General features: G+C 38.8%; 2 protein-coding genes across 3 annotated transcripts in view; one reads left to right on the top strand and one right to left on the bottom strand.

Annotated features, from left to right (window-relative positions):
• The window catches only part of LBR (lamin B receptor), an 11,276-nt gene extending 719 nt beyond the window's left edge, over positions 1 to 10,557 (top strand). The window contains exons 2-13 of the mRNA XM_026033771.1: positions 1,403 to 1,591; positions 2,649 to 2,732; positions 3,368 to 3,554; positions 4,239 to 4,435; positions 5,242 to 5,296; positions 5,613 to 5,807; positions 7,088 to 7,191; positions 7,528 to 7,653; positions 7,769 to 7,937; positions 8,289 to 8,369; positions 8,469 to 8,591; positions 9,293 to 10,557. Coding sequence (XP_025889556.1) covers positions 1,403 to 1,591; positions 2,649 to 2,732; positions 3,368 to 3,554; positions 4,239 to 4,435; positions 5,242 to 5,296; positions 5,613 to 5,807; positions 7,088 to 7,191; positions 7,528 to 7,653; positions 7,769 to 7,937; positions 8,289 to 8,369; positions 8,469 to 8,591; positions 9,293 to 9,453 — 1,671 coding nt within the window. The 3' untranslated portion in view covers positions 9,454 to 10,557. The remainder of the gene's footprint in view (positions 1 to 1,402; positions 1,592 to 2,648; positions 2,733 to 3,367; positions 3,555 to 4,238; positions 4,436 to 5,241; positions 5,297 to 5,612; positions 5,808 to 7,087; positions 7,192 to 7,527; positions 7,654 to 7,768; positions 7,938 to 8,288; positions 8,370 to 8,468; positions 8,592 to 9,292) is intronic.
• Positions 10,558 to 13,329: 2,772 nt separating this feature from the next.
• PSME4 (proteasome activator subunit 4) lies at positions 13,330 to 65,042 on the bottom strand. 2 transcript variants are annotated; one of them, XM_026033783.1, is made up of 47 exons: positions 64,931 to 65,042; positions 59,076 to 59,216; positions 58,475 to 58,591; positions 53,711 to 53,755; positions 52,203 to 52,352; positions 51,423 to 51,486; positions 46,744 to 46,818; positions 46,099 to 46,221; positions 45,520 to 45,612; positions 44,526 to 44,791; positions 42,754 to 42,940; positions 41,963 to 42,052; positions 40,180 to 40,244; positions 39,942 to 40,092; positions 39,153 to 39,251; positions 38,656 to 38,725; positions 38,154 to 38,221; positions 37,414 to 37,629; positions 35,828 to 35,985; positions 34,860 to 34,955; positions 32,597 to 32,652; positions 32,247 to 32,303; positions 32,014 to 32,069; positions 31,827 to 31,925; positions 30,941 to 31,003; positions 30,696 to 30,791; positions 29,980 to 30,111; positions 29,147 to 29,356; positions 28,323 to 28,459; positions 27,976 to 28,029; positions 27,094 to 27,223; positions 26,361 to 26,442; positions 24,816 to 24,969; positions 24,270 to 24,339; positions 23,754 to 23,879; positions 23,320 to 23,472; positions 22,813 to 22,917; positions 21,829 to 21,920; positions 21,347 to 21,478; positions 20,609 to 20,817; positions 20,103 to 20,188; positions 19,090 to 19,218; positions 18,104 to 18,259; positions 15,871 to 16,033; positions 14,937 to 15,070; positions 13,798 to 13,936; positions 13,330 to 13,616 (listed from the first exon to the last, which is right to left on the bottom strand). In XM_026033783.1, exons 2-46 carry the CDS (start codon positions 59,144 to 59,146, stop codon positions 13,802 to 13,804), a joined length of 5,220 nt encoding a protein of 1,739 aa, XP_025889568.1. In that variant the 5' UTR covers positions 59,147 to 59,216; positions 64,931 to 65,042; the 3' UTR covers positions 13,330 to 13,616; positions 13,798 to 13,801. The 2 variants fall into 2 exon arrangements, with proteins under 2 accessions (XP_025889568.1, XP_025889567.1); XM_026033782.1 differs by lacking the exon at positions 13,330 to 13,616 and having other exon boundaries at positions 13,730 to 13,936.
• Positions 65,043 to 72,089: the final 7,047 nt, after the last annotated feature.

Below are 72,089 nucleotides of genomic sequence, written 5' to 3'. Positions count from 1 at the left end.
TGGAGCCCCTTACACATCTTCACATCTGCTACATTTTCTCCTATCAGTAAATGCCTTATACTACATACAAGTTTCATCCAAGTTGGAAATACGATAAAGCATGAGTCAAAAGCCTATTTGAATGTTCACTATAGGCCATAGTTGATTTTCTTATGGCCTATTTAGCCCTGTTCACAGTTAACTTGAGTGTTCTTTATATGAACTACAGTTTTGCCTTTTGGTGCCAGTGCACGTGTCCTGTAACTGGCTTTTTCTCTGGGAAGAAAAATATTCCTACCTTTCGTTAGAGAAACTTAACCTTTTTTTAACCCTTCTTTCTTTATTACTGAATGCTTGCAGGATGGCTAACTTGAAAAAACTCCTTTCTTTGTAGTAAATARCCTGGTCAAGTTGTGCTTTGTGAAAATTGTACCATGGAATTTTTGTATGGGAACAATAGCATTATAGTCTTTYAAAGAGAAGTCGAAGTCTATGCCTTGGAGGGCAGATTGCTTAGGAAATCAGCCTTYATATCCATAGTTGAATTATATATTATGCAAACTATAGTATAGTTCTCATCTTTCCCCAGATTGAGGTGTGRTGTCTTTTACAGATCATTGCATCTTGACATTTCAAATGTTGTATCAGTAAAGTGAATGAAATGGTAGTATTTTCTATAGTATAGTGTATAAGTGCATATAGTGTGTATATATAGTGTGTGTAGTATGTATAGTGTGTATTCTGTGTATATATACACACTATATATAGTATATACTATATATATTATACATATAGTATATAAATATAGTGTTCATATGTGTATRGTATGTAAGTGCAGATAGTAGCCTTACTAGTTTGCTAACCACATTGATAGCTTAAGAAATTAGGATTTGAATGCAAGTTTGACAGTCATTGTAAGCACTTGAGAGGGTTTTCTGCATACCCCCAACAAAATATTCTGTAGCTGCTCTTTCTTAAGAACTTGTACAGCGTAAGTAAATGAGATGGGACCAAATTCTGCAGACCCTAGTGCCAGGAACCTCATCACAAAAAAAAAAAACAATTTTCTGAAACTATTCTTTGAAATGTCTGACATAAGATTTCTGAAGGTACTATTTTCTATATCCCCTGATATTTTCAGAAAATGTAACAAAGCATCAACATCTGTGACATTATGAGCAATTTACAAATCTAGCAGTAGCATATGGACCTCCTGGTATTCACACCTTTTAAAAAAGATATTCTGTGCCAAGCCCAATTCACCATCAGTTCGACAGTAGTAGCTAAAGTAGCTTACTCTGAAGTAACTAAATTGATCAATTTATTGCAGCTGTGCCAGTATGTAATCAGAAATAGAAGACCAAAGGAGATGATCACTTTTCCTCTATAAAATTCTTTATTTTCTTTCCCCTCTCTCTTTCAGTCACAATCCTCGTTCAAGCCCAGGAAAAGCCAGTCGTCTTCGAGCTCTCCTTCCAGAAGAAACACGAGCAGGTCTCGATCTAGGTCCCCTGGGCGGCCAGGAAGAGGCAGGCGTCGTTCTTCCTCCCAGAGCAGAGAGCGTAAAGAGGACAAAAAGAAAACTGCTCAGGAAACAGACCTCGTTCTGCTGGTATTTTTTGTTTGTTTGTTTTTATTACAATTGAAAAATATTTCTTTGCTGTTGGCTGGRCTTCTCGTTGTGGAAGTCTGCTGTACTTCGTGTTCCCTCAGCAGCATAATTGACTGCAAAAGTTTATTTCGGAACTGCCCTTTGCCTTAGAAAATACCATTCCTAGCTTACCTAATTGTGAGAGAGCTCTCTAAACACGTGTTGTCATGTTCCCTTTGAATCCATTGAGATTGTGAAATTTTCAGAATTGAAAGAAACACAAAGAATTTTAATATTCACCTGGTAGCCACACATTTTTACATTTGTAAAATGGGAGAAAGGAACTTAGCCTGCTTTTAAAATGTATTGATCAATATTAGTTGATATTAGATGTAAATACATTTAAGATGTATTGATCAATTGGTTGATATTAGAATTAGAAATGAAATAAATATTGCTTTCATATTTAGTTCATTAAAACAGTATTTGAAGCCATGTAAAACTTGTGAGAGAAGAATTGCTGCAAAATTTACAGGTAGAAAATATATGTCTAATAGTGGTGCAGAACTGTTTTTGTTATAAAAACTATTTTGGAAAAGTTGGTAAATTTATGTTTCCTAGCTGAAATTTAGCGTGTTGATTCTCAGCCTTTTTGTGAGGATTAGAGTGGACACTGTAACTAGTTCTGCTATTCTGTGAGTGAATAATAATGGGGATTATATTTCTGTACTATGAGACAACCAGCATGTCCTCTGTCTCTTGTACTATTTAGATTGCTCTAAGTGATACTTATTTGAGATGGTCCCCAGTATTGGAAATGCCTTTTGCAGATGGACTGAAAATAGATCAGGTTTAGTTTGCCTAAATTGTAACTGCTCAGGGCATTCTTTTGCCCTGGAGTTACTCTGGATTTTGCTTGGAGTAAAGTGTTCAGAGCTGTGTGATCCAGTGCCCACGCTTGTGACAGGAGCAGTTACAGGTGAAATAAAATTGTTAAGTGTTCCAGTCATTCATCATATGCTAAGACTTAATGTGGATCATTTTGAGAAAAATGAAATTATATTTTTGTTTTTACCAGAAAATGAATGAGAACAACACCAGAAGATACAATGGTGAACCTGACAGTACAGAAAGAAATGATACTTCCAGCAAAATCTTGGAGGTAATGATGCAAAAAAATACTTTCTGTATTCGTAGCTTGATGTTGTTTTCTGCTCTAGTTTTCTCAGAAATCACTAGAAATAGGCACAACCATAGTCAAAGAGAAGTTTCAGGGCAACATAAAACTTAGAGAGTTTAAAAGCCTTCACTGTTCAGCCCACTAAGATGAGGGCAGAGGGAGATAAAGTTGTCAGAAGGGAGAGAACTAGAGCTGGGTTACATGGATTTGCTTGCTTGCCTTTCCAGCCAGCTCTCACTGGCGCCTTGTGCTTGTTCCTGTGCTTCTTTGTGCTGTAAATGTTCACTTGGCGGTACTAACATGAATAAATCTGTGTTTGGGATGCAAGAACAGATCATTTTTCATACAAACTTTCTGTAATCCTGCTTATTGTGCTGCTGCACAAGGAAGAGAGAGGAGATGCATGACCTGTAGTGGGGATGCGGCTGTGTTGGTTACTGCTGCCTAAGTGGTAACAGTGACACCAGCTTTAGTAGACTGTTCACATCAACAGAGGAGTTTAAGAGGTTGTAAGTTTGCATTTTGCAGTGAATAAAGTACTGGGGTAAAATAATGTAAAATCACTTTGGGATACTATTTCTTTTTAAAAAAAAATGTTTTTAATTATTTATTATCAGCAAAAATTCAAACCGGATCTGGAAATACAGCGTGTGCTTGATCAGTACAGCTTGCATTCCAGAAGAGAAGAAAAGAAGAAAGAAGAGATATATTCAGAAAAAAAGATTTTTGAGGCAGTAACAAGTACTGCAAGTACTGAAAAAGCATCACCAAAAACAAAGGAGCTCGAGTTTGGTGGAAGAATTGGTATGTGTGAAAATTGTAATAATATTTGAAAATCCCCACTTTTGCATTTCTGCTTACTGACTGTACTGTCGTGTCAAGAAAGTTTTGCCAGTTTTTGGACTCCAGTTTCAGATTCCATAGTCTGTCCTATGACCAYGTCTGTAGTGACATTGATAGAAACCAAAAAACAATTATTACACTTGATACTCCTGTGATATATAGTGATGATCTTCTCTTGAACAGTGAAATTTAAATATTTCCTAAATACAATTCAGAAATAGCTAGCAAACTTTTTATATTTAAAAAAATATATTTTTATATTTTTTTTAAAAAAAGGTACTCCCAGTATTCTTTATAGAGTTTCTTGGAAAGACAGTTTTTATAATCAAAATACTGTGCTTAATGAAGTTTCAACATCTTACTCCAGATTTAAAACATGTAACATTGTGACATTTAGGTAAATTTTAGCTGGGTATCAGGTTAGAAATAGGATGAGCAGATGATCTGTGGGTGTTTAGTTTTAATATGGGGTCTAGAGCAGAGTCTCTCTCTTCTTACAGTGCTTGGTGGTTGCTCCTGTCTACAGGAACTGCTCCTGACCACTCCTCTACMCCACAGTGTAATCCAGAGCTTTATTAGTGGAGACTAAATGAGCTTTCTACTTCCCACGTTTGTTTTTAAGTCTTGTATGGTGTCTGTTTACAGGGACCTTCATGATGATACTTCTCCTGCCTGCCACGGTGTTGTACTTGCTGCTGATGTGCAAGCAGGATGACCCCAGTCTTCTGAACTTCCCTCCTCCCCTGCCAGCTTTGGAAAGCCTTTGGGACACCAAGGTGTTCGGTATCGTCCTGCTGTGGTTTTTCCTTCAAGCACTGTTCTACTTGCTGCCGATTGGGAAGGTAAGATTTCCAGTAGCAGCTGTGTTGTTATGGATAATAGACTTGTGAAAGCTGAAAATGGGGGTCTCTTCTTAATTGAAAGGCATTTTTAGTGCAAATTATTTTTTTCCTCATGTTAAGCTGGATTAGTGCTACTGTGCATGTCTAAGTTTGAGGTAGCACAACTTGTTATTTTTCTCCCCTACTTCATAGCAGAAAAGGCAGAAAAGATTTTTTGGGAAGGCAGTGTCATGCAAATGCATGCAGTGCAAAGTCAGTGTCATACAAATGCAAATTTGCATGTTAGAAACCTGGAAGAATTTCAGCTATCTGCTGACTTCTCAACCTGCAGACAGTTTGGACTTYCTAATTGGTTTCAAGTAAGAAAGCTCATACATAGTTTATAAAGTAATCTTCACTTCTGTAAAGTTACTCTTAACCATTCTAGCCATGTGTATGATCTGGAGAATGGTCTATTTGGGGCTTTTGTGTGTGTGTGRTTTCAGAGATACTGCCGGCTTCTGAAAGAACACTGGAATAAATAGGAATCTTGTCGCTCTAGTGCTGCACAGTTTTGAAGTGAGAGAAGCACTTGCTGTGCTCTCATGATGCCAGTTAAGGAAAATTGCACAGTTTTGTACCTTTATACCCATTTTCCTTTTAAACCCCAGATGGGATGTGTGCCTGTGTGTGTGTGTAGCGTGGGGCGTGATGGTCAGCGCTGCGTGTGTCTCTGCCACCGGCTCCCTGGATGGGAGGTGTGTGGGAGGGAGGCGCCCGCCTCCCCGCAGGGCTGTGTCTCAGCACGGCGGTTTTCTGCTTCCCAGGTTGTGGAAGGGCTGCCGCTCTCCAGCGGGAGGAAGCTGCACTACAGGATAAATGGTAAGGAAGCCGCAGGGGCTCCTGCTGAAATGTGCTGCCCTTAGCTAATACGCACGCGTGTCTTATTCTTGGGTATCGCTGAGCTACAGGCTGATAGAAGTTGTTACAAGTGATTTAAAATGTTCTTATTCTTGCCTGGCAAAGAGCAGTTTTGAGTCTTTCTTTGGACCTGGCTTTGCTTCCAAAGAAGGAAGCAAATTTATCATCTGGGTCTAGACTAGCCTGGGTAGGTTCAGTTTTCACAGAGAAAAAATGTTCACAGAGAAAAACCTTTTGTGTAGTTTTTGCTGACATATTTTGTTTTTTCTTCTTTCAGGATTTTATGCTTTTGTTTTGACTGCTGCATCTATTGGAGCATTACTGTATTTTCAGTTTGAGCTTACCTATTTGTATGATCACTTCCTGCAATTTGCAGTATCGGCTGCAGCTTTTTCTCTGGGATTGAGCATTTACCTGTATGTTCGGTCCCTGCGAACACCGGAGGAAGAACTAGCACCGGGTGGGAATTCTGGTGAGTTACAAGGACCTTGGATAACTTGATTCCAAATATTCACTACTTTTGTTGTTGCTGTTAGTGTTATTCTCATTTAATTAAAAGCTAGATCATAGCTAGGTAGGTTTAGGGCTTGTTGTTATAATCCTGTGACTTTTCCTTTCTACCAATATAGAACCTTTCTATCAGGTGGTGAAAGTGGAGTTTTTATTGAAAGACTTTATTCAGATACAGATAATGTGTCCATGTTTATTTGGATTGTTTTGCGTAGCTTGCTCAAAAATAGCTTAAAGGGGCCCTGTCCTCTGGCTATGAGAGGAGATTCCAGTTTTCTAAAGACTGAAAACCATCTAGGTAGCTTCCTAGYGCCCCTTTTCCCAGAAACAATCCAGAATGAAAGGAAAAACTGAAAAAAATGAGAAATTCCAGCAGTGTAGCACTTTAAATTATACTGTATTTCTAGGGCAGCTTGGATTTTGCTGTACACTGACAGATTTAGCTGAMCTGCGGTTTCGGAAGAGTATTTTGATTGGACACGCAGCTCAGGCACATTTAACCAAGCAGTTCTGTGTTCCGAGTTCAACGTTAAATCAGCTGCTTTTAAAAATGGTAACAGGCTAAATAACCGAGGAACTTTCCAGACATAATACTGGAGGATTAAAAGGARACGTTCAGGAACCCTCGGTTCTTTGCCGGTGCTGGGGGGGGGGTGTGTGTGTGTGTGTGAGGAGAGAGAAGGTGGCGGTGCRGAAGGTTTCCGTCTTGCAGCAGAGCAGTTCTGGTCTCCCAAGGCGGCGCAGCAGCGCCCTGCGCCTGCGCGGCGGGTGCTGCGTGCTCGTGTTTGCTACCCCAGGGCAAGGTATCCCGAGCCCGCGTCGTGGCGTTGGCCTCCTGCCACCCCTCCGCATGGACAGGCTGCTGCCATTGCTAGCGGAATTGCTCTCCCACGGAAAGAGAGTAGGGAGAAAAATACTTAGTATTTTACATCAGGTTCTTGCAGAATGTGACAAGCTTCAAGCTGCGGAATGAAGGAATAACTGTCAGGAAGCAATTGTGCTGCGTTAACTTGTAAACTGTTGAGTCCTTTTAATAAGTAAACTGTTTAGATCTCTTAACATAGAAACCAGTTAACTTTGCTTCATATTTTGCAGATACCTCTGCATTTTTCTAGCCAAGCTTAATGCTTTTTGATATAGCAGGAGAACTTCAAATGGAGGCTGAAACAGCAGCTGCTTTGAGGGAGTGTGGTGGAGGATAAAAGAGAAAAGCATCACTAACAGAGTGTGTTTTATCTGTAGGGTATCTTGTCTATGACTTCTTTACTGGACACGAATTAAACCCTCGTATTGGCAGTTTTGACCTCAAGTATTTCTGTGAATTGCGTCCAGGATTAATTGGCTGGGTGAGTCAATAAATAGTCGGTTTTATTCCTTTTGCTTGATGATCACACACAGGAAAAAATACTTACAAATGGTTGCACATTGGCAGATGTTATAGTGACCATTCCTGTTCATGAGAGAACCATTTCTGTGCTCTGGCCCCTTTGCTGTGGCGGAAAKAGGAGCCTTTTTAAGTGTTGATCTATAGTGAGATGGCACCTCTGGCACTGTAGTTAGTAGCTGTAGTTTGTGAMACAGGTTATTACTTTAAAGTTTCCTGTAATGTAATGGCAAAGGACATGTTTATGCCCACAGGCAAAACGTGCAGTACACGGTTTACCTTTTTATACTTTGAATAGGTTGTTATCAACTTGGCGATGCTGTYGGCTGAGATGAAGCTCCACAATGAAAGCGCGCCCTCGCTGGCCATGGTGCTGGTGAACGGCTTCCAGCTGCTTTACGTGGTAGATGSTCTTTGGAACGAGGTGAGTGACGGATGATGCCCTTGATGCCTGCGTTAACCTGTTACCGTTTTTAATTCAAGAAGGATTGAAACAAGGAGGCTTCCTGAATTCTCATTTCCTTTCTCCGTGTTTCTAGGAAGCCGTTTTGACTACGATGGACATCACCCACGACGGCTTCGGCTTCATGCTGGCCTTCGGGGACTTGGTGTGGGTTCCGTTCGTCTACAGCCTGCAAGCCTTCTACTTGGTCACTCACCCCACTGCCATTTCGTGGCCCGTTGCTTCGGCTATTACTGTCCTCAACTGTAAGTGACAGTGCCTTCCAGGGGTGCCGGCGGCGCCGACTCTGGCCCTGAGCGTCTCTGCATATTAGATGGGAATTGCTTATTAGATAGGAATGTAAAACTGCTGTGGAARTGAAGCTTGGCCTCATTTGCATACATGTGTAATGTATGTAAGAACATACGGAGTGCAGATTTCCAATAACATCCCTATTCTATTAGAGCTCTGACAACTCGAGAGTATGAGTTACATAAAAGCTTTTCTTCAGTGATGTAATAAGCACAACAGGGATCAGCTGCATGCTCTCGTTGAAGAAAACGGTGGGAAATGTTGATTGAAAGTGCAGTGTTACTATTTGATTYTTTTTCTTCCAGGTATTGGATATTACATATTCCGTAGCGCAAATTCTCAGAAAAATAGATTCCGAAGGAATCCTTCAGACCCTAAATTGGCCTGTGAGTGCTTTGGATTTTTCTTTTCACTTGCTATACAGTGTCTTTGTATTGTTTAAAAGCATGTTTCAATTGGTGTCTYGCCTGCGCTGCTGTTCACAGACCTGAAGTTCATACCCACGGCGACTGGCAAGGGGCTGCTCGTCACGGGCTGGTGGGGGTTCGTGCGGCACCCCAACTACCTCGGCGACATCATCATGGCCCTGGCCTGGTCCCTGCCCTGTGGTAAGGAAGTGCYGCAGGCGCAGGCGCGTTACCCGCGTGCCCGGGTACGGCTGGAGAGCAAAGCGAGAGTTGGCGTAGATATTGAGCTGTATTTACATGAAAGTCAAATATCTGCTGCTGCAAACGTGCTGTAGCAGCTATTTTCTGTGAGCTTGTGTCATATCTTACCCTTTAATATCTTACTGCAGAAGCAGTGTGCTTGTCACTGAAGTGAGGCTTGTGTGCCTTGCAGGGGCGGGCAGTGGGGCTAGAGCGCCCTGGGGGCTCTAGGGCACAGTGCTAGCTGCGCTGTGGGGTTTTTAACAGGAGTTCCCCAAAACCAGGAGTTTCTCTGCCAGGAGGCAAGAGCTCCCAACTATAGGGAAGGATTTTAATCAAAATACATCAAAAATACATTTGTGTGATCGAATACAGAGGAAGAGRGTTCTGGCTTTGACATTACTGAAGACTTTTTGATTCTCAGAAGGTTTATAACTGGGAGAAATTAGGGAGGCTTTGTCCAGTMGGGTTTAAATGCTGATCCTTCATGAAAGCTTAGCCAGCTCTTGCACCATCCCACTTAGTATTTGGTTCTTCACAAGTAAAAGATGCCTCAGTGCTGAGTAGGAATACGGCCCCAGTTCAGTGCGTGCTCTCCAGAGCCAAAGCTGGATGTTGGCTATCATAAAATCATAAATGATCTTTCTTGTTCTGTTCTACAGGCTTCAGTCATATTCTGCCATATTTTTATGTGATTTATTTCATCTGCTTGCTGGTTCATCGAGAAGCGCGTGATGAACATCACTGTAAGAAGAAATACGGCCTGGCCTGGGAAAGGTACTGCCAGCGCGTCCCCTACCGCATCTTCCCTTACATCTATTAACGCACTCCAGAGGGCTCGTTTGCAAGTTACTTCTAAAGTTAGTGTCTTTGCAAATAAAAAAAAAAGAAGACAAATACCTCTTACCTTTGCACTTGGTCTGTTTGTCATTTAGGCTTTTAAAAAGAAAAAAAGACCAAACGCTGAAGTGCATTCACAGGTATTTACCAGTAATCTTACAGCTCTGAGTTATGTGAACTTACTGTGATGTCAAATTAAAAACAATTGTGAATTTTCAAACGTCTTGAAGCCCAGTTTTCAAGTAAAATTGTATCTAGAATCCTGAGTTTACATTTTCTTTTAATTGCATTTAATGAAGCACTGTGATGTAAAATATATTGTTTTCTTTACAATAAATACCTGAATCCATCCGGCGCCCCTAGGCTGAGCCCTGATCCCGCCGTAGCGACGGGCAGGGGGCCCAGCCCGGGCAGCGGAGAGCGGGAGGCCCCGGCCTCGGGCTGCCCCCTGTACCACAGCCGTGTGCGACTGCGTCCCAGCGACTGCGTCCCAGCGGGGCAGCACGAGGCTTCTGCGGTGCAGCGTTGGCGCTGCAACGTGCGAGGGCGCTTCTAGGGCTGGGAGACGTTTTTTAACTACATCCAGTTCCAGTAMTTTTTTTAAAAATGTTCTTTTATGAAAGGTTTTTTGTAAATTAATGTATTAATTCTTGGAACAATTGAAGTGTTCATTTAAATATTTGTATTGACAGATATGCTATGAAAATGTAGGAAATGCTCTTAAATCCAAAGTGTTTCTTGTGAATTTGGCATTGCTACCTCATCTGTAGGTTTTGCCTTTTGTACTATTGCAAATAGAGAAAATAGCTATTTTTTTGCTATTGCTATTTAAAACAACATTTTTTTACGTGAGCCTGTGGTTAAACCTGACCACTTTCTAATATATTTTTGTATATATTTGACTTTTTAACTAATGTATGTGTTTWAGTCATTAGCTGTGTTCTCTGGCTAACTGGTTGTAAATCAGACTCCACTGCAGTATTTACTTTGTAAGTAGAATAACTTTTACATTTTATTGAAATAATTCTGCATTAATTAACTGTAGCGGCTAGCATTTAATTCTCTCTTCACCCGTGGCAGCTTTTCCCAGACCTAAGGTCCCCTSGGGGGGTCTGGCACAAAGTGCCCCCCGGAGCTCGCTCCAAGGCCGGTGCAGCAGCGGAGGCGGCGCAGGGAGCGCGGGAGCTGCCTGCTCCACCCGCCTGGTGCCAACAGGCCTTAACTTTGGTTTTCTCTTTAAACCTTGTAATTGAAACCTAGCCCATGATTCCCCCCAACTCAAAACTCTACTTTGTACGCAGGCATTTTTAATGGTAATTGTACATTCAGAATGTATAGAACCTAAGTTGCTAAGCTTGATCATGCAAATTCATTCAGTTTGGATGTTACCGTTGTAACGAAAATGTTTTAAACAAATACCTTGATTCCTGGAAAAAAGAGCAGYGCCTGTGACAGCCCCGCAGGGAAGCTGCTCGTGGGAAGGAGCAGGCGCCGCGGGGCTTGTTTCCTGGGAGGGCCCAGGCAGCCCCGCGCAGCAGTGGGACACGCGTGCCACTGCCTGGCTCCTGCAGCCGCCCCCACAGSTTGCTCAAGGAAAAGTGGGACTGGGGAGAAGTACAGCTTGTTTATTTGCAGTCYTGAGTTTTATGTAAAATTGATAGTGAAGTAATTGTTTTTAACACAAAGAAGCTAAAATAAAGCTTTTGCTTGAAAATTATGTAAGTGCCTTTTTGTTGGGTGGCAGCGCTTGCAGAAAATGCAAGTTGATGCTGGGAAGGGAAGATGGTGTTTGCTTCTCTGCTGAGGGGCTGGTGCTTCCCTGAGCAACTCCCTGGMTTGTAAAAAGAGAAGGTTTTTAAGAGGAGGCCCTTTCCTGCTGCTTTCCCCTCCCACGCAGTAGTAGAGCATTAAGGAGGAGTGGGGAGCAGGTTGTTGCCGTAGCGGGCACAGGAGCAGTCGCTGCAGCGCTGCTGCTGGCAGCTGCACAGCACAGCCCCCGGCCCCTTCCCTTCTCCTTCAATCAGGCACCACATCACTTCAAAGAGCGTTTTTACTGCCAATACTTTTATTTCAAGATTTTTTAATTCTAGAAGATAGCARAAAACTTCCATTTCAATCTTGGTTTCTCCAATTTTAAGTGAACTTCACAGATTAACAAGTTTTGCTAAGTTTCAGACTTTTTTTCCTTAAAAAAAAAAAAAAGGTGCTTCAATAATTAGAGCTGGTTCTTTGATTAACCCTTAATGTTGCCTTAATTCACTGCCAAGTCCCACAAGAAACACACACCTCATACAAAAAAAAAAAAAAGCTCAAAATCATAGTCAACAATCTTATATATTCAGAGAAGTAGCAGCTCCTTCCCTTTAGAAAGACAAGCGGTTACAAACGCTCCCTGCGTTGGGTGCTCGCCCGTTACAAACGCTCCCTGCGTTGGGTGCTCGCCCGTTACAAACGCTCCCTGCGTTGGGTGCTCGCCCGTTTGGCACGAGGCTGCCCCGCGGGCGCTCGCTCTGCCCCGCAGGCCCCCGTGCACTCAGCCCTGGCCACAAGAGCTGCATTCAAATCCAAACGAGACACCGGACTGTGAGACTCAAGGAACCCAAATCTCTGCCTTTTAGACACCAGGAGATATTATGTTAAAGAAAAATAATTTAAAAAACTAATCATGGCATTTGATTTGATACAAAAGCCAGAACTACTGCAGTATTAACACCYAAGTATGAATCTTTACAAATTAATCTCACAATGGTGTTATGTAAAAGGTTGCAAACTGTACAATGTCTTGTCAATGCAATGCTCTACAATTTATACAGTCTTTTACAACTATGTAACACATATTAAACATATTGTTAAATAGCCAATAGATACCAGTCTCTGACCAAAGCTGCAGGCAAAAGGAAAATACAGCGCGTCCACAATCTTGGAGCAAGTTGTGCTGGCTCAAATACTGACACTCTCTACGGGAAGACGCTGTCAGCTAGTCAGGGCCGTTACACACTGTGCATACACTTCATGCTGTCAATTCAACCACCACGTGCCAGGCCCCGATTCCAGAGCTAGGGCTCTACCCCTGCCAACACCCACAGCTCTTCCCCCTTACAACTCCGCAGGCAGCGCTGGATTCTTCCCCAGGGCCGGCCACGCTCGCCAGCAGGGCCTGGCCCCGCGGGCCAGGCTGCACTGCCCACGTTTTGGCCTGCTGTCCTCTCTGCTGCACAGAGAAAAATGAGTTATTTACATTTCTGCAAAGAAGATACAAAAAGGCAACCCTGCCCTGAGGTGGATTAATGATACCTGGCCCACCGTCCGGTGGGGACTCAACCCAAGGAGTGAAAAATAAATCCTTTGACAAGGGCGCGTCAGGCTGGACGGGCAGGAAGGTGCAGCAGCAAAACCCAGGAGCTGCTCTGAGACTACTCTGCTTTACAGCCGGCCCGCTGGGTCTGCCTATCCCTGGTGCTGGGAACAGCAGGGAGGAAGGACCTGATGAAGAAGAGGACAGGAAAGGTGCAGAGCGAGTCTCTGTGCAAGGACGCGGGACCAAGGGCACGTGAGGGATGCAGGGATGCGGGCAGCGACCAGGGGCTGGGCGGTACCAACCAGCATCGGGCTCGCTGAAGGCTATGGGGCTCCTGGGAAGGTGAAATTCCTTAGGAATAGAACCAGGCCTTTATATTTGTATTTAAAAGTGGTTGATGAGGCATCAGGATGTCCAATACAAAGGTTTCTAGGTAATACTTTTTTTTTTTTTTTTTTTTTTTTTTTGGTTTCCTTTTTTTTTTTAAAAGGTTTTTAAATCCTATTCTTTCCCCAAAAGTAGACAAAAAAAAAAAAAAAAAAAAAAAAGAAAGTTGCCTCACGTTGTTACCCCACAACTAAATAAAAACAGGGATTTCTCTTGGAAGCCCGTAACAAAACACCACAACACAGGACAGATGACTGCAGCTTATCAAGGACAACTCCCTGTGCAGGATCTAGGCACATGGATAGGATCTCAGCATAGCTAGGGCTGTGCTCTTGGGACATGCTCCTGGTTCCAAGGCCGCCACGTGGAAGAGGGAAGGGTTTGGCAGCAATCGCTCCCCCTGCGCCATGGGGGTCACGGGGCACTCGGGCACACGCGCGGTCGGTGCCTGCTGCACACACCTGTGCAAAGACAGACCACAGTATCCACTCAAACCCAGTACTGGAAAACGCACTGTTTTATTTGCCAAGAACACGCTCCCAGTTGGGGATCTCCTCCCTCCGCCAGGCTAACTGAAGAGCTAGAGTTAAGTTTTCCAAAACGGACATTTTTCTCAGTTTATGCCAAAAGATACAATCTTACCTATCTATGCGTAATAGCACGGTGAAACCAAGAGGTCTGTGAGGACCAGGAGCTGGTCATCAGTGAACTGCTGCTTGTGCTCCTGCCAGTTGTCGTGGTGGGTCCGCCGGAAATTGGACAGCGTTTTCTTCACAGTCATCTGCAGAGCAGAGAGGCGGCGTGGAGCCGGCAGCAGCCGCGGCTCTAACCCCGCGCCACAGCGCGCTCCAGCACCACAGCCGAGGGACTGCGAGGAAGGCGCGGGCAAGGCCCCGGGCGGGGGGCTCCGGGCCCGGGCCCTGCCTGGCATTTTTATACTGGGGGTTGAGGCTTTAACCAGAGTCGAGACTTCAACAATCTGACAAGAGGCAAATTTTTCTTAAATCTGAAACTGCACAGTGAACAGTTAAGAGATTCTTGGGAAGTGTAAAGAAAATAAATGGTTTTCCTCTCCTTGCTTGTTTTTTGAGATAAGCCTCTTATCTTGACTTATTCTTGAACACAGTTCAAGGGAAGTTCAAGTAAAACATGAGAAAGTCATATGGGATTAGTCATGTATATAACTCACATAGAGGAAAAATGATCTTCCGTTATTAAAATATTTTAAGCTATGATTATATTATCATAGTCTCCTGAATCAGTAAAGAATGTCCCAATAAAATGTCAGAATTACAGGACTGTTGAGCAGGCAAGCCCCCCACTCTAACAGCACCAGTCAACAAAACAGAGCTGACGGAGCAGAGGGCAAAAATTTCACTTAAAGACAACTTTAAAAACAAATTTMAAAACCTTGTTTTCGAAAGCAATTGAGAAAGATTTTTTTTTGTTCAGATTTCTGTCTTCTAGACCTCCAAATGGACTCGGTGGTACCTTTATGGGCATGCACAAAAAGGACCCTTTTAAATCAAGTAAGATTCTCCCTTATCAGGTTTCTCGGGTACCATTACAGGTACCACTCCTGCAGCTTCCAGCTCATTCCCAAGCTCAGAAGCAAGAGCAGCAATTCCAGGCAGCGCAGGGAGCACGGGAGCCACGCTGCAGGTGGGAGCACACGGACCCCGAGGCGGGCAGGGGCCCGGGAGCCCCCACGCGGGTGGGTGTCCCTCTCCCAGCCGCGCGCGTTCCCACCACAGCAGCGGGCGCCGGGCGCGCGGGGCTACCTCAATGGGCTGCGGGTCGTTGAGGTGGGCGCTGAGGTCCATGAGGAGCCGGGGCATCCACGTGGGCACGTCGTAGGGGCTGGACAGGATGCAGGCGCTGAGGCCCAGCACCCCGGCGTGCCGCTTCACCAGCTCTGCGGTTGGGACACGGGAGCCGCYGTCAAGGAGCAGCCAACACCCCCTCCCACAGCGACCCCACCACAGCCCAAGCGGAAGGCAGTTATCAGTGAGAATGAAGCCGTTTCTACTCAATGGAAGTAACAAAAAGGTGATCAAATAGAGGAGTGCACTGACACCAGGATTAAGTTCTGATCTCAAATTTAAAACCCAGCCTAAGCAGTACAGAGATCTCCAGGTTTTATAGGAAACCAAACAATTCCTTAGACCAAATCATCCCATATCAGCTCACACCACATGCTCCCACTATCTTACATTTTCACTTTTTGTAAAAAGAATAATATATAAAACTACAAAAAACAAACAAACAAACAAAACCCTGCAACCACCATAAGCTACACAAACATTTAAAAACAGAACCAAGTCATCCTTGCTTGCATTCAAGCTCTATCTGGAAATCACTGATTTGGCCTTTTTGAATCTTTTTCTCTTTTCAAAGCCATTTTTGCAGAAGGCAAAAGGAGAGTCTGCCCTGATCCCACAGGAAGCTCTTTTGGCAGCTGGATATGGGACCCATTCCTGGTGGCTGGGARGAGGGAGGCCTCCTCCTCTCCCTCACCGTGCTCTGCTCCCCAGCACCTGCAGGAGGTCCCGGGCTCCCAAGAACCTTGCACTGACCAGCAGCTACCAGACCTGCCCACACAGGGAATGAACAAGTCCCTAGAAAACTCACCTGGACACGGTTTATTTTCCCTTGCGGCAGTCACACACTCTCATCCATCACTTACGCTGTAAGCAGGCGTCCCAAAGCACTCACCGCCGGAAGGAATCGTGTCCCCCACGGAGCCCACGTCTCGCTTCCTTTTCTTGGGCACCCTCATTTTGCAGAGCTGCTCGAAGTGGGTCTGCATGGGGCCGTCCATGGTGAGGAAGTTGCAGTGCAGCAGCCCGCTCAGCGTCGTCGCCGCCATCTCGCGCACCTGCGGGCACAAGSAGCACGTGGAGGCGCCAGGCAGCCCGCGGGCCCCGCCGGAGCTTCCAGGGAGCCAGGGCTGCCTCCACGGGACGCCAGGCACGATTCCGTTCGTGCAGCTCAAGCATCCGGAGGGACACAACTGGCACTGGGTAACTGCAGCAACAACTGAGCACCTCAGCTCTGCAGTGCTCCAGCAGCTACTTTGGAGCCTTGAGTACCAGTCGCTTTACTGAGTAAAAACAGGGTTACAGGGCAGGGGAAATACTGCTCTCTATAGTTCTCTACAAAACATTTAAAACGCGAGACTAAAAATCAATATTCATCCAATTATCAATCGAATCAAACACAGATCTCCCTTCCCACATAGCATATTTTTAGTAAATTACAAGTGGAGATTGCTTTGGAGACTCACTCCTTGCTTTGAAAAGCAAGGACCAGCCGTTATTGTTATTAAATTTTCCTCCTCAATCTCCCCAAGCTCTACAGTTACAAAACTGCCAGATCCCATTTAAATTTCAYTCCCTCAACGAGCTCACATCCACTCTCAATATTTACAGGCTGACAAAAGCCCTCCAGTTTTGGGTTTTGCCAACCCAGTGAACTCGCTCGAACGCTGCCGGCAGCTGCTGGATTTCTCAGTCCATGCTGCACACACCCGCAAGCTGAGTGTCGGGCCAGAGCACAAACACCCACCAACACCCTGGATCTAATGCAGCTTATAATAAATTATACCTTGAACATAATGTTCTCAGCCAACCTTCAGAGTGCAATAAGTAGTGGTATTTTGTATTTACAAAGATTGCTGTCTARAAGTGATATGAGACAGTACAGAATTGGTAACATCAAACCTTTTAACCCATAAATTCATTCACATATTCAAGTTACCTGTAATTCACTTGTTTCAAGAACAARTTTCAAAGCTCAGGTCTAATGACCATTTTAAATATAATTTCAGAAAAACTAAAACATCTTGCTTTTTGTAGCAGGGTATCCCACTTCAGAACCTTCTTCCCTCTAGAAAGAAATAGAGCACTCAAACCACTAAGAATCTAACATTAATTTAAATAAACGAYTAAATTAAAAGCAGAATTTCCCTGGTATTTGCCAGCAGCACAAGGAAGAGTGAAAATAGAGTGTTAGGGAATTAATGGACTAAACGTTAAAGATTCCTCATGGTGCTTAAATACAAGCAACCACACTTACAACTCAGGTCCTTTAATAGAAGCCTCTGTCAGGTTTGAGCTTTATGGTGAGGGAAGGACTTTTTTGATGCTTTTCTAGCTTTTAGAAATATGACGAGAGAGATCCCATGTTACACAGGCACCATTTCAGCAGTATGTGTGCACCATGGCCACGGTTTACGGACTCAGCTCCTTCCTGCAAAGATAGAGCCGGTGTCTCTAGCCCAGGGCACGCGCTTGTCTGCACTACAAGTTCTTGCAAGCTTACATTTATTTTTTTTAAATCACAGATCACCAACAATCACAGGATCTGCTGGGCAGATTGTGTATGCATCCCACTCACCCGTGRAACACTCCAGGTATGATGATGGGGTTTTTCTGTGGCAAAAGCTGCGTGCATAATCGGGCAGAATTTATCTGTATTACTAATTAGCTAATGGGATTACCTGGCAAACAGCCCCGTGGAGTAATAAACAGTGGCTTTATAGAGGTTTTATATTATGGCATGTTACCTTGTTGAAAGCTGAACTTTCTGCTTAACATCCATGTAAATTTTGTATTGTAACGGTAATATCCTTATATCAGTTGTACTTAAAACAAGAAGAAACAATGAAACTAAGCAAGATTCTACTGCAAAAGCAGAAAACATGGACTTTTGATACTATTTTATTGCAAATRGAACTTTCTGAACTGTTTTCCTGTAGAAAACAAAATTTTTAAAAGTCCTCTGAAGTTAGCTGTATATTCAAAACAACACTATGCTACAACCTGTAGTTAACTTAGAACAGGCTTTCAGAAAACCTGGCAATGGCAAGAAATGACTGAGGTGGAAGCAAGCACATCTGATTTTTTTCTACCAGTAGCTGGATCCCATGAGAAAAGAGACGACTTACCTCAAGCTGTTCATCTTCCAGCAGCTTTATAACCAGCCATCTGATGTCATTGACTGCTTCTTCATTGTTGAGAAAAATAAAGAGATTGTAGAATACCATGGTCTGGAGGTAGGTTAATATGGTATATCTGGCATGCCACGAATTGCTTCTTGCTGTCTGCAAGTAAAAGTATCTAGTAAGTAGTAAAAAGTAAGGAAGCAAAGAAAAGCTGCTACTTGATTTAAATACTCAAGAACTAAAACAAGTCTTTGAGGACTAAAATTAAAACAGCTGCAAATAAAGTGTCCCTCATTCAGTTGATTTTGTTTCATACACTCTTCATTTCCAAAACAYACAAAGGTTTAAAGAATAGCAGATATCTAATACTATACAAGAAAAATTAGGAAACTCTCCTTTGGATTCATTTCAGACTTCAGTTATTAGATAAATAAACAAAAAACTTCCTTCTCTTTGAGGGTATGCAGCAGATACAGAAAACAACCATTTTGCAAGTGCCTTTACTTTCATCTCACGTGCTTAGTCTAGACCAACTGGAGGAAAATAGTGAATTTCTTTAATGACTTATTATRCATATACTTCGTTTTTATGCTAGTTGAGTGCTTTTTTTTTTTTTTGAGAAAGAAGTTGATAAAAATACTGTAAGACTACAAAAGACTACAGAGACTCAAGGGCAGTTCTCATGTTAACTCATTTTGAAAAAGGTTCCTGAATTTATAATACTCATGGAAAAGAGAAAATTGGCTGAGTCTGATTCACCAGTGAACCAAATTTTAGTTTCTTAACATACAGTTTATTCTTTTATAGAGGAAAAAAATGGAATTAGAAAACAAAACGCATCTGGTGAAAGACTAGTTTCTTAAGTATGTTATAGAACATTTCTAATAAATTTCATCCTTTAATTTGGAAGGGAATCTCTATATTATCGTCTTAAAAATACTGCAGCATGCATCAGATAACAASCTTTAATTTATTTAGACCAGACTTACTTGTTTTAGCACCTGAAGCACCAAAGGCACTTGCTGAGGATACAGCAAACCCTGAGACATTAATGACAGACACATCTTTGCATCTCTTTTGAGCTCATCATAGTTATTGTCATTTTCTACTGGAGCAATCTATACAGCAGAATTGGGAGGAGGGGAATAAAACCAACAGCTAGAGTTAGCAAATAAGCACTGTTAACATCAAAATCCTGAAAGAAAACTGTCCCTTAATGAGAATAATTACAGTAACGTTGAAATAGGCTCAACAATAAAAGACTTACATGAAGTGTAATGAATTAAGGACTTCCTGTTTAACATAATTTGGGGGGAATATTCTGGGGGAACATAAACATCAGGCAAGTATCCAACAACTGAAAGTGAGAGGTACACTTTGCAGCACGCTGGTATGCATTCTCTCAGATGCATAGCATTAAGGACACACAACCACATATGACCCTCCCGCCCAAGCCTGCCTTTAACAAGTGTCCCTAAAAATTTGTTCCTTACATCCAATTCACTCTGTGGGGCAAACATTAACTGGTATCTTTTGAGTGCAAGGTTACTGACCCAACTTCACCAAAAAATACAAGGATTAGAGGTACCAGAAAAAACGTAAAGAGCAGAAGTACCATTTAGAAGAATTGTCCAACTATGGAACAAAAGGAAAAAAAAACTAGAGATAATTATCAAAACAGAAACAACACATTTCTCCATGAATTAAGGACTCTTTTCCCCACAACATTCTACAAACATATAGGCAAACACTCATCAAAAAGTATTAGCAYTATTTTCAGGGAACAAGGCAAAAACTAGATTACCAGGTCTAATGTTACATAGGCATTAAAAACAAACAAACAAAAAAACCCAAACATAAAATACATTTGAACCTCCTCAATACACTTATTTTTGTTGTTGGTAGTGGTTTTCCTTTAAAGAAGTTCCTTATAATTTTGATTTACAGAYAGAATCAGTTTCTAATGAAACATGACAAGTAGAGCAGCAATCAAAAGAGATACCTTGAAAAATAATGGCAAAAGTTCGAGTTGCTCTGTTACAGCTGTAGAAAAGGACCTTCCAGCACTTGCCATCAACCACTTCAGAACTGGTTTTATAAAGAGAAAAGATCGTTATTAAACAAACAAACAAGAAACCAAAAAACCCCCACACAGGTATATCTTCTGCCCCCCAGCACCTCCAAACACCCCCCACACACGTAACAAGCTATAGACCAAATTCATGGCAAGAGCAAGACGAGCCTGGAAGATTTCCCAAATATCAGAGCAAATCTGTACTAGCTGCTAAGTTTAACCCTTCACTCAGATAACTGAATCTCACACACTTAGCTGCCTTTTAGCAGTACTGTATCATCTCCACTTTACAACCTCAAGCACAGACCAGCAGATCTCTCTCTGTTAGAGCAGAAATCTGAGAGGCAAAATTTTGTACTGCGACCGTATGATTTGCATTCCTCAATCCTCATGTCCTAACACACTCCATTTCTTAACCTCCCTAGGCAACTCACTAGTTTTCAGGAGTTTGATGCCCTGAGTTCGTTCATCTTGATCACCAATTCCGTTCTCTTCCGTAACATGATTCTGAATTTCTTCGTCTACTTCCATAAGGGGTTTAAGATTTTCAAGTATCCGGGTAGTAAATTCATGGACACGAGGTGACTTAGTTACAGCAGTATTTGGCAAGGAAACATCTATCATAAATATGTAGGTCAAAACACTAACAAAAAAACACAAACACAAGAAGGCCAAACCGTTAACACGACAAGAGTTTAGAGAACACAGATAAAAGCAGTCAGTTTGATAAGCTTTCTAGTTCAATATTTCTAAAAAGTTTCCCTTTAAAGTTACTTGGAAACAAATGTTTTCCAGATATCCTCTAGATATTTGAATCTAGCAGGGTTAGATAACAGTCAGTAAACTACAACCCTCCCTCCTGCTCCCAGCAACGAGCCTGCTGCTAGTTTAAATTACTGAAGTGCTTTTCAAAGGAGTCCCTGTATATTTGCAGCTCTATTAAGGCCTAGGCACAGTATATTTGTTTTTAGAGCCTTAGAGATCCTGAATGTGAAAATGACAGGCTATGTAACTAAAAGGCAAAGCCAGATGATGCCAGAAACTTCTGAAGCAAGTCTATTAAATAACAATTTATAGTACTTCTATTAAGCAGCATTCACACAGAGATAAAACAAGGCCTATAGTCAACAAGTGGAGAAAATAAATCAAGAACTGCAGAAGAGAGCACTGACCTTCCTATCCTCTCTCTGACGTTTTTGTAAACCTGTGTGAGTTTGGGTTCCAAATACTTCAGCAGTCTGTGCAACAGCTCTGGTACTCGCCACTCTTGTTGTGCAAGGCCACCTTGCAGGACGTAAAGTCGGCTACAAAGCAGAAGAGGGTATTTGTAGTCGTGCCAAAGCTCGCTCTCCCTCGCCCTGCCCCCTCAAAGACTTCTTTGGAATGTTTGTGTGTCAGCGCATCAAAATGTCTGTGTGAAGTGCATGCAAAGATGAGTAAGAATAGAAGAATATGGTTGTGATGCCAAGGCTCCGTTAAGAAGATTCGGTTGTATTAAATAAGGAAAAAATGAAAATGTCACTGTGTGGAGCACAATAAATAAAAAGCAGCCCTCCTTCTACAGCCTGTCAAAACAGGCTCTTGGTGTACTTGATCCATGCTTTTATTTCCTTYTTTATTCAGCCACACTAGAACAGATAACCACTCGTTTTACCATGCATCTACAAAGGATCCTCCTTCGCCACTCAGTGGAGACTCCAACAGCAGCTCAAATAACCAATGCAGTTTCCGGGGATCTCTGCTCTCCTGAAAAATAGGGAGAGACATAAAGCAAGTCAGGAATTTTAATGTAAATAATGTAAAGCAAGAGAAGTCTTGACAATGATTCTTTGCATCCCTTGCATTTATTATACAAGTTAAATGTCTTTCAAAATGAWGACTAATATGAAGAATGCACACTTCAACAGGCTTTTAACTGTCTCATAAACTATAGTAATAAGAAGGGAGTTTAAATTCATTTTTCATGTATTTGAATAATCATTTCTTTCATGGATGTTTTGTTAATTAATTGCTACAGCTGATAAGCTGTGGTGAATTTTGCTCACTGTTCCAAGACATTTGTAGCCTATCATTTATCAGGCTCCCAAAGGCCACAGAAGTCTTATGACATATTAGAAAATAACTCAGGACCCCAGTTTTCACAGGAGACTACTAAGCTGCACACTTTTAATACAAGAAAATACATGGTAATGGTTTCAGAAACACTTCTGAGAAGATTCAGAAAAGACAGAACAGTGGCAAAGACCTAGTAAAAGCAAACATTAACAYCGCCTGCTGATCTTACACAACTTGTAATAAGCTACTTAGAATGAAACCGAAGGTTTTATTTCCTTCCAAAATGCATATAAAGTTATTTGTAAAGGATAGAAGAAAATAAAAGTTTCCTTAGAGTCTGCAAGATTTAAGATAGGATGATTTTCCATTATATTTATCATTTATATTTTATCTATCAGTTTCAATTTTATTTTTTTATTGATCCATTTATATCATTTATATTTTATCTATCAGTTTCAATTTTATCTGAAAAATGTACCAGAATACCTCCATTAATAAAACTTCACACAGAACTTGACATATCTCTAAAGCCTGACTATCTACATTAAATATTTGAACAAATAAGACAGAATGGAGTTCTTACACAGGAGGTTGCTATGCACGTGCCCCAATCATTGTATGTTTCCACTGTAATGTTGGATAAAGCTGTTCGAAGCAATGGGCAAAGAAGATTCCAAAGTTTTTCCACCTGCTCAGCAGGAAAGCAAAACACAGAATTGTTTATTCATGAAAAAAATGGCTGCTTAATCCCTATGAAACCAAATCCTCTGATCTTCCCAAAACATGGAAAAATAATATTGTTTCTCAAAGCAAACAATAGTTATAAACGGAAATAAATACCAAAGCTGCTATTTCAGAAGTCACTTCAATTTTGTTTGCAAGGTGTTTGGATATGCTGTGGGTTAAATATACACTATTTTCAGAGATTTAAGAAAAAGTATCAGTGACTGCACACACTTGGCACTTTTATAGGAGGGCAATTCTTGCAGCCACCTCCGCCTTAGCATCGAGAGTCCTCAATTACATACCTTTTTTTTTTCAAACTTATTATTTAGCTTTCACAATTGATTCAAAAATACTACTTCCACACCTTCTCAAATGTCCAGTGTTTCGAACCTCTTATCAAGCCAGCTATGATCTCAGCTACACAGCGCTGGGTACTCTCATGGGAGTCTGACACGAGCCGCTCCAAATGGGGCTGAAGAACCGGCAGGAAGGCATCGTCAAAGTTTCGGAAAAGGCCCTACAAAACACACAAGTGTCTGTCAACAGTTTTTAGTCCATGCTACTTGCTTTGTAAGAGGAATAATAAAGACTGTGAAGCATGTGAATATGCAGAAAGCAAAACCAGTTTGTTTTTATAAAGTAAATACACTCAAGTGTCCATAGAAAAAAGTGGTTAATGGAACTAATCAAAGCAGCATGCCTTTAAATCATTATTCAGCAACAAGTGTGTAGCTTTTCCACACTGACTTAATATTTATCTAYAAAAAGAAAGCGATATAATTACTGAAATCTAGTTACCTTGAAGAGGCAAAATCTGCGGGGATTAAATTTGTCTTTTCCTTTCCTGTCTTCTAAAGACAGAAATTTTATTAACTGCTCAACAAACTTGGGATCAGAGAAGTGATCATATATGATTTGTTCTGCCTGTAGGGAAAAAAAAAACAAAAAAAAAAAAACAGGGTTTAGCTTTGAGGTCCTTACCACAGTTATATCCCAATCTTTTAAATTCTCATTTTTCATTTTATTCCTATTTTTGGCAGAGTTCATATCTAGTTTATCCATTTTTTCCCCTCTCACTTCAGAGGAAGCATTAGGTAGTATTAGGTAAGAAAAACCACACAGAGAGTGCTTTTACGTAAGCACACTCCAGAGAGCTGTCAATATTTAAGCTAGGAGAGGAAAAGGAATTCTTACTTCCACAGAAACCTRTGGACTACATTCAAAAGAAAAGCTGAAGGAGAAGTATGGAGAGAGGTGGGAAGAAAAAAAAAATAAATAAATAAAAAAGGACACACACACTTTGAAAACCCTTACCTCTGTCAGCTCATCTCTCCTCCGTCCCAGCTTTGGTTGCTGCACAACTGGTGCATAAACTGTCATAGTTCTGAAGATTTAAGGAAGGTCCCAAAGTAAAACAAAGCTTACTGACAATTTCCTACTTTAGGTTAATCCTATTAATAGGACTTACTAACTCCCATAAAACAAAACTTAAGAGACAAACAATCCAGGATAGTTGGTGATAGAATACTACACATATTTTGCAATCATGTTATTTCTATGCATGCATACCTCATTTTAAATCAGTCCGCAATTTTTGACAGAAGCACTTAAATAGCCAAAAGTGCTTATAATGGCTACAAATCCCAATGAAACACAAGTTTGAAATTAAGCTATAATCACCCCAAAGCATCAATGAAAACAGAAAACACAAAAGGAGCACAAAAGAAAAAGTTTTTATGGCTTCAAGTCAAAAAAAAAAAGTTTAAATGTAACAAATATAATATTCAAGTTAGCACAGGTATTTTTTTCCTCATGACTTCCATAATTCTATGCCAATGGCCAAGACTTATTAATACTTACTGAGGCCACGTATAATATCCCCAGTGTGTTTTTTCCACAAAACAACATGATTCCCAAGCTTCCTTAGTCTTTGGTAAATTCTGACTGTCATAGTGCAGCCACTGGTTATCCAGTCTGTCACCAGCCTGAATTCTGGAAGGCTTAGGGTGTCCACCTGGTTAAAGAGGAATTTTTTATTTTATATTCTATCAAACTTGTTCRCTGAGAGTTCTGGCAAACATTATAACTTTTAACAGATGATTTTATGAGCTTTTATGCCCTGATGATGATGAAGAGGGTAAGACATCTTTACCAACAAGTGTATGCAGAGAGAGGTCATTAAGCTTTTATAGAGCCAATTTGGAAAGGGAGTTGATCTGATTAGAAATGGTAAGCAGAAAAAAATCCACAAACACCAACACATTAAAAAACTAATTTGACTCTACAAATGTTAACTAWAAACTGTATAGGACAGAAAGGGAAGACTTCATCTAGATGGAAGATGCAAATCCAATGGGCTTGGCTCAGAAGTGCCCTCTGGAAAAAGCATTTCTTCCTAGAAGACCAGGCGTTAAATTCAGTTTAGTTTTTATTATAAACGGAGTCACTTATAGTCTGTAAATTGATGCGACTAACAAACAATATAAAGTTAAGAAGTGTTTCTATCTAATTCTATCATTACAAATTTTAGTCCAGTATTAACCCACACATCTCTAATTTACTCAAGTGTGTAGTTCAGAAAAAAACATTACTTTAAATATTTCTTATATTGCTGTATGCTCTCCAGCAGTTCTTAAAATATACACTTGTTTTTACATAACTGGATTCTGACAAGGTCCCATATGTAAGTGATGAGGATTAGCTGGATCTTACTTCAGTTACTGGAGCAGTCTATTAATGTTTATCAGTTTTTACATGAAGGGGGTTAAAGAAATAGCACTAATTCAAAAACAAAACAAGAAAGTCCCCAACCCTCTAAGAACCGCAAGGATTTGAGACTTATGGGAAGCTTTCAGCACTGGCAAAAAGCAGCAACACAAACATCCTGAAATTACATTATAGAAACAGAGATCATAACAACAGCATTCAGAGTTAGTGAAGTTTTTCCTGCAACTATTATCCTGCAAGCACAAGGAGAAAGTTTCTTGACTTTTGAGCCAACATTTTTTATATTAACTGCTGATTCATCTAACTTAGAGCATTTAAATATAAAGCAACACAGATAGAAGCAAAATATTCTTTTATGAATTTATATAAGCGCATTAAAAGAGTAAAAAAAGTGATTAGAAGTGAAGCATATAAAAATATTCCAAAAGACTCCTGAAAGGAGAACGACCATGGCTATGTCTCTGAAGTTCTTCCATTCTTTACAAACAAGCAAATAGCTTAATATACACTTGCAAATCCAATGCTGTTTAAAAAACAACTTTTCTGATTTTATTGTCTCCTTTGTTCTCTGAAAATATTAGCAAAAAAAAGTTTGTTATTCAATGCTTAATTTGACCATAACAAATGTGTTTCAAAAAATCTGTCAGTAAAAGACTTCTTATTTGTAAATAAACTTACTAATCTCATAAGGACAGACGGGCACTTTCTTGTGTGTTCTCTTAAGCTGTTTGAGGATACCAGCCACTGCAGAGATGGCCACCTAAAAGAAAGACCAAGGGATTAATTTATCTCTTCCATCCATTTATCACTATAGGGACGTGTCTACTCATCTCATCACAGATTCATTTTAAGCCAACGACTCAGATTCACAGAAAGAGAACGAACATTAGAGGCAATTTTGTCACATGAGTATCCRATACCTCCCATAAACTTAGTCATGTCAGTGGATATGAGATAGGAATTAACTGTGTCCTCTATATGCAACAAAAAACCTCCTCACTAATCATTTTCAAGAGAAGAAGGAGGTGGCCATTACTTGCAAACCTCATTGAAGAGGCAAGAATTATGAATGTGAATGAAGATGAAATAGCAGTGGAATCCTTCTGAGTAGCAACCTGCAGATGGCCAAAACACCCCCAAAGGAAATTCCATAAAAGAAACCTGAAGTGAGAAGGAATGAACAGCTACATTGTGTATTATTGCATCTTACAGGCTGCGCATCATATATTATGGCTACAGCCCTGGCAAGGCTGTCACATTCTCAGAGTAGGCACTTACAGGCACATGGGGCTAAAGGGGCAGGGAGGGACGAGTTCCCCATCAAGTCACCTTTATCACAGCAAAAACAACAAACATCTGATCTAAAACCCAAGGAGCAGAAAATCAGAAGATAAAATTATGTTGTTTTTACCTTACGAACTACAAGTGCGTCATGGTTGAGACACTGCACAAAAAATTTTATGGCACGGACAGGCAGTACCCTGTCATCCCTCAGGAGCAGGGACAGAAAGCCAATGCTTATGTGCTCAAACTTCCAAGGACTGAAAATCAAAACAGAGAAATAAGTAGCAGAGTGCACATATGGCTTTTGCACAGACATGATTATATAGTAAATACATTTGGACATAAATACTGTTCTATGACACTGTTAGATTCAATGCTATTCACTACTATACTCAGTTCCAGTTGCATTGCAGCTGAAATGTCAAGAYTGGACAGGCATCATTAAAGTAAAATAGAGACTTGCATAGAAATTTTTAGAGTCTAACGTAATAACCTGTCAATTAAAGCCTATTTGGATTTCAATGTTATGCATCCAGAAAAAGAGCTTCTCCGCACTACCGTAATGAACAGATTCTAACAAAYAAAAAGGTCGAACTAGCCAATAACAAAGCTAAACTCAAAGATGTGATAATACCCAATACTAAAAAATATAGTTTCCAGTAAGAATCAATTTAAGACTCAGTTCTTTACTTGAGACACAATAATCCAAGATTTTGCTATACTGACCTACATTTTTCTGCTTCCAGCAAGTATAAGTCACTTGCAGATGCATGTAGACTTATGGAAATGGRGCAATGGTAACACTTTGCAAAGTGTTAGAAATAAACAGAAATAAACAGTCTGTCCCATCTTTATATATTGCTCCTGGCAAACTGCATTAGAGCTACATCAAGGGGGAAGAAATTCATTCAATTTCAGTCACATTGACTACACCTCTTAATGCAATTGATATTTATTCAGGCTTTCAATTCACCTAAAGGTAAATTCTCACAGGCAAACACAGACTTACAGATTTCTTTGTTCCACACAGTCCAAAAGTCTGTTGACTAAATTTTCATAGTGGCTGGAGGCATGAAAAAAAAAAAAAAACAAAAAAGAGGATCACCAACTAGATGCTATTGAGAAAACCATTTAGACATAAAACAGAACTTCTTCAACAAAAAGTGGGTCAATATGATGCAGTAAATATCTTAGAGGACAAKAAAGCAGGAAAGAGATACGTATAGAGGGAGCAGGATGCTGAGTGAGAAATACACTGCCTTGTCTAGCCAAATTGTCTGCAATTTGGAATTATTACATTTGCAGTACAGTAAGCATTAGGTAATGCAAGCTGACAGTCAGTGAAGTTAAACTTACCGCAGAGCTTCGTTGTTCTTCTCTTTCTGTCGCTGAATTCCTAACTGAATCTCTTCAGAACAAGGCACCGGCACGTTTGAACTAGGGTGTTCTGATTTTTGCAGCATAACAGCCATCTCAACACATTTCTCTGGAATCTATTGACAGAAGAGCCAAATATTTTGGACTGAGCAGAAATTTACAGTTTTGCTTCTGCTTTGAAATAAGAAGGACTCTGAATCATATGAAGAGCAAAGAATTTCCCATTCCCATAAATTTAAATCAAATTCAATTTACACTACCCAGGACACCCTGGAGAAGTAAGGAAGAATGCTTTTCTGTTCACAAAGAATCACTTCTCCAAGTACATATTTTACTATATTTTAAAATAATTTAAAATAGAAAAATATGAAATATTTTAAAAGCATTTATGAAATATTTTTATTGACATCAATTCTTAAAACAAGTACCATGACATTTAACATGCTGTTTACACAAGAGACAGCTGTACAAACAACTGCAAATAGTGATGATATCAGCTTGACCATACAATCCTACCAATATGCATTTTCACACTKGAGCAGCAAGAACCTAAATATAGTTTAGGCTTCCTTTCCATAACAYGTTTCTTTAGAAGTTGAGTGACAAGTTCCAATAATGACATAGGAAGCTCTATTATTTCACCTTCAAAAATACAAGCCTCCATCACAGAATTCACAGAAATCACAGAATTTGGTCAACATCAGATGTCTAAGAACTCAAGTAATGTAAAATTAGTCTCAAGCCTTTATTTAAATCAAATATACTCAGAATTCAAAACAATAACTTAGCAATCTATCACTTACTGCAAAATCCAGTCCAATTGTTTCATATTGCCTGTGGATCTTTTCTGCTAAGTCATCGAAGAGTCTAACTATTGATGGTTTTTCTAGGGACATGGCTTTGCTAAGCCCAGAAGAAACAATCGCTGGCCACGTTTGTACAATGCAGTCCCAGTCATGAAGATTTGCCAAACATACTCCACTGTGATTTCCAAGAAGACAATATAAGGCACCCTATTAATAATCCAAAAAAAAAAAATTTAAGTAAATTTTAAAAAGCTACCAAGTGTTACTTATAAGTGGTATCTTTGTAAGCATACATACTGACACAGAATATTAATTTTCACCTAACCAAAAATTTAAGTCTACCATCAAGATTTAGCTATGCAGCCTCTGCCAAAACATTGAAACTTTTTTCATACAACCTTCCTGGTGCTAAAAAATCATCTTAATGAGATTAAAAACAACMCCAATCCCTTTTTCCATGGCACGGCTGACTGATTTTTGATTTACGTTATTATTGTTGGGCTTGCTCAACAGTTAAAGACTAAATCCACCCTTTCTCTGAAATTAGTAAATATAGGTATATTTCTTTTGACAACCAAGAAAATCCAAATAATTCCTTACATCACTCCAGCATAAGCTGTATGCTGTGTAAGCATCAAAGTCATGCTGATAAAYAAGCAAACCCCATTTTCATAACTACACATTCCCCATAAAAAGGCTTTGAAATTAAAACATAAAACAAACCATCTAGACATAAAACAGAACTTCAACAAAAAGTGAGTCAATATGATGCAGTAAATATCTTTGAGGACAAGAAAGCAGGGAAGAGATACGTATACGAAAGACAGTACTTTAAACTGCTGTTGTGTGACATCATGCCGGTCTGGCCGCAAGAACTCCAAAACCAAGGGAATGATATCTCTGCAACAGAAGTTGTATGTTCCCAGAGCTGTGAAGAGTGCTTGCTGGGCTTTACTTCTGATCTGCASGAAGAGACATATTACTATCAAGCCTTCTGAATCAAAAAACATAGCATATTAAAAAAAATGCATCTTTTCCAGCTATTTATCCACAGGATTTATGATTTATCTTCACAAACACACTATTTATTTATAAAAGGGTATGTAACCACATGCTTCTCCTCTCCCTTAGTCAGCAGATAGTTTATTAAAACGCGCAAACAAAGAGTTCATACTTTCCTGTTTCTAAGGAGCTACTTGAGAAGAGCTACAAAACTGAAAGTAAAACCTTTTTATTTCCAAAAACTGTCTGGGGCATGTCTATGATTCATATCGGGAATACCAAATATAAAAGTCTTCATCTGGCATTTCTACTGAAATCTTTTAGAAGTTCAGAATTGAATCCAACAAAAAAAAATAAAGAAGCTATGATTTTAATGCAAACATTAATTCAAAATTGGCAATAATATTAATTAGACTGAAATAAATGACTCAATGCTTCATGTTGCCATAGAAGTAAATTGAGAAATTAATATCCTGAAAACCTTACCTGAAAGCAATGAGGGGAGGAGGGAGGGAGGGAGGCTGAAGAAAAGGTTKTTTCTTACCTGACCATATGAACTTGTGGACAAACATAGAAGATCTCTGATCATTTCCTGGTGGGAGGTCTTGTATTCACAACCTTCCATTGTTAGCGTTCTCAGCTAAATTGCAGAGAAAGGCCAAGAGACTGTTTTTGTACTTGACAAGTGCAGCAGAAGTAATATTGCAAGAYTGGTGCATTTTTTTGTTAAATGACAAATCAACTTCTGTAGTGAAGTAGTTRGTCAAGACTAGTAACAGGAAGTATTACCTCATGCTGCAACATAACTCTGTCTATCAGCAGGGCTCTAATATGCTGCTTCTTTCCTTGAAGCTGTAAGCAGATAAAAATTGGGTTTAGGTCCCATCAGCAATCTGAACTGACTGAATCCCCCTAACTATTATTCTATTTTTAGGAGCAGGAGAATCTGATGTAGATATTATTCTCAGCAGACAACCTTCATTTTTGGCTTTCATTTATAACACTTATTTTGCATTTTATGTGGGGGATAAGTTCCTTTAGAAGCAAAGAAAAAAGCTACTCTATCCAGAAGAACATGGCATCATGCCACTGTTATTTATTACTGTGGTAATTGTTATTAAATAAATAAATGGTATGGGTGTATCTATTACAACATACAAGATATTTACAAAATCAGAGTTAAAATTACTTCTATAATTTGATTCCTTATTTATCATTGGTTCAAGAGTCAAAGCAAATAACTTCAGAGAGAGGGATTCTCCTTTAGAGTCTTTGTGATATTTCCCTGTGATATTCTCTGACATCAAATTAATTGAAGACATGGCATATATGAGCCTAGAAACACCACCACAGTAGACTGCCAARTTTCCAACTTTCTCAGAAGTGCTGCCCACCTGCTTTCCAATTATTTGGGTAAAGCTGAGACTCTGCAACAGTGATAATGATCTCTAAAATAATTGCCCTTTCTATCAGAACAATGATGTTTCTCTGAGATTATGGTCCAAGGATGTATAAATATTGGGGGTTAAAGCAATTGAGAAATGCTGAAGTACTTATCCATAAGATTCACAAATAACAGTACAAAAGCAGTGCAAAACAATCAAGGAATTAAACTTCAAACTCAGGCTTCCTGAACCCTGTCCATACTTAAACTTYATAAAGCAAAGTCACTGACCCTGTTCTCCATTGATTTTTTCACCAAATTAAAGCTTTTCCATCGTGAGTCAAACTCATGCTTATGAGATCCTTGAAACTGTAAAACGTCACTAATGATCTGTAAGGAAAAATATGTCATATGTGATTATTTTATAAAACCCAGCCATCTTATTTGAACTACTACAATTATTGAATTATAAACATACCTTTATTATTACAAATAGGGACTTGGTATCATCTTCTGAATTATCAAGTATATAGCCTGTGATTAGAGGACGAAGAATTTACTATTAAATATGAGAACAGCTTTAAAAATTAAGAATATTTCTATAAAGCTTAAATTTATATAGACTAAATAAGTTTGACAGTTTTTGCCTATAAAGTTACACTTAAAAGCACCATATTACTTTTTAGATAGAGAAGGAACAGCAGTACTTACGCAACAGTTTCCTTGTAACTCTTGCAATTGTCTCTCGATAATTCTCTCTTGATAAATCTATAAAAAAATTAAACATATTATCTATATTACATAATATATAAGGATTAGTAAACCAGGGGAAAACACTGAGTGGACTCCTGCAAAACTGGGATAAGGACTAAAATAAAAAWGACCATCTTGTCATATCTAAAGACATATAAGACATACAACAGGGATATCAAGACAAAAGAGGGACTGCCTTCTTTACCTGCATCACTTCTAACCTCAGAATGAGGCAGATAAATAACAAGCACGGTAAAAATAAAAGACAAGGGACTGCAATTCATCAAGCCAGTACAGGATATACTTACCATATTCAACCCCAGTATAAAGTTTTGTCTCTTCCAAACACACCAGACTTGGGACCCTGCATCAAAATAAATATTACCATACATTATGGAAATTAATTATGTAAATTTCATTAACATTAGAATAATATTTAACAAGTTAGATTTCATGCCAAAAATTTGAATTTGCTAACAGTATGCAYAAGCTCCCTAAAATTTACAAACTAAATGAACCTATGAAAGTACTCATCAAAACACAAGTAATTCCTAATCCTAAACTACTACGGATAGATGAATTAGACTGCTAACTGTAAAGGGCTGAGACAGAGCACTTTACTGTGTTACACTGACAAAGATTTGTGAAGCAAAGGGCATCCTATCCAGAGCACTTTACTGTGTTACACTGACAAAGATTTGTGAAGCAAAGGGCATCCTATCCAACCAAGCAGTATTTAAAGATGGGGTGGGAAGAAAAGAAAGGGCTAGGAAAGCCTGTAAGTATAACCCTCTTTTTGCCTCTGAAATTGCTCTAAAGTTATTTGTAATCCTTAGCAACATTACAGTGGTTCCTGCAGGGGAAGAGTGGACTGTGCACATAGGATGCAGATTATGCACATGTACACACACCTTGTGCAGCAAGGTACCCAGTGAGTCGTTTTGTGCTCGTTTTTCCCAGCTCTGCCAGGTCAGCTCACATCAGCTAGAGTTTTGGGGACCTTTATTCATGTACAAAATACTGCTGCTATTTTAAGGGGTTGCTTCCTTGCATCCATTGTCAGCCTCAACATTTTTCTTCCCTCCCCTTGTAACTATGCATTTATTTGCAGTAGAACAAATAGTTCAGAGAACACAGCTGAAGCCAACTGCTTATCTGCTAAAGATGAACACATTACATGGAATAAAGAGTGTAGATACTGGCTACTGATTCAAGAAATTCAGTTTTCTATTCATTTGCAGTGCCTAGCACTGCAGTAGAACATTTTATTCAGCCTCCTGAACAGATATAGGGAGGCATTTCTTGTTCACAAGAGCTGTGAAAGAGTCAGCATTAATGGACAGTCATGACAGCTCCACTTCCAACKGAAATTCAGCTCTCCTTTTCCATCCTGACAACTTTACATTATGCAGTTTATTTTCAAGTAAGATTGTGCAATTGAGACTGAAGAAATCTCTTTACCATTGAATTGCCTGTAAAAACCTGCTCATATCATTCACAGCAACACTGTAAACTTTTAAAAAGACAGAAGTATTTCTTTAATTAGCTATGATGGGATTTTCAGAAGGATTAAGAGGAAAAAAAAAAAAAAACACGCCCCCCCAGCCCCCCTCCACACACACAAATGCCACAGGATTTGCTGGTCTCTGAAAAAGTTTAAACCACTTATGCCCAAGTTCACTGAACAAGGAAAACACCAAGCACTTGGCAACAACTATGCTGCAGGATATACAGACTGTATGCACACACACGCACGTCAACTGGTTGTCAAACAATATGCTTTTTGTATTACCCATATTACATCTAAGTTCAGACTTCTACACTCTAAAGAAGAGTATAAAACTCCTCAAACAACAGGAAAACATTAACCTAAACCGGTAAGAGATTCAARAAGGCTCATGTGTATGAGTCTCATAAGCTGAAAGGAGGCTCACACCTCTCTCACTTGCCAGTAAACGGAACTTGTAAAACTTTTTCCCTAACCACTATTTATTGAGTCATGAAGAAGAAACACTACAACCAAAGGCCAGTTTCTTCATGGACAGGAGTTTTCAAAAAAAGAGAGATTTACCTTCCATTTTAACACAAGGACACAGCCAGGAAGAAGTAAGTTCAGAATATCAATGATTATTTCTACAAATAAGAGAGCAATGTACTATGGTATATTTTAAGAAATTTTCATAGGGAAGAAGAGAGTGGCTAATTCACTGATAGTGGATGCGGATTTGCTAATAGGAATCCTTGTTTTCTCCCTGGATACTAAACACATCAGCAAATGCCTAAATTTCACTGCTTTTACTTAAAAGGCTACCAGCAATGCAATGTTGTTTAAACCTACCTGTTTCAAATGTTTTCAGTCTTGCAAGATAAGCACTCCGTGCTATTTCATGCCTTAAACACTCAATTGCTTCTGCAAATCATTATTTCAAATTTTATGTTTTATACTAGTAGTTCTTTAAAAGTGGTAAAAGCAGTTCTGTACTATTATAGCAATAAGGAAAAAAAATAAAAACCATATGGCCATATACAATTGCTAAACGTTTCTGATATTATATGAATAAATTTACTTACAGATGAGCTATCCTTTCTCCTTTTAGGGGAGGCAGAATATTCCCTGAACCAATCAAGCAGTTATGCACTATAACGAGGCACTGCTGCACATCATCTCTTGAAATAAAGAACAAAACACAGTCACTTTAACAGTTATGCCAAATGGTTGGGAACATACAATGACAAATATGGCTTTTTCATAAGGTTTTATAATATGTTTTTAAAGCTYTATCAGTTTTAACCACCAGAGGATCCAGCCCAGTACTACTGCAGGAAAATTTGTTACTCATGACTGCTTTAGAACATACTAAATTCACGAGCATCTTGCACACAGAAAACTACCTTTCGTTTCCAATTTCATGTCAAGAGTTGAACAAGACTGGCTAATACTGTCCTTGCCTCCACTGCCCTCTGCTCATGCCACTGTGGTGCCTCCTTGGCTACGCCCTCACTGCTTTCCATGGGGAAACAGTTTGTAATGAATCAGAAAAGCCATTCTGGTTAGGAACATCAGTTAACCTACCACACTTTTTACGTGCATGGGAGAAGTAGCAGCTTTGGATTACAAAGCCAAATCAGGCTGTGTTCCCTTTCATAGTTTTGGAACACAAATTGTGTCGATGCAGCAAGAACTTGAGTCATCAAGAAAAAGCAAGCAGAACCATAACTGATAGCATAAATACAAAACAAAAAACTAAGCGCTCTTGAGACATTGATTATATTGGTACAAAGCCTTTCCTGTTTGGGAATTTTTAAGGCATGTCTGTATTCAAAGCAATCCGTTACCTATTTTATAAAATGCACTTCCACCTCAACATACTCTAATGAATCAAAAAACTTGGAAYGATACTTGCAATAATACCAAAGGACAGTGCAACACAGTAGTATTTCACTCTCTCACTTTTATAGTGGAAATACAGTTGGCAATATCTACCAGAAACAACCATTAGAGGATACACACATTCTCCACATCATACACTAACACTGACCTGGACATYTCTAGTTTTCCAGCTGCATAGTGCTCTAGCCTGGTGAGTTCAGGCTGAAGAAAAGTATCCAGCAAAYAGTAGGCAAAGTTTATTTCCTCAGCTGAAGGAACATGCCACTGGATATCCAAGTTCCACAGGTCACCTGGTTTACCCCAGTCCTACAATGAAGAAGACAAGTCCTATTAATCAATGAAAGAAGTTTTTCACTTTACAAAAGCATTTAATATTAGTAAATAACCCCCACACAACCTAGCTACTGCTGTAAGGTAGTTATTTAAAAGAAACAAGACATTGTAAAACCAAACAGAAATCCTAAATCCAGTATACGATGCACAATGTACCTTGAACACAGTATATATCTGAAAGTAATAACAGGTCAAGGACAGCACTGTCCTAACTGAAAAATAGCTTTCTCCTTCCTTTGTCTGGGTACAAACTGAGAATGTTCTTAAGTTYGACTGATGATTCATACTCCTGCAGAGCACACAAAGAGGCAAGGCCATTTTGCAATGGCCTTAGCAGTTCTGAACTACTACCTGGAAGTTCGGCATTTTTTTAAATATAGGAAGTGGGAATTTGGGAATTTCTATACAACACTAGGTCTTCCCATAATAAAGAAAAAATATGTTTRTTATTTCATATTCCTAGATGTTAATAGATGTTTCTGCCTTTTTATGTCTGAGTGGAATGTCTGGTCCTACTTGATTTTCTCATCGTTTTATAGAACTGCACTGGTTTTCAAGAACCACCAGGAGATTTTTCTGTTGTTTTAAAAGTGTATACCGGAATATTTCTAACAAAATAGAATTTTATACTCAAATAGGCCCTCTGACTAATAATCCATTGTTTTTCTGAGATGCTGCTAAGTCAACCTCAAAGTTATAACAGCAGACCAGCACATTGCTTTTGTAACTTGTAGTAACTTTTACTACTGCCACCTCTACTTTGATTTTTATCTCAGGATGAAGTTCAATGGGGTGTCACTATTCATTTGTTATTCTGTCTTTAAATACAATATCTCCTTTCTTGCAGCTGTTCTGCACTGATGTATTTATGCTAATTTTGCAATCTCATTGCAATCTCATTTGCAATCTCATTTGCAATCGGATGGCATTAGTAGGAAGGTAAAACAGGAAAGGGGGCAACTTTCATCCATAAAGACAGATCAGTGTTAGTTACAAACACTTCTGTAATTTTAAGTTAGAGAATAGCAAAATTTTCCTTCTTAACTTGAAAGTTAACACATGATAGCAAAGTCTCAATTCAACATATCACATATTATAGCATTATAACATAAGAAAGGTACATTTAACTTTGTATTGCCTTCAATGCAGTCATCACAAATGATGTAATTTAATCACACATGCACACTCAAAGGTTTCATGCTATAAAATAACTCAGTCAGCACTCACTTTTTAACTCTCTCTGTTTTGAATATTCAAGTAACTTGTAAGACACTTCACAGCTTAAAGCATCTTTCAATTACACTTTCCATAGCTGCTACCTATGTTTAAGTACAAGTAAAATAGCCCAGGAACGTTTAATAAAATAAAATCCTCTAATCCTAAATAAATGAAAATCCTTGCCTTGATAGGAAAGTATTCAGAAAGAGGCTTGTCAAAGCCACCTGGCACACTGCAGTATTCTGTGGGGTAGATAAGTGTAGCAGAACGAAGAAGGTGGTGCAGTAGGTTACAAGACAGAATGTAACCCTGCTTACAGGTTAAATGTAGGGTTCGCTGCAGAATCTTCCCAAGCTGCTCCCTGTACGGTAGCAACTTCTTTCCATCCACTCGAGTGATCTAATAGAAAAGACAAACATTTGAGATGTAACAGATTCTGTTCTGGACTACAGAAATGACTCAAGTCAGGCTCAAGAGAACCTGTACCAAGTTTCACTCCACACACCACACCTAATTGAACTGGCAGGGCAGCTGAAGACTGAACTTGCATATGAACTATCACTTCTACTGCAGTTGAAGTAACACACACCTACCGCAACACAGAATGATTCTTCTTCTCAAATTTTCTATATTTATTCGTTAACACTGAGATTCATTTTAGAAAATTTCTATTAGAAAAGCTATTTTGTTAATTTTTCCCTGCACTGATCCTTTTTCTAACCTCAGTTATATGCATCAAAATGCATTTTTTCACTGTACATAGCATACCTTTATTTTCTTCGAACCCTTTCATCTAATGTTATGCAACATCTTTCATACAAGTATGCAAGAGCAGAATTTTGCTGTTCATTTCTTCCATGGACATTAAGTAGGATTCCCTGATGGCAAAGGCATGCAAGGGGGAGAAGCATCTTGTGCAATACCTCTGACAAGAGCTGAAGATTCCAGAGTAGCTCCTTATCCAGCTCTTCATCACGCAAGACGTCATCATCTAGAGAAACAAGCACTGCTGTTACTATGCCCCAGCCAACAAAAAGCAAACAATAAACCCAATTCTTGCATCTCAGAAGTTTACTCCCAAGTTTTTTTGCAACCCTTTAAATCCATTCTTCACCCTAGCCACCTAGAAGTCACATCAGCACAATTAATCCCCTGTCTACTTTTTTATGTAGAGGAGTAAGTTGAGAAATATTTTCAACTGCCTATTTTTTTAAAGAACTATGTTCTTGTAATTTGATTATTTCTGTATTGATAGTAAATAATTGAAGAAAAAAATATAGGCAGAATCAATCTTCCATCATTGAGATTAATTTGGAAGAAGGAGGGAAAGAGAAGAAGAGAGAAAAGGAAAATATTCATCTTTGAATGTTTAAAAAACATAACTCAAAATGAAGCAAAATATTATTAGAAATATTTTAAACTTACTGACGGTAAGGTGAGATATAACACTGCAGCAGTGGGGTACAAAAAGTTTCAAGGATTCTTCTGGGCGGCACTGGAAATAGCATTATAATAATAGCATTAATATCATAAGCAGTGCATTAAGAAAACCTCACACCTTATGTAACTCAATGAACATATTGATACAAATTCTTTAAAAACAGAAAAAGCGTGGAATTGGAAATATTGTATCACAACTAACTGCAATTCAACCTATGATTTTCAAACTCTCAGTAAAGCATACTCTAAGCATAATTCAACTACAATTAAATATACTTTTGTCAATTATCCTGAGATAGTGCCAAGTGCAATCACTGCATTTTTCAAAGAGACGGTATGAAGAACTATCTATATTTACAAGAAAAAGTAAAGACCTCATATATGAAAAGAGTACTGTGTATGTGTGTGTACATGTTTGTATACATATATAGCCATATATTTTCTATTTAAAGACCAAGTGAAATCAGAGCATTCTCTCTCACTTTTACTGCAGCTCGGCACATATCAGCAACCATCCGACCAGCAACTCTTGTCTCAAATATATTTGAAACAGCAAAGTTAAAAACTTTCTCCAAGGCCACCTAAAAAGGAATATAAAGCAGAAGTTACCTTATCATTTAAAGAAGGCATCACAGAATGTTTACTTTTACAAAGAAGAAAAATGTGCATAATACTGTAGCATTCTGAAACATAGTCACAAACATGAACAAATTAAAATTCAAATCTGACAGATAATTCAGCAAGAAGTTCTGCAGAATACCTGAAGCTGAGTGAAACRCAGCCACCCTCCAAGTTGGTCATATTATGGAGAAAAGAAATTAAACAACTTATATGAATAGAAACTGCTCAGGAAGATCTTGAATGTTATCAAAATATATGAGTAACTCTGGTTCAAAGTGTACTAAACCTACCATCTTCAAATACAAATAAAATATAATTTGAATGTAAACAGGCTAAGATATGTCATCCCAGCCTGCATGGAAATAATCTGTCCGTTTAAGACCATGGATTCTCCAACCTCCTCTCTCACCATTACTTCAAATAATTTTTCTGATCTTATTATAGCCTCATGGCTTCTTGATTTTTCTGCGCAGTTGAGGGAGTGGTAGGGAGAAGGAGAGAAGCAGAAATCAAGGAAGTGAATTAAGTAAAAATCACCAAATACATGAATATCACAACCTAAAACCATAAAAAAGTGATGCAATATATCAGCAACTCACAATAAAAAAGCCTCATATAAAAATTAGATGAAAAGACCATGTTATACCTACCTGAAATATATCTTTTGAACACTGAGTAAGGATTGTACTGAAAGTAGAAGACAGACCTAACTCCACGAGACTCTCTAGATGAGTCATTTTCTCCGTTTCAGTCTCTTCTCTGGTTTGTTCTAGTGTGCTGCTTTCTATAAGTCCAAAACACCTGCACAGATAGAATTGCATTTTCAGTAAATAGAAGTAGGAAGTTTTATTATATTTTTCATGTTAAACTTTCACCAATTTTACTCACCTATCCATAAACTGTAGTACAAAATCCTCAAATTCAGCAGTTGCAGAGCACAGTTCTCTTTCCACCTGTAATTTTCCAATGAGATAAACAACACAAGTAGGCTTTTTCTTAAGGAAGCAATCTATTTTGTTTCCTATAGTAACAAGTTCAGTAAGATTTTCAATTTAAGTGAGATGGATGACAGTATATTTTTCAAACTGATAATTCGTATAGTTTCAAGTAGACTAGATGAAACAAAGATCACATTTTCTTTAAAATGTCCTATTAGATTTCCTGGTTTTTGTCTCTAGTCAAATAAGTGCTCGGGGTGAAGTAAGTCTGTCTCCATGGACACAGCCTTTGACCTCACTACTGATCCTCCTTCCCAGCAAGGATGCCAGCGAGTGCCAACAGTGGTGACAGAATTGGCTGTGCTGACATATTTATTTTAAGCACTCCGCAAACAAACTCCTCTGATACTGAGTGCTGCAGTTCTGGGGCAATAGCTTCCAATAGCTTTGAGAGTATTCACAATGTCTGATCTATATCCACCACCTACTCTTCAAACTCCAAAGACAGTCTCCTAACAGCAGACAAAACAGGTTTTATGAGCAGTTTCAGCTACTAYAGGCAATACTGCCGCTGCCTCATATGTCATGTGCCAGATGCAGCTTCGCTATCAGTGCTGGAACTGCTGCTGTTAAAACAAAACAAAAGCTCTGAAGTGAAAGACAGAAACTGCTTCCCATTCTCTCCTGTATTTTTCACTACATGAAAAAGACAATATGCAAGAACAGTAGTGGAGGAATGGAGAGCAGAGAACTGGAAGAGTACAGATGTACAGAGGCAGCGCTGCAGTGGCCAGGTGGGGAGACAGTGTCTCACAGCARTGAAGAGACAGCAAAGAATAGAACACAGAAGAGGGAGATGAGGCTGCTCGCTGTCTAATAATATTACTAGCTCTTAATTAGAAGAGATTTAATGAGCATCTGAAGAGTCAGCAACAGCACCTTCATCAGAAGAGAGAAGCATGACTACAGGAACACTTTTAAAGAGGTGTATTTTTATATGCTTTCCCATATGGTGAAAACAGCCCTTTAGTGTTCAAGAATGCATTAGTTTTCTGAAAAATAAATACAAACAGAAGCAGCATCCCATTATTTTTAAACTTAGGAAGTTTTCAACAGGAGACACCAAGCTCCTTCCAGAGCCTCCAAACCTGGTAGTCTTTTATTCTGTATTAAGAATTTTGACTAGAAGGGATACGTCCGTCTCATAACAGCACTGCAGTCACCTGCATTTTCCTTTTGATTTGTCGTTATCTTGAAAGTCTTACAGTAATAATAAGCTTCAAGACCTTCCATAGTAATGAAGCCACTACTCTGTCAGAATCACAGAAAAATGCTGGTGGTAAAGGACCTCTCTTTAGAGTCAATCTAATGCAATCTACTCAAAGCAGGAGTAGCTCAGGTTCAGAATAGGGTGCACAGCACTTTGTCCAGCTGAKTTAAGATAGAAATATCAAGCACTTCAAATTTTACACACATCCACAGTGATCTACCACTAATAATAATAAATGGTCAAGAATACATGGCCAATTCCTATGCTGATGTCAACTCCCATCATACTGATCAAGCAAACATAGTTCATAAGTTTTAGAAGGTGCATGGACTTTTCAAAAATGCAACTTTACTTACACAAAATGACAGCAGTAAACCAGTAATATTTCTGAAAAAGTCACACTGCTAGAAATTCAAAAATGTAGGTTATGATATTATTTTTCATAGTTGTATAGCATTCTTACCTCTGAGAGGTCATCTCTTTCTTGCAATATAGATGAACAGTCTACTAAAGGCACCAGAGTAGAAAAGGTTGCAATAAACTGGAATGTAATCTGTTGAGATTGCAAACAGCTCTTTAATATTTTATTAGGCACTTAAGAGATAGAAAAAAAAAAAAAAAAAAGCTTCTGCAATTATGGTATGGGCGCTAAAGCAGAATCATTACATTAAATAAATTCAAAAAGCACTCCTCCCACCCTAAAAATTCAGTAATTATTTCTGATTTCAAGGAAAAAAAAAMCCCAAGCCCTTCATGTAGAAACTATACAAGGACATCACAGATTTCTCTGTTTTTTTTTTTCTTCTCTGATTTCTGATCCATTTTCTGCTAAATTTTAAAGCTACACAAGTCAGCTAATATTCACATTGTTTCAATAACCAATGAATATGAATTTCTGAACATGGAGGCCCTTAGGATGTACTTGGATAAAAAATAAGCAAGAAGTCCTTCCYTGATGTGAACCTCTACATTATGTCATAGAGGCTAGATAACTTGYGATTCAACACGATCAATCACAAATCTACATAACAGCAGATTGTTCTAAGCAACACAGATCCAGTTGGTGTTGTCCAAAAAGCCACAGGCAATATCCTAAGTTAAAAGCTTGTAATATCTTCTTACAAATAAAGATCGTGCAGGAATAGGGCTATCCAAATAAAAGCATAAGTGAGCTTTACGTGCTTTATATCTCTATTTTTTAAGCTGTCAGAACGACCTAATTAGTTAACCATATTCTAAAAACTGGGCACTCACCATGCATTTGCTGAAGTCATTTGGATCCACCCCGGGCAATGCTCTCATCAGCAGAGGTAGCATGTGTGTAGGACCTTCAGGAAACCACTTCCCCCCTGATACCAGGCTACGAGCTACTCCAATCACACAGCTTAGAGTAGCTGTGAGCTGATGAGGTTCAGTCAATGTCTCAAGTGCAGGATACGTTCTATAAATTTTCAGAGCAGTCATATTAGGAACAATAACAATTCTAAAGGTCTTCAAAGAGAAGTGGAATGTACATATTTTCTACCAAAAAAAAAAATGTAGAAAATTTCTAAGAGAAAAAATAGGCTAATCAATGGCTTAGAATTGTTTTTGCAATGTATTTACTATGTTCTTTTAGAATATGATCCTTGCATCTGACTAGTTCTATTCACAACAAATTCAGATTAAAAATTATTTTGTTCATGATTGCAGCATAGGGATTAATAACTGCACGGAGTTACCAATCCTAGTCCTAGAGCCAGGACTGTTAATATTTTGGGTTTTTGAACTTTAAGGGCTAATTTCTATAGGTGGCACTGTTCAATCATATGTTGTTAGTGGCTTATTACTAAAGACCAGTCCTTATTAAATTCATTTCTTATGAAAATACTGAAAGCCCAAAAATTTGCCTTCATTACCTCTAAATAGATAAAGGATATCGCTTAATGTTACATTGGAGTTCGTAATTTTCTTATTCTGCTAAATTACAAGATTTTTAAACCTGCCCTCTTTACACCAAGCACAAGAATATATTGCATTAGATTTCTTCCTGCTATTAACCAGTTACAGTTTTATCCAGAGTCACTGTGCTACCCCTGACCTACCATCACTCAAAGCATAAAGAAGCAACAAAATTAATCTACTCAACAAAATGAATGTGGAATTCCAGCCAAGACAAACATACTAGTGACAGTTTGATCTACTGAACAGGCACAGTCTGTTCTCAAAATAGAAATCAGCCGTATCCAACACGGATTTCCAYTGCTGTCTTTCTTGGAACAGCTATATTTGATTTGCTTTCAAATAACAGCAGATTTAGCTGTTTATAAAAACCTGATGAGCAAGTAAGGTATGGAACTCAGGAAAGGCTCTTAAGACAAATTCACTTCTACATTGGTTTTACAATATGGATCATTAAAAGGAAAGTGCTAAAAATTTGCATAGGCAGTAGGAAGAAAGTAGGCAGGAAAAAATAGTATTTTGAAATTAGTCATTACTAAGGCATTGGTAGTAGGAAACTGAGCATTTTTAGATGGACATATACTTCAGTGATTTGCTTATGAAGTCAGAAGCAAAGATGTTAAGCTATCTGTAACTAGAATACATGCTTTGATACAAAGTAAATACTGTTCATTACTACCTGAGAATACAGTACACTTTATTTATAAGTGTAAAGAAAGAGTTAGTGAGAGGGCACAAYATGACCCATGAAATTTACTTTTCATCCATCCTGACATAAAAAGCTAACAGCAATGTAGACAATCTGGGGACCACCCTTAACTGCACAAGCTACAGAATAAACTCCCTAATCTCCCAGTAATAGTTTATTAGCCAGACATTTAAAAAAAAAAAAAGAAGAAAAAAAAAAGTCCACCTCATTTTGTCCTGATTCAGGTGACTGCTCCAAGSTGTGTGTAAAGCTCACCTGTGCAGCACTCACTGCAAATATTCAATAGCAGCAGAGATAATCTACTGTTCCATGTGACTCTGAGTGCTTATTTGCTGATAAGAGAATGGAAAAGTTGCCATGTTTCTGCAGAACTTACTTCTCAAGTACAGGTGGAATTACTAACTCAGGACGCATCAGTGCAAGGTTCTGCAGTGCTTGAGCAGCCTCCAGGCTTCCAGTTTTACTGAACATAGCCAGAAGAACAAGTTGAATAATGCATTTTACAAAGTCAGTAACATCCTGATCAGTAAGTTTATGACTATCAGGCACAGGAGTTAACCACGTCACTTTCTTGTAGCGCTCACGATGTAGCCTCCTGACAACACCACTGGGTAACCTTTGAAGCAGCTTCATCAGTTTATTCTGTTGGATATACAAGAAATGCTACATTCAGTTTCCATTATTTAGCAGTAGCAAAATCTAGCAAAGAAAAACTGCAAAAAGTTCTAAAAAATGAGGTCACAGGTTTATCATTAAGCTTCTATTGGCAAAAAAGCAAGGTTACGCTGCCAGCATTTTACCTTATCATTCTTTCAAAATTAGACAAAACTCATGCAGAGAATACAAGCTAGAATCAAGAACTACTCACCAGAAATTTGGGTCCTTTAGAGTATTCTCTGTACATTTACAYGTATGTAAACACCCTGTTCTAAAGTGAGTCAGCTCCTCTGGCACAGCTTAGACTAGCCCTRCCATTTTAGCTTGCAGCTTTTACCAGCTATCACAGATATGCCTTCACATCCTCTAGTGGAAAAATCCCCTAGCTACACCATCAAAAAGGCCAGGCTTCAAGCTAGATATGCATTAATAAAGATCAATTTTACTAACCAAGTTAACCCAAATTATATTTTGCTATCTGGGACATGGTAGGTCAGCAAGGATGCCTGAAGGAGACTCCCACATGCTGCATTCCACACATCAGAAGCTAAGTATGATTTGAATTACAGTATGACGACACAGACTAAAATTTAAAGACTCAATACATTAAAGACAAACAGGCGGAGTGCCCCTATCAACACCTTTGATTTTACAAGTTTGACTGTTAATGTTACAGGCAGCAAAGTTTTTGCCTTGATAGGAAAGAAACTCACCAGCCAGCGCCCATTATTTGAAGGATGATAAAAAGAGGCGATGCTATTGAACAACCCAGACAAGTGCTTCTGTACTAGCTTACTTGGTCCACCCTGTCCAAAATAAAACATGTAATTTTACTATGAGGATCAAGTTTAAGATGAAAAGACAGCAGACAGCACTGAGATATCAGTGTGCATACTCAACGAAAACAGCCATTGACTCAAAGCATCATATTGTATTCGCACACTTCTCCTTCTGAACTCAGCACTAAGCAGCAAGCTCTCCCCATCTCATGGGTGAAGGTACAGTATGAAGTGAATGAATTCTGGACAGTAAGTCTAAGCGTGCATCTGCAGGGGTACTTGTAGCTGGCAGTGAACCACAATGCTACAAATCTGCTGTGATAGAAACCTTTTGGCCCACRTTCCAAATTGGCAGTAAGATACTACACCAAAATAAAGCCTGGGACAAGACGAACAGAACCAAAAARTTTCTGTAGGAAGCTAAAGAGCAGGGAGGAGATTTATTTTAAATGCATGGTTGCTTACAGCTTAGCATTAATAGTTTTGGTTGTATTTTATGAAAGTGCTACTTACCATCATTGCTGTGATCCACATTACTGCATGTCCTACATCATAAGCATTTGTTAAGAACCTTGGAACAACAACTTGGTTGCTACCGACTGGAAGATTGAAACTTCTCAAAATCCTGGTAAAAATCTGCAAGAAAAAGTTACTTGCTGCATACTAGCCACATTATTAAAATAGTATCAGTTTAGAACATTACTAGAACAAATTGTTCCCACAAACAGCTTCATCTCTCAAGAATGAGACTAGGAAAGGAGAAGCCTTTTCACAGAAAGCCAAAATACTCCATTTCCTTGAATTCAGAAGAACTCAGTAACCTAACATTCAAGTTAGACTCTTATCCTGTAATGAGATAACCAACTCCCTTAAATATGTATCTTGCAATAGACATATTTAAACAAAATAATCAGTCAAAAATTTAATTAAACGGGAATTAAATAAAACTCCAGAAAATTGTGGTATCACATAYAGGACCAGAATATTTAAGGAGACTGCATCATGTATGTGAAAGGTAAGTGGTGAGGAAAAGAGATAAATCTGAAATAAGCTATTCTTTATAACACAGTAATATAACTACGAAAAGAAATATGAAATTAAAAAGAATTAACTGTTAATTAAAATTAACATTCATTTCCATAAAGTGATCRATATTACCTTTGGTACGTACGGATCCCAATCTATGTACCCAATGTTGTCAGTGGCCAAACGAGCAAAAAGGTTTACTAGATGCTGAAAATAATCAAGAAACAAGAAAATATTCATAAGGATACATTTACAGTAACAAGCATAAAACTGTTCTAGTCTACTCTAGAGCTGCAAGGCAAAAGGTATCCATAGGAGTAAATCGCTTGTAAAGGGAGGCTTTACACCATCAGAAGTCACCAATATCATATTTCATAACACACCTGCAAGGAGTTTCTACCTTAAGGAGGCAAACTCACTACTCAATATTTATGACTAAGCATGAAAAATAGGTACAAGTTCCCTAAAACAAACAGCCTATCGGCACATACATCCCATCCCTAGCTTTTTACATCTAACAGCAGCCTAATAGGGCTTTTTGAAGGTATACTCATACTTTTCTCCTCCACGCTGTGCATATTAACACATAAGACAGAACAAACACACCGTCATTCTAGCTTTCTCAACCACTTACTGTCATATTAGCTCTGAAGGACAGCATATGAAATCAAAATACAAACTTGTATGTGAAATACACACCRCAAAAGACTCCAGCTTCTGTTAAGAAATATCTTTTCTTCTTTTGAGCTGCTCCCATATCACAAAAGAACAAAGCTGTGGTTCCCTGCAGTAAGTCTCAGAGTGCTTCAAACACACACAACTCTAACACCTTTTTATCAACTGGGCRTAACAGACTTCATATCTCTGCAGTCAACGCTTGGAACAAACTCCAGAAGACAGTAGAGAGCATCTTCACAAAAAATCCTCAATACAAAAGCAAATTTTTGCTTTTGCTTTTGGTTTCCAAGGCAAAAAATCTTGGAAGAGAACAGACTTTACTTTGGCCATGATGTGTACAGACTGGCATGCACAATGCCCTTGGGCATCACACAGACTTCTCTAACAAAAACCTCCTACCCACTTTACCAGACTTGCTGATACTCAATTTTGATAAGTTTTTAATAGAGAACTATTTAGATCAGTCAGTATTAGAAACTGACCTAGAACATRCTTTGAAGTATGTGACCCTACCAATATAAATGTTAAGAATCCTATTCAAAGCAAAGAGGATAGGCTCTGTACAAGGCATGAGGTCAGGGAACAGAGTGGAAAAAAAAAAAGTTATCCCAAGACAAACCATCTCCTGGCATGGGAAGGAGCCCACTTTGCTCACTTTATCTGGCAAACTAAAAAAAAAAATCTAGATTAGACAACACACATCCAACAGCACTCTGAGATGGAATGATTATAAGTCCATGCGACTGAAGTTACCAACGAAGTTATCTCAGCTGAACTGAATGAAAGAAGGGGCTGATAAGGCAGTTACACAGAAACATTGAACAAATTCAACTATCTAGCTTCTGCAGGAACCACCATATTTCCAGGAAGCAGACCTGCTGGACCTGAATGCTTTCATGCTTATAGGGGTTAGTTTACAAACACCTATGGCTTGTCTCTCAGGCATTATCTGTTACTGAGCATGGCAGTATTATCCATCTACAGAGAATTAGGAGACAGCCAGAGGGACCAGTTACGTAAGTCCAAAACAGGCCTGGAAGATGTTCTGAGGAGACACTAAGATCAAAGGAGGAAATGAAGTGTCACTATGATATTCTGACTGYGGAGGCAGGAAGAAGGGGAAGGAAATCACAGAATCCCAGAATATTCAAGGTTAGAAGGGACCTCTAGAGATCATCTAGTCCAACCTTCCCACTCAAGCGGGCACACCTAGARCATGTGGCACAGGGTGGCATCCAGGCGGGTTTGGAAGACCTCCAGAGAAGGAGACTCCACAACCTCCCTGGGCAGCCTGTTCCARGGCACTGTCACCCTCACAGTAAAGAAGTTCCTCCTCACCTGGAGATGGAACTTCCTGTGCTCCAGCTTATGGCCATTACCCCTTGTCCTATCACTGGCCACCAATGACTCGTCCTCTTCTTCCCTGCATTCTCCCTTCATGAACTTATACATGTTAATCATATCCCCTCTCAGCGTTCTCTTCTCCAGAGAAAACAGGCCCARYTCACTCCTCATACAAGAGATGTTCYGTTCCCTTAATCATCTTTGTTGYTCTCCGCTGGATCCTCTCTAGGAGCTCCATGTCCCTCTTATACTGGGGTGCCCAGAACTGCACACAGTATTCCAGTTGCGGCCTCACCAGAGCTGAGCAGAGGGGCAGAATCACCTCCCTTGACCTGCTGGCAATGCTCCTCCTGATGCAGGCCAGTGCCCTTTTAATGAGCTCTTCCAAATATAAAAATATGCATCAGGTGTTCAAAAAGCCTCACTGCTTCTAACAGTACCTTGGAGTTATGGTTAAGCCAGAAGGAAGGGCTTAAACCAATCCTGCCCAATTAGAAATCTATTGTAATTGAGGCTAAGAGATTTAAAGCACAGTTCACCTCTCAGTCTGATGGRTACAATAGCTTTTGTAAAAAAACATAGACTAAGTTCAGGACTATCACATCTGCCACAGCCTGTAGACAAGTGTTATAATACTRTAAGTCACAGTTCTTTATCTACCGTTGTTTGACACTAGAACATATCCACTGAAAAATCCATGCCATGCACCTCAAACGAATTGATTCTAGTTTCTCTTCAAACAGTGAGTCCAATTCCTGCCAAAAGCAGCSGAGAAAAATCTTTGCCAGGTACTAGAGGCTTAAATTGAATTGCACAGTCAGGACTCACGTGTCTAATATTATCTGCATCCAAGCTTGATGAAATGAGCAAGCCTGTCCCTATTAGATGGACAGCTCAGCAGAGGAAATTAAGTAAGAGCACCGTGGAAAACGAAGTTTGTGCCTTCTCAGCAAACTGAGAAATCAGCGGAAGAGCAATAAATATCAGACAGCTGCTCACTCATGAAAATGTTGAATARAGCAGTTGACAGGAGCAAGCCAAATAATACTAAACATTCAGGCTGTCATCTCTCTGACAGAAAAAAGTAGGTACAACTGTGCTTTTTTGGGTAAACACCAGAAAGATGCTGAAGTAGCTACAGACAATCCTAAATAAAAGTAAAACTTAGAAATCATCTGTGTTCAACTCCAGACAAGCATCAATGGTTTGTCAAAACACTGTGGTGAAACATGATTCAAATCAGAAGGACCTAAGCACAAGCCTTTCCATGAAAAAGTTGCCAGACACCCAGAGACTGCRTGTGCCACAAAGGTGGCACTCAATATTACTGTGGAAACCTGCTCTCTTCAAAGACATCAAGTCATTGTCCTTGAATATAAAGACAGGASATTAATGAAAAAAGAGACAGATGGTCAGTGAGCTTATGGTCATACTGAGTCCAGAAAAAGCCTGGTAATTTACCAAGTTTCACTGCAGTAGAGCCAAGGAATTGTCCAGCTGACATCAATTGCACCTAAGCTGTTGATGTCGTTGTCTTCAGAACGAGCTTTATTCTATTTTTCAAGCTTACACCTCATTGTATGAGACAATCAAAAAGTCACACAGATAAACATTGAAGAGTTTTGCTTGAGAGATCTTGTCCACTGCTATTTTAGGCCACAGAGTGCAGCACCTACTGTATGCGAAATGGAGAGGCAACAACATCRCACTGCAGTCAGGGCACTACAGTCAGGGCAGAGATCAAGATGAAACCACATTGGAAGTTTTATGCTCAAAATAAGAGTCCTTAAAAACACTTCTTATGGGAGCACTTAATATCTGTAATTAAGATGGCTTTTAGTCTGCCAGTTTGGATATGAAGCCACTACCACTGCCTACCTCAAAGGCTTTTTGGCATTTTATACTATCACAGATGCAAGATTCGAAGCAGCAGCAGGAAAGGCATCTGCTCTACACGTGTCCTTACCACGCAGGTAGCCTATGGATTAAATGAAGGGATTCAACTGACAGGGCAGCACATAAATAGAAGACCACTTTCAAAGAAGCCACAGAGAACAAGAGTTTTGGGAACAGAGATAAGAACAAGCATGGAGGCATTATCTACACGTGATAGCTAAGAATGCAAATTCAAGACACACATTCAAGCGATGCAAACAAGGTTCCATGGGAGGAAGGCATCTGCAGTTGGCACATTAACTCTTAAGGAAATGGCTGGAAGGTATCAGAAAGGTGGAACTACTTTGTGTTTTATGCGTAGGCATTTAGACTGTGGAAAGCAATACCAAAATGAAGTTTCTACAAATGAGGAAAAGACAGACAGAAATGAAGCATCTGTCATAACAGGAGAAACATACACAAAGGGAATATCATCACAGGCCACTATTCAAAGAAAGATACCACATCACTACTCAAAATTAGGGATTATTAAGAAGGTGGTATATTACAATGATGGAGTTTTACACATCTCTAATCATAGCAATCCCAACAGCACTTTGCATCACCATTGGCATTAACAGCCATGTGGAAAACGCCAGCATTTCCAAGGCTGGAAAGGGAAAGCTGCCTGAGTAAGCAATTAAACAATGCTCACCACGCACAATGCTGCCTTATATACCAAGACAGTAACTGCTTGCTAAAAAACATAAAATTATCAACTATYCCTTCTCACATTACATAAGCATAAAAAGGTTGTGTCACTGTTTTTATTAGATGCTCCACATCTGTGCAAAGCATACTGTAYAAATATTTAAATGTTTCTTCTCTGTTCTAGACAAAAAGTAAATACTTACCCCTTCCCATTGTGGAAGATTTTGAACTGACACCCAAAGGCCTATAAATTCATCAAACCAAAGCCTGCAAGAGAACAGAATGAAAGTAACTTCAGTATTATAAAGACAACTCCTCCACAAACACAAACTCTTTACTCTTCTAGGTGGTCTCAGTAATTCACTCCCATGATCCCATCCCATCCCCAATTCACTCAAGCAGGGGGGGGAAAAAAAAAAAACCTAACAACAACACACACAAAAAACAAAACAAAACAAAATATAAAACAAACATCAAGAACAATCGTGAGACACCTTTCTTCTCTGGTAATACCCTCCCTGCCCTCAACTTTGACTACAAGTCCAGTCCTAGATTTCTTTATCTTTTATTCTTTGTTATTTCCCCCTTCCACACAAACACTGCAAAAAGTTTCCTTAACTATTTCAGCGTCATGATTTTCTCATTACACATTGTCATCTTAATACAGTTAAGTCACATGAGAACAAATCACCTCCTAGCTTAAAAATGCTTCTATCTGCTTCTATCATCCAATAGTTAAAACTGCTTCTATTCTGATTTCATTCATTAGCTTCTATTCTGATTTCATTCAAGGTTAGAGGTTAAAAAAAAAAAAACCCAACACTTTAGTGCAATCACATTTTCATTGCTACTGCTTTCAAATATCAAATTCCATGAAGACATGAATGCAAGATAAACATACATAAAAGAGCTAGAATATTAACTGAGTCCTTTTTATTAGCGCAAAAAAAATACTATAAGACTAGATATTCAATTATACTCACTTGAAACCTTTATGATGAAGGTCTGGAGGAAGGGTAGTAGGTAGAAATAACTCAAAGTAGGTGATGGCCTTTTGCATGGTAACATCAAATGGACACATTAAAGGACGCCATTCATCTAGCATCTCCTCAGTGGCATCTTCTGGAAAATATCTGAAAAAAAATGGAAGTGTTGAACACATGCAATTTAGCTTTAAACATGGTGTTCTTCCCATGAAACTCTATATGAACTGAAAACTCTACATGAATTAATTTGTCATAAATGTCAAGTTTTACAGGAGGACTGTTACTGTGGAACAATAAAATAAGATAGACCAGTATTCCACACCTCTAYAGTCTTCACAAAAAGTTAACCTAAGGACACCATTGTGCATCATTGTACAAACAAAAACTTAACAAGATCCTTATCTTATTGAACTGAAAAAAGACCAGAAAAGATGCAAGATCATCATAATGTGAAGRCTGGTCAAGGTACCTATTATTCACATTTGGTGCAAGATAATTCATGATTACTTAAAGCATGAAGAGTATAATTAAAGACTACCAGGAGTATGAAATTATTATTTATTTTACAAGAAAATACTTATCAATGCAATGCAGTTTAAGATGCATACCAAATATAGGTATTTAAACAATTTAACTACTGTAGTTGAAACACCATGAATTGACAGTCGTGTTATCAGTATCTCAACCTCTAGGCAACATTTTCATAAGTGTCACATTTTCGTAAAATCAAACAAAAAAAAACACACTTTTTTCAGTGACTTTTTCATTCATAATAAAAATAACAAAAACTAGGTTTATTTAGCTAAACAAACATGAAACAAACAAACATTGCCTATTTGGAGAATAAAGCATCTTTATGCTAATGTTCATCATATTAACCTGCACTGTGCTTAGAATAAAATCTGCTACTGGAATGCTCAATACGGTAACACATTGGTACGTGAGCTGACTACCTCCATGAAAGCAGACAGTAATTATAAATGGCTATATGAAGAGCAGACAAAGGAGAACCAGCCTCTTCCCTGCCTCTCTGCAGTATCTAAGCTGCTAAAGTCAGTTAGTGCAGAGAGCAAGAGTGGCACAGGTATACACATTCTGAGCGATTAATAGAATAGAATACAAAAAAATTAAAKGGAATAAGCCTTCTTAGTGAAATACAGGCTTTTTAACTGCTTAGCTGGCTTTTAACAGTTTTTTAGTCAAGACTATAAAGAAGAGGCTGTACACAAAACATATGTGCTTTATTTAAACATTACAGCATGGCACATGGCTGTCATTTCATTTTAAGTAGCCTATGAACCTGACCATACAGATCTGCAGTAGGCAATGGCAGTAGACCAGAAACACCTGTCCACTCCCAGGAAAGTGCTAAAGAAAAGCACGTGGATGCAACACTAAACAAGCGACWAGCAGGATTCTGACTTTATTAAGATAACTTTTTAATATTACTTTAAGAAGGGAGAGAAGGGTATAAAAATTCAGGAAGCCAAAAAACAAATACTTACGGTCGGCAGCTCTTCACTAGTGTTTTTAGAACACTTTCTACAGAACTGAAACACAAAACAAACCATTAGGAATGTTACCATGTATTAAGAATGGCATAAAAAGCATTCACTTGCTGATTTTTCTCAAGAATCTAACATAGATGCAATTAGATGTCCTCTGTGTACATGCATATGCTAATCCTCTTCCACACAGACCTAATCACAAGCACTAAAAAAACCTCATAAATTCCTGATTCTACCTTTTATGTCTTATTTCTTTATATACTACTTCTACGAACTGTGTTTTTAGCTACAGCAAAGAAATATCATTACTTACATAATGCCCTGCATTCTTTTGACTATTAACCAACAAAAGTAACATTTTTGTGCATGCTGAAAACACAATAAAAAGAATTTCTTATAAATATTTATGAAGCCCATAAATCAATATGGGCAATTAAACTTCAAAAKTTACTATATTCCAAATTCTAAATCTGTTCTTTTCTACTTGTTTTTTTTCCATGGTTTCTAGAAGAAAGAGCAGCAAGCCAATAGTTAATGACTTCTCCCCCACCTAAGCAGCTGATTTAAGTTTCCCAACTACAGATAGGAACATTACTTAAATTAACAGTGACTGTCTTCTACAATCATTTTAACAGGAATTTCACAGGAGACAGATTGAGATACTATACCAATACTATTCCCTGAATAAAAATGTTCACAAGAGAATTTCCTTGATCTTTTAGATATATTTCCTGTACTCTTAAGAACAACAACAAAAAGCAACATCAAAAAACAGATCATCATCAGATACAGAAATGCTATTTTTATTGAAAGGAAGATGATACTGATTGATCATCTTCATGATAAGAGATCAATTTAGGACAATTATTTCTAGACACATGCATGCACTACACTCTCTGTAGTCCCACACAAGCCAAGAAAAATATGAAATGGATAAACCACTATTTCTAAAGACCACTTTGAAAGGAAAACACACACACATAAAAAAAAMCAATCATTTCCTCAACACCATCTCAACAGTCAGTACAAGCCAGCCAAATTCAATGGCCTATAACACTACTTCTGGATAAGCAGTGCTCTAGAAGTAGTTCACAAAAACCACAGAATCGCAGAAAGGTTGAGGTTGGAAGGGACCTCTAGAGATCATCTAGTGCAACTCCTCTGCTCAGGCAGGGACACCTCGAGCACATGGCCCAGGTGCTGCAAATTTTATCTGATATGGACAAATGCAAATCTGCAACTTCTCCCAGAAGGAAAATTCAGAGCTTACTGACAACTTACAATAACTTCAAGGAAGAGCAGGAACAGCCAAGCACTCAATATAAACAAAAGCAAGATCAAATTCCAATAAGCTCAGCAAGATCTAATAATTCAGATAATAGTATTTAATCCAGGAAGAAGTTATATATTATATAGCTGCTGCTTCCATAACAGATCAAGGACAAAACAGAAAAAAAAAAATCCTCAAGAGCATTAGGGATCAACATGAAAGAATTGTGTGGTAGAACAACAACAACAAAATAGACTCCTATATTCCACGTACATATTACAAAGGAGAATAAGAACAGAGGAAGTTTAAGGTAGCATTGATGCTGAAGATCAAATCTTTCAAGCTCACAAGCTTTCAATGAGATATCAGTACTGGTGAGTAAAAGACGAGGAAGGAAGAGAAGGAAGAACACTGGAAGGGCTTTTCCCTTCCATTCTCTGGCCACAGATTTACCATAGAAACTAAAAAGGAGGAGGGAGGGCAGAGGGGAAGCCAACCAACACACATACCACCAAAACAACAATAAAATGCAGCAGATGCAAGTTTCCATGCAAGGAAACATTTGGCTTTCTGGTTAAACCACAAGCCAACTATAGAGGATATCTAGTAAGATCGGAGGATTATAACTGTTAGAAAAGAACAGAACAACACATCTGGGGAGAACAAGAGGTGACTGGCTGCTGCTTTCCTCATCCACTTGAAACAAAAGTTTTAAAAAAGCCTCAAAACCTTCAAGTAGCAGCTTCTCCTCACCTTTGCTTAAACTCTTTTTATACCTATTGCTACAGATAGGTTGAAAATACCTAAAACCACCATGCTAGTAAGTTTCGGTATGTTATTCTTCCACTAAATTTAGCAAAAATTTAAAATAGTACTACAGAAAGCAATCAAATATGCAAGTCATACTGGTGAAGAGACTACAATAGCTTGTTGTCCCATCTTCATGGAAGTATTTAGCGCTGACCCAGTATTGATAAAAGCTGTTGAAAACTGTGCAATAGAGATACAACAAATACAAACTTATACTGAAAGGTTACTCCCTATCAGTTACTGAAACAAAGAGCTTATTTAATGAGCTAAAATAAATTATTTCTCATCCCAAATGGTCATTGTTTTGATGATACATTACTTTTCTTCAGGTAGAAAGGACACAATCACATTAGCTTGCACATCCATCTATTTTCCTCCTGATTTTCAGGGGAACATAGTTGGGTTAAAAAAATTAATATGTAAACTGATAGTGCTCTTACATTATCAAAAAACAGTAAATGCATTATTTCCACTTTTTATGATCAATTTTTGCCTTAAGCAACATAGTAGCCCTGCAACAGACACTACACTACAAGAACTTAAAGACAATGAAAAATGACACACAGGTGTTAGCTACCGTTTCACATAGGAAGTTGTTCTCAAGAGCATAACATATCCAAAAAACCCAAATCCTTTACTACATTACTACATCTAAAGTTTTCTTCCTTCAAAATATGCCAAAATTTCTCCCTGAAAACTACTTCAGTTCTGCTTGTTGCCAAACTAAACTATTTCTGGATTCATACATACAAACCCCACAGATCTTCCAGGATATTTTCCAGTGAAAAAATTCTGTGAACTACTAGGACATTAATTTTTTTTCACATTTTACTCCTAGAATGTTGGACCTTAGTACATTTTCCAGAATGTACTACCTCATTGCTAAAGCACTTTCCATGATTTCATCATTTTTAATAGTAAGGTAAACTTATTCAGTGACACACACACTCCTACACGAATACCACTTTTATCCATTTTCAGATGTAGTAACTACTCAAATGCAAAATCTACCTTTCATTCAACCCTTGAAATATATATGCTGGTTAAATTAGTTAGCATATAGCCACTTTATCAGCCACTTCACACACACACACAGTATTTTGTTCCCCAATTAGAAAGGTTTACATACAGTGCGACATTCTCATAACAGTGGTGTAATGTTAACATTGGTTTTCCAAAACAATTATGTATGCAGAAAGTTACACCTGTGTGACAAGTGTTACAGTCTAACAGAACATGCAGAAGATTACACATCGGCCAGAGCTGAACCAAAAAAAGTCATTCTTACCACCTATGTAATACATTAAGCACAAATGTTTTAGTTGAAGACAAGCCTGGTCGATATGAACTGAATTAAAAAAAAAAAAGAGAAAAAATTTAAACATATAATAATTAAACAGTTACAAATCTGTTATTAAAATATCACTTGGTATTAAAAAAGGTACCCCACAAAATTGAATTTAAAATAAAGAAGAAAAAAAAACACTGTATGAGAACAAATCGCACTGCATATTAAGATGGAGTGTCTGAATCCTAAATACAGTTCATAAAAGATTAACATTTCAGACAAGCCATCACCCCTCTTACCTTCCTCCCAGTTTAACTTTCTTTTCCCTCTTGGCAAAGTCTCCTCCCCACTAAGCAAGTTTCTCACACAGTATATGGCAAGTGACTAGTCAATACCACWGGGCAAAGTCTGCAGTTTCAGCAGGCACTGGCAAACATACAAAATAAACCAACTAGAACAGGCTCCGCTCCTTTGTATTTTCACGTACACATAACATCTACAATTAACAAAACTGTTCTATTTCACTAAACTGCACTACTAGCCTTTCTTTTCTCCAGATCTGTAGCCTTGAGACAAACTCAGCACGAAATACTTCCTAATGAGTTAAAAGCAAATGCCATACATCAAAAATACGATCTCAGTAAAATGATCCAAGCACTACACTCAAATATTCCTGGCCAGAAAACAAGTTTTCTATCGTGACAAATTAAGCATGAGAATTTAAGTTTTAATTCAAGCAAATTTAACAGATCGTTTGTTACCTTTTGTAATTAAAATTCACAGGATAGAGCCTCCCTCTAATTTTAATTATTATAGGAATTACGACTTCAGAAATTTGACAAAAGGTCAGTAGAAGAAAATGAAAAACAAAAACTAGCTTTCTTAAAAGTAGAACATTTCTAGGAYTCTTAGGAAATCCATTCTAGGAAATGGATTAGTCCATACTATATACTCACTCTGAAAAGAATTGTACTAGGAACTAGAACACACATTTTTAATAACAGTACCATTTTTCCCCCCCACGTCTCATAATAAAACTGAAGGCATTTGGCCTGCATATAACTGAAATTTGTTAAACTGTGGCTTATTACCCCCAAAGCAAGTTGGCCAAGATACCCATTTTACGGTATATATACTCAATATACTGGATCACATTAATAAAAACAAAAATGTTACACTGAAAGTAGGTCACTGACAGAAAAATATACACAATTCAATATGGTCTTGCATACAATTACTGAAAATGAAATTATATATATACACGCACACGTACAYACTTAATTATTGATGTTTTCACTATGCAAACTTCAAATATTGAAAGCAAGCCTGCATGTGAACCTTCAAGCACTGTAGGTACTTAAAACTAATCAAATATTTTAAAATGCAAACTTACTTAGGAAACCAATTTAATCCAAGATGCTCTGTTTTGGAGTACAATATCCTTTCCAACATTTCATAAAGTGGTCTCCATGGTAATTCTAAGTCTTCCCTGGAAAGCAGTTCTCTTTTCCTAATAAAATAATGAGCACATTAGAATTAAATATTTGTACTGACACACTTCATATCAAAATACCACACATAGGAATACTGCTGTGAACTATGTTTATCTTCAGTATTTGGCACAAACCAGTGGAAACTCAAGCAAGACAGACACTGATCTTCTTCATGAACACAAGCTAACAAGATCTTTAAGAAAAGTCTAAGTAAAATGAAATATTAACAAATTGTATAACAGTCCTCATAATCTTCCTACCTGAGTTTCAACATTTGGTTCTCTGATTTTTTTCCTTTCCAAAAAAGGAAAAACAAAATCAATATGCTTTCACTTTCAACTGTAACAGCAAATCGTTCATGTAAGACAAACTTTTTTAACCAAATCATCTGTGAAGGACAGATTAAGTAACCTGCAGCAGGACATACTAAACTATACAGCAAGATGAAGAGAATGAAGCAATAAAATAAAATTTCAGCAGGGAGCAGAAATCTGTACTTACTTTAACAGGTTTATCAACAGCCGTGCAAATCCATGCATCATGCTGATCTCCAGTTTTGGAATTGTTACCATCTCATACAAGAGCTTAATAAAAAGCACATGATCTTCTTTGCTGAATTTTCTCCCATATAGCCGGATGTATCTACAAACAAAACATGAGATAAATCAGCAATATTTTTAAGCATGCTCATTTGATATAATACACCTGAGTCAGATCTTACGTGATTTGCTGTTAAATGATAATAAACGAGACAAAAATTAAACCTACTTTCCAAGACTTAMAAAGAACACAAAGTTCTGTAGTAAAAGGATTCTAATTCCTGAAATTAGCAGAGGAAGTACTACCTAATAAAATTGCAGAAAACTTTTTTCTATTATAACTCAAGTATTTTCCATGTATGTGTGTATATATACACTCCCATGTATGTGTGTATATATACACATMCGTACACGTGTGTATGTTTTCTTCCTAAGAAGAGGAGACATAAAAATGAGAATAAGGTTTTTAAGAAACACTGATTTGCAGACAAGGATAATCCTTACACTTTATTTTTTTTTATTTTTGCAAGCCAGGAAGGACAGATATTTAACATATCTATAAAGGGCCAATCTGAAAGAATAGGCAAGTGTTAGCAGGTAACTAGCAGATAACGCATCTGTTTAGCATTAGACTCTCTCAAACTACACTTTGTCTTAAGTTTCTTCCAAAGGAAAACAGGATTTTAATTCAAGTTGAGTTAATGAAATTAAAACCAATTTTAAAATCACAAATAAAAAGTATGTTAACTATACCTATCAAGAATATTTGTGTTCAGACAGATGAGGTAAAGTATCACTTTCRATAACTGATCTGAAACAAGGACCATCTATTGTCTCCCAAGATTCTACAATCAACATAACGCAACGCTCACGCAAGAGATCATGAAACAAAGGGCATCATTCTTTCAACTCAGTTATTTACCTCCAAATGTACTAGCTATTAAGTTTAGTATTTTTTGTATCTGAATAATTGTTCTCCTTATAAAGGGGAGAACTGTCACAAGCAGCTTTATCAAATTCTTATCTTGTCCTTTTAAGCTGCTGCACAAAATTTATGGAGACAGGACATAGGTCATAAGCTAATAAAAAAGAAATTTCAAGTACAATCCAAATTTAACATCTTGCAGTAGGACCAAGCAGTTTATTTAGTAACTGAGCTTTACTGGTGGCATGCTCCATTGTTACCCCTCCTAAGTACTATTATAAGAAAACGTAGCTTTATCAGCACTAAATTTGGAAGAAATACGTGCTGTAGTCAAKTTTAGAAGGAGAAAAGGAATACATTTTAATTTAAAATCACCTGCTCCAGCAAAACCTACGCAAGATCCCAGTGCAGAATTTTACATGCTGCACAGTTATAAATCACTATTCATCTGGAAAGAACACCTTTTTTTTTTTTTTCTGCTCCAACTATTCTGACAGGTTCACGAGAAACAATACTAACACTGTCTTCTAAGTAGCTGTTTGACAAAACACACAAGAGCTCCCATAAAATAATTTTTGGAGAAACCTATCCACTGTTTTTATAAAGATTTCAGAGGCTGGATTAATTCATTGCTAAACAAAGACTAGTGGCACATTAATGCTTATTCTGGTAAGAGGAAGAATGCCTGGTCTCGCACTACTTTTCCAAGTTGCAAAACACCCTGTATTTCAAAATCCTACACTGTAAACTGAATGTAGAAATGTGAAGGAAGAAGTATGTCTCTGAAGGTCTTCTTGAAAGACAAGAACCACCAATTTTTTAAATCTTTACTTATTTGCCTTAAACCAGCTGTACATTATGACAAGCAGCAAATAATTATTCCTAGCAAAGGGCTAATACCACTCTACTCAAAATTCAATGACAAAACCCTAGCAAAAGGAAGCTTCCAATATTTTCAGAATATTGTCCAGTTTTACTTGCATAGAACAAGACATCATGATTACAGGCAGAATTTTATCCATCTTGAAGGATACTTAGTAGCTAATGACATATATGCATGATCACCATATAAATGTTGGGTCTTGTATGTATTTATATATTTCATATATATTTATATGCATACATATATGTGTATATACACACTCGTATAAATAAGTAGCAAGAACTGGGTTTAGTCCTTCTCAGTATCATCTCCTGGTTCTGGAATAACAACTTTTCAAAAAAAAAAAAAAAAAAAGTAAATATCAACATAGAAAACTTTAATTTCACTTCTAAACACCAAATTGATGGAAAATATTAAAACTCCTTACATNTCTTGTATGTATTTATATATTTCATATATATTTATATGCATACATATATGTGTATATACACACTCGTATAAATAAGTAGCAAGAACTGGGTTTAGCCCTTCTCAGTAGCATCTCCTGGTTGCGGAATAACAACTTTTCAAAAAAAAAAAAAAAAGTAAATATCAACTGATAGAAAACTTTAATTTCACTTCTAAACACCAAATTGATGGAAAATATTAAAACTCCTTACATGAAAGAACATAAAATTTCATTAAGATCCTATTTGAAAACTTAAAGTTATTTATTATTTATTTAAGTTATTAAATTTAATTTAAAAAATTTAAATTTTGATTTGGAGTTCAGCTATGCAAAGAAAGAAAAAAAACACCCACAACAACACTAAGAAGTCAACATTCTGTTTACAACTCTATACTGTTAAAAGCATTGAGCATAACAAGCTTTCATTCTACAATTACAATGCAATTTCTTATTTTTAGGAAATACACTATCACATGAAGTAGGTTCCCTAAATTGTCCCAGAAGATGGGCTTTTGCGCTACACTTGACGGTTGCCCTCACTTACGAAGCCAAATAGATCACTCTTCTAAATTCCTAGCCATTTATTTTTATTTTCCAGAATGCAAAAAAAAGGATTATCATTTAAAACTATTACCAAAAATACTATTTAAATCCCATATATGCAGATATTATATCCCCCACATATGTATCCAGATAGAAATTTTGTTTTTCTTATAGGAAGAAATAGAAGTAAATAACAGATTCATAATTCAATAGCAACTGAAATACTTTACAGAAATTTCATGGACAGGTTTTATCGTCGATGTATTTTTTTTGCATTAAAACAGTTGAACTACATTTTTCTGATATCTCACAGTAGGATATTTAAGTATCACCCTGTTAGAAATCTCCCCTTAAATCCTTGTCTTTTGAAGTAGAAAGTGCAGAAAGACCCTCAGCCATTCTCTCAACTGCATCAAATAATGAGGCAGATGGTCTGAAATAATCAAATGTTTTTATACTAATTCTCTATAAATATCTGTGCTCAAACTTGCTATGAAAAATGTAAAAAGGTGAAAATGAAACAGCTGTCTAAGCTGCAGGTAGAGGACCATGAAAGAATATGATGCAAGTGCATTTATGCAAATAACTGATGCAACTAAAGTGTTTTACCACACACACTGTAGCAAATTACACAACTGAGAGGCAGACTTACACTACTACAATAGAATTAGCATTTTACAAGGTACAGATTTTACTGGTCAGAGTTGGAGGAGTCTCGGTGTACTGAAGACCAGACTTCTTAAGAACACTACTACAGACTTAGATTCTAAATATCCAGGCAAGCAATTTCACTTCTCCAAGAAGTCCTAAGTCCTAAGCTTCTTAAGAAGCCCTATTCCTGTTTTTACAGGAAAGGAAGTTCTCTCATCACACACGTGCATTTCAACCACAGACCCCACTTATATCACTAGAAGTTAGACACACAAGAACAGCTAGGCAAGTCATCCGATGGCATTACATCTAATCAATCTCAGTTTTAGCCTTCTTTCACCACTCAATTCTTGACATGAAACAGTTCAAACAGGTTCAGCTGTCATCATGAAATAGTAACAGCTACTTTCATTCGTTTTCACTTTCATTCGTTATACCTCTGGAGTCTATGCACAGCTGTACAAAGCTGTAGCAGACCTTTAAGAGGTAGTACTATACGGGTATATACACTGTGCGACTTCCCCCCCTCCCCCAACTCATTCATACATTTTCCTATAAAGGTGGATAACTACTCAAAACTGACAACAAAGCTCTAGTTTTGCTGTCATTATAATTTCACTTAGGTGTGACAAATTAGAACACCATGTTCTTATGTTTTGAAAGGTTTTTTTTTTTTCTTTTTTGGATAATATTTTATCCCACAAAGCTCTTTTGCTAAATTAAACCAAGGAAGCAAGATATCTCCAATGCTAACTATATCAGCTATTTTTAAACAACCTCACAGCTTTCTTCCCTGCCTGCAACCAAATACATTCAGTGTTGCTGCCACACAATTACCGGAACRTGCCACAAAAAAATCTTGGGATGAAGAGGCATCATACAAGTTGCAAAACACAGTAAATATAAACTTCAAAGGGTAGGTAGAAAACCACAAATTAGAGCATCCTGTCCTTTTCATGATTCATAAGGTAGCACAGCAGCGTTCTCAACAGGCTAAAATTCACTGCCCTGAAGCCAAAACTGGTAACAGAAATTGCAGCTTACAGAACAACTAGTGGGTTAACTGTAATCTATACCTGCACTTTTTCAAACCACCCAACTTCAGAAGGTACCCTAAGGTAGATCTTTCTCTTATTAAGAACTGCTACACTTCATTCCAGATCAATTAGCATATGAAGTTTTGCCACAAGTCCAGAAACAACAGGCATCACTGTAAATAGTGTGAGCAGGCAGAAGGCTAGGAAAAAAAACACAGAATTGAACCGGGTCCAAGCAGGTTCAGACTGTCTCATAATGCGAACATGTGACTCATTTCGCAACCATCAATGTAATTCTATCTAAGAATGCTTCTTGGCAACCCTGAGGTCACTTACATTTCAATGTGTGTATATCAACCAAACTTTTGACTGCTGGATATATATTAAATTCCCAGCACTTAAAAAAAAAAATACACAGTCCATTTCATAACTAAAAGTGAAGAACTCAGTTGTTCCCAACACAATTCTGTCGTTATGAAGGTGCACAGAGCATTCATCAAAAAGAAGGCATTCGTCTRAACAGTGCATTGACAGAACCTACAGCAGTCACTTGTTGTACGACACCATTTTCAGTGCCAGACTGGCGAGAAYAGGTCATATTAAAAATAAATAAAAGCATACTTTTTTAAAATTTGCTGAAGAAATTCCACATTCCACTTAGTGCTACTGGGTGAATTCCGTATGTTCAATCCCAATTTAAAAAACAAAACAAAMMAAAAAATCCACCTCGCAGCACTCGCACCTAAGCCAACACAAATCGCACCTAAGCCACAACACAGGTAAGAGAGAGCACCTTTTTATTCCTCCCTCCTGCTTTAAACTAGAGCACCGGTTTTGTTAACAGATCAACGAACTCCGAGCGGATCCTTCCAGCGCTGGGCACGCAGCGGCACAAACCAGCCCGCTCTGCCAAAGGCTTCATGCTGCTACCACAGAAGTTGCTATCGGGGATAATATCTTACAAGGCCTCCCGCAAGCGGGTTAAAAGGGCGAGAGAGAAAGCACGCGAAGGGATAGACTTAAAAAAATAAAATGAAATTAAAACGAAATGAATAACGCACACCACGCTTCTCGGCTCACAGAACCGAGAAAGTTCCCGAGGCGACGGCCGGGCCCTCGGAAACGAAACCACCTTTGTCCCCGTTCCGTACGCCGCGGCGCCCCGCGGCCTTGCGCGAGAGGCGGCCCCGCGGGGCGGCCCGCAGCGCTCGGAGCCCCCGGGCGACCGCGCGGCGACCGCAGGGCGCTCGCTGCGTCCGTTAGAGGCGGCCGTTAGGAGCCACCGTCCGCTGCGGGGAGAGCCGTTAGGTAACGGCCGCCGCGCACTCACGTGGAGAGCTTCCGCGTCCAGAAGAGCCCGCCGGGCCACAGCTCCTGCAGCTGCACGGCCCGCGCCAGGTTGCCCTTGATGTCGGCGAGGAAGCGCGCCGCCTCCGCCTCCAGCCGGGCGCCGTACGGCAGCAGCTTGTTGTACACGAGCTCCTTCTGCGGCGCCGCCGCCATGGCGGCCGCTGCGCTGCGCTGCGCCGCTCCTGTCCCGACCCGACCCGACCCGACCCGGCCCGGCCCGGCCCGCGGCGGGTCGCCCAGCGGCGGGTCGCGCAGCGGCGCGCGGTGACGACACAGCCGAGCGGGCGAACGAACGGCCGCCGCCCCGCGCGCGCAGTCACTTCCGGCGCGGGGCGGGGCGCTAACGGCCGCCTCCAACGGTCGCGCCCAACGGCTCCGCTGAGGGAAAGGGGCAGCCGCGAGGAGCGCTTAGCGCCTCTTGGGCGCCGTTTCCCTCACCGGGCGCGCTAAAGCTCTGGCGGGAGGCYACTCTGTCTCCTCGTGCTGTCAAACAAGGAGCAGCGGGATCCCCAGATGACCTTTGGCGGGCTCAGGAGAACTTGGGGTGGCTGTAGTCAAGCTACCATTTTTCGGCCACCTAAACAAACAGCACCAYTTTGGGGGAAAGGCCACAGCTCCCACTCGTGTTTAGAATCCACTTTGTGTGGTTTATTAAAGAGCCTTTTGGTAAAACTGCTCTGATCCTACATAGAGATCATAATAGAAATGTTCATCTTTCCCCTGTCCTGTTGGAGAAACTCAAAAGTGAATTGAGTACCCAAGTCTTTATTTTAATTAAAATCACGTATTCAGATCCATTATATTAGCACTGTGAGCTAAGTCCGTGCTCAACTACTGATTATAAATGGTATAAACTGATAATAAAGGGTATAGACTCTTTCTCCCTGGGGCTGCGCTTTCCACAGTCAGATGGCCGATCCTTTGGAGTCGGTATCTGAGGACCTTTAGGAACCGGTGCATAAACTGCCAAAGGCGACAATAGCAGCAGCCTGGGAGTGAGGAAACCAGGGAGCCTCCCGGAGCCATCAGAGCCCTGTGCGGGCTGAGGGATCCGATGCTTAGACCTGCGCAGGAGCAGAAAGTCCATGTTTTGGCTCCCTTACCCCCTTGCTAGCTGTGCTGAGAGAGAGTGTACAGGTGTGAAATGAGGGAGGGCTTCTCCACCAGGGATCATCAGCTACTGAGTTTGGTAGCAGATTCTGTAACCGTCAAAGATTTTTGACGGTTGATTTGAACCGTGGTTGATTTGATTTTTTGATTTGAAATAATAATGTGAGACTGTCAAGTGGAGCCTTTGACATATGTGGGTGTAGGATAAAGCCCGTGATGGATATATGATAATACTACTGATAACCGTTATCTCCAGCTGTCTCCTAAATATAATTGTTAATTGAATTTCCCCCCCCCCAAGAATTACATCGTGACTGTACAACAGCTGCAAGCTGATTAGATTTAAAGCTTCTGACAAGGCCAAATCCTGTTTTCTGATCTTTATACTCAGATTAGCTCTGCTTWTTTTTTTTTTTTTWATGGCTAACTAAATGCTGAAACATTTTATATTGAGAAGAAAAGCAAAAGAAAATCTAAGATAAGCAGAGGTCATGATGCTCAGGCTTTTCCAAGGCATTTTCCTGCCGGAAATATTTATACTCTATCCTTTTATGACTTTAGTTTCACACATGTTTATCAATACTGAAACTAGGCAGCAGGAAATGTTCTCGTGTAATATTCATGTACACTTGTATATGAAGAGTGACACTACTTGATTTACAAGAGTCAAGTAATAATCAGCACTATAATATTCTCTTGGAGAAAAGTACTAGTAAATCAACATCATATAAATAAGGTTTTACCAGGGACCTAAAGGARGCTTTATGCTGCTCCATAGCTCTCCCATCAAGATTTTTTCCTGTAGCATTTTGGGAAAGCAAAAGTAGGTAATCACTTTTAGCACACCAAATTACTCCTTTCTTCTAAGCTTCAGTTAAAGTAATTATTCTTCATTACAGGCTGAGACTAGGATAAAACAGAAACTTCGCTAATTTCCCTTCTCTAAAGTATTAAAGGAGTCAAGCCTTTCTGAACAAGTACTGAAGAAATAAAATTAGCTACATTCTATCACCTCATATTTACACCATCCAAAACAATTTATACATGAACTCATGTGCTTTATGGCATGAATCAAAAATGAAACTTTAGACTTAAATAGTCTAAAAGTGCCTTGAACCTAAGAAATTTGAAGTTACTTTTAACAAATACTGGCACTTCCTTCTTCCTACTCAGTGGCAACAGCASATTGTCCAAACAGCAGTTTCCAATGTGGGAAAGTGTTCGTTACATTGGAGGAATAACAGAGTTTTGGAAGGAGAAAAAGAAAAGCAAATGTGTAGTCACATTTTCTGACATTGAAATTGGCAACTATGTAAGGAACTTCAGAGGTGCATTCTGTTGCTTCTTATCTATAATATCACAGAAAAATAGTACTTCACGTATTCAGGGAATGTGTCAGTTTCTGCTGTTCGGGGCCTGAGTTAGAACTGCAGCTTGATTTTTCACACTTTTGCAATTTGAATAAGTATTCCCAAATGAGAGTCTCACGGTATCTGAACCATCAGACCCCCATGTAGGGCTGCTGTACTGCAAACACTCAAGTGACTCCCACCAGAATTATCCACTCACCTTTCAGGAAAGAACGTGCAAGATCAACAAGGCCAACACATTAGACAGTTGTCATGCTAAATAATCTGACCTTCTCATTCTCAGAAATATTCCTCGTGTTTTCAGAATCTGAAATGAGGAAAAAAGTGATTCTGAGTCCATTTGTCATTACACACATTAAATATAGTACTCGCACTTTCAAACTATATTCTGTTATATTGATATATATAATGTTTACAATTAATTTACTAATTAATTGTTTGTTTTTTTTTTAATAACCATTTCCCTGGTAAAGTAACATTCTGCTATTTGAAAGTAGAAAAATATTCAYTTTACAGATACTTTTTTTTCAAGTTAAAAATAAATTTGTTCTTCCAGTTTGCAATATGTTTTGGCTGTAGTGCTACGTAAAAGCACATTTGGTTCCCGAGTCATCTGATCAAGGACTGGCTTTCACAACACGGAATCCATCTGTGCTGCTTGCATCAGTAGCTTTTCCCTCACTTATTAAGTAGGAGGAATATGAATTGAGAGCAAACTAAATATGGTTGCCACCTGTTGTTTTTGGCATTAAATCATGAGAATTGATGAATCCAAGTTAAGTGTTGTGGTGGTGAAAAAATAGTCCTTCCATTCATGAGAAATGTGGCTTCTGTCAAGTTGTTCCTTGGTCACACATTCCCTCGCAGGATGGCTGGCTGCCTTAGGTCAGCTCCCACCAGCGCTGTCATCAGGATGTAGGAAACTCCTCGCTCAACTTGGACTGCAGTTTCTACTATCACAGTGCTCAAGCAAACACTTTTCCCACGTGGACATTTTGCTTAGTRACCCCTTTGCCCTTTCTGACCTAAGTTAAATATCAAATTTGTTAAGTGGCAAACTTCTGTATATTTTACAGTTTGGAAAATAACAYGCAATCCAGCATGAGTCCAACCGTGTCTATATCACATATGTCCTGGTCTGTGACCCCCATACCAAAGAGAGCCTCACTGCAAAAGACACTGAAGAAACTGCTGCAATTCTGCTCACCAGCCTTCAGCAAGATGACAGTAACTTACTTTCTCTGGGAAGAAGCAGCTGTAATTACTGTCTGCAAGTCTTTATGCCAGCAAGGGCATTTTCATTGGAAGGAGCCTCTCCCTTCCTCCAGGACAGAGACTCAAGCAGAGGCTGTAATTGCTACCTGCTCTGGAAACATTTGCTCCCTTGCCTCAGKGAAAATGAGTGGCTCCAAAGATTTAAAGGTAGTAGCAATTCTTTGGCTGTTGTAAACACAGGAGCAGTGTGAGGAGCAGTAATTACATAATCAGGGCTGCTCCTCTCCCCTGCTGCCTCAGGGAACTGACCTGCCCCTCTTACTACTTTATTTATTGAGAAACAATGAGCAAGATGGCAGTAGGATTAGACAGTCAAAATAATCTTCCAAAGTGTGTGAATGCAATTAAAATCCTTGGTTGCAAGTCAAAGAAACACCAATTTGAAAAACAACATAGCCATGCTTGTTGCTTTGTAGATAGAAAATTACACCTCGAGACAAAAGTGATCCCTTGTGCTCATTAAAAAAGAAAAAAAAAGGAGAGAGAGAGAGAAAGAAACACTGCTATATTCAAATATGGGGATTTTTTTTTTCATGAGCCAAGGACTATAACAAACTTAGAAACAGAGTTACTCACAAACTTCTATTTTACGGAGCATTTCTCTGCTTAGAGCATGGGGGCAGAAGGTGATTACAGTTTCTGAATGAGGTGCCAAGGAACTTCAGCTTCCTGTATAGYGTAGCAGAAAAACGCTTTCTTCTCGAGAGTGATTCAGAGTAGCTAATTTTAGGTGCCTCAAGTAAGGCAGCCTAGGAACTCAGTTRTGTGTGTTCAGTGGGGGAAGGAAGGTGCAGGTGGGCGTTCAAACACGGCCTAAAGCATGTGCACTGCACACTGATTTAATTCAGTTTGTATAATGCCTGCTTAGGTACACACTTCCTTATAGGAGTGGAACTTTTGTCAGCTAGCTTATTATATTTGGGAAGAAATTTGAGCAGAAATAAAAAAGCACTTGTTAATAATAAAGTGTTAATATGGGCTTGTGCAATTAGCCTGTACATGTGTTTAAGCAGCACAACTTTTGCTGCTTGGTAGGCTGGCAGAATATATGCTGCACTGCACTTCACATGCTTGCTGGTTCTGGTTAGGAGAGTTTTAGGTGTTAAATTTAACCTCGGTTATATCGGTTCACAAGATATTATTTGGCTTCCTCTCTCTCCCAGCTAAAATTAGTAGGTTAATGCTTTTACAAAGACTGTTAATAAAAAGCCAGGACAAAATTCCTCCCTGTTGAGATTCTACTGAGATAAATTAATTTATAACAGAATTATTTTCTCTCTCCACCTTCTGGATTTATTTCCTTTAGGTGTTTTATTAGCTAAAATTTGGAAGGGAAAATTGTCTCAAATCAACACAAGGGAATTTGTCTTTGATAGTCCRTTACCTTTACATATCTGAAGTTGCGGGAGCAAATGAAAATTGTTTCACTTGCAGGGAGGAAAAAGAATAGACTTGAGGCTACTGCTGATTTCTGCCCAGATTACCCATAGCTATTCATAATAAAGAATAATTCCTCTGATATGAAATAAATGCAGGCAGTTTTGGTGAAAGCACTGTTGCTGTTACATATTTTTTTAGTCATAAGTCTGAGACGTGGATTTTTACATCTCACGCCCTTGCCAAACAGAAACCGGCTGCAGAAGAGCATGTGATGACAGCAGTCTTGCAAAGGTCAATTCTAGGGATTCTGCTGTTCCAGGAAATCCAGGAAACACAGTCCCTTTACAGCCCACAGTGACTTGCAAAGAAACAAGGTTCACTGCGTATTTTACTGTTTCATACGACTACTCTTTGACCAACAACAACAACAACAAGAATATGTGGCAGGCCTTACCCTAAGGATTTGACTGTCTTCTGACGTTACTTTCCCTGTGTGGTACATGCATCTGTTTCATCCTCATCTGCAGTTCTCARTTCTCTGGTTTGTCCATTTGTTTGTCTCCCTTCAGTTGTCAGCTGTAGGACTTCCAGATTTATCAAAATCATGCTGTCAAAATGCTGACTATATACAACTTTGCAGTAGAGAACTGTCCGGCAACTGTGAAATGGGATCAAATTGTGAAATGTTAACTTGCCTTTGATGGTACCCTCCTTCAAGAGTAGTCCTTCTGACTGCAGTGGAATACCAGATATATGTTATAAGGGTGCTTATTAGCATTAGTATTTTTAAAAAGCCTTCAAAGTACATTTTGATATGACACACTGATAAACTGAACCAGCAAACAGGTAGTGTGCATCTTAAAATACTCTTGAAATACTTAAGTCTCTGGACATGTTATGTCTTTTGAATTAGGTGTTAGCTCAAAATGTTGTCTTGCTTGTTTCCAGTTAGGAAAAGAAATGATGAGCAGTGTGGGCTAACTACTCAGCCTATTAAATAAATAAATAAATAAATAAAAGTATGAAGTCTGTTTCCTCAGCTCATGTCAAATCAAATAACAGCCCAAAATCTTCCTTCAGATTTTAAAATTTGTTTCAAGCAGCATTCACCCTAATATTCTTCCATGTTTTCCAGGGCAATGGCTCCAGTGCTTGTTCAGGCTTCTTCACTCTCTTGTTTGCTTGCTTGTTCTTCCAAGATATGGATCAGAGGAACTTAAATATTTATGAATTATGGAAAAGAGGCAGGCACACTTAAACATCCCCTTAAGCAACCAATCACTTCCCTCCTCCTAAAGAAATGTTTATAATTTGCTTCTGCCTGCGTGGCTGTGTGTATTAAATGTGCATGGCAGCCGTTTTGGCACGTTGCTAAAGCAGCAGCTTGTCGCATGGGCTATTAGGAGACATCCAGCAGATTAACAAACCTTACAGGGGATCACGTGGAACCAGCTCAGAGCTCCCTAGCATTCATGTGGCCTGAAATGCTGAGTTGTTTGTGCTTATATCCTAGTAACCCTGGATGTAAGTGCAGTTGTGTCAGGGGCACCGTTATGAGAATGTCGGTCCCACTGACTGAAACTGGGATTCAAGGAATTTTAAATTGATGTTTTCTTTATTATGCCTTGTTAAGAGTTCAAGGGGAAACAATGACTATAAATTAAAGCTTCGTAACAATCTTGGAAATGTTGCAACTATGAGAAAAGCCACTTGGTGTAGAAGGAATGTTTTAATTACGAAACACAATTGGAATTTAAACTCAGAGAAGCCCCAGGGAGAAGGAAAAGTCACATTTGTCACGTTTGTCACATTTGTATATTGTAACTTGGAGGCTAACCCCAATAGAGAGCTGAACCATATTTAGTATAAAGCCAGAAGCTGCCCATCTGCTGGGCAAAGTACCAAGAACTGGGGGAAGGAACTAAGCAGCGAGTGAGAGAAGGGGAATCTGTCCTGAACCACAAYAACAACAACAAGTTGAGAAGATGTAAACTCAGAAGAGAG

This window comes from Nothoprocta perdicaria, unplaced genomic scaffold, assembly GCF_003342845.1.
Source record: "Nothoprocta perdicaria isolate Ctin4 unplaced genomic scaffold, notPer1 scaffold_133, whole genome shotgun sequence".
Classification (NCBI taxonomy): domain Eukaryota; kingdom Metazoa; phylum Chordata; class Aves; order Tinamiformes; family Tinamidae; genus Nothoprocta; species Nothoprocta perdicaria.
The sequence above is the reverse complement of the archived record's forward strand: the minus strand, read 5'-3'. Positions and strand labels throughout refer to the sequence as shown.